The 57,500-nt window shown below is 41.0% G+C and overlaps 2 protein-coding genes across 9 annotated transcripts in view; one reads left to right on the forward strand and one right to left on the reverse strand.

Annotated features, from left to right (window-relative positions):
* Positions 1–6,331, reverse strand: part of LOC133572178 (diacylglycerol kinase zeta-like) — an 18,459-nt gene extending 12,128 nt beyond the window's left edge. Inside the window, exon 1 of the mRNA XM_061924966.2 lies at positions 6,118–6,331. Coding sequence (XP_061780950.1) covers positions 6,118–6,128 — 11 coding nt within the window. The 5' untranslated portion in view covers positions 6,129–6,331. The remainder of the gene's footprint in view (positions 1–6,117) is intronic.
* An 8,270-nt stretch (positions 6,332–14,601) lies between these two features.
* Positions 14,602–52,929, forward strand: phf21ab (PHD finger protein 21Ab). 8 transcript variants are annotated; one of them, XM_061924963.2, is made up of 19 exons: positions 14,603–15,156; positions 20,141–20,185; positions 21,017–21,068; positions 21,235–21,324; positions 29,448–29,480; positions 29,567–29,632; positions 32,135–32,287; positions 33,510–33,743; positions 34,284–34,364; positions 37,648–37,992; positions 38,068–38,178; positions 39,425–39,476; positions 44,076–44,155; positions 44,332–44,392; positions 48,962–48,984; positions 49,428–49,583; positions 49,760–49,835; positions 49,919–50,022; positions 50,096–52,929. In XM_061924963.2, exons 1-19 carry the CDS (start codon positions 15,101–15,103, stop codon positions 50,714–50,716), a joined length of 2,439 nt encoding a protein of 812 aa, XP_061780947.1. In that variant the 5' UTR covers positions 14,603–15,100; the 3' UTR covers positions 50,717–52,929. The 8 variants fall into 8 exon arrangements, with proteins under 8 accessions (XP_061780949.1, XP_061780947.1, XP_072767960.1 ...); XM_061924958.2 differs by lacking the exon at positions 48,962–48,984 and adding an exon at positions 49,091–49,197 and having other exon boundaries at positions 14,604–15,156; XM_061924964.2 differs by having other exon boundaries at positions 14,604–15,156; positions 37,651–37,992.
* The last annotated feature ends 4,571 nt before the right edge of the window (positions 52,930–57,500 follow it).

Raw genomic sequence — 57,500 nt, forward strand, 5'->3', positions numbered from 1 at the left:
CCAGGCCCCCGCAAAGGGCCGGATGGTTGATGTAGTAGACAGAACTCCTGCGACGGGGCTTAGAGACGGTGGACACCCTCCTCCGCCTCCTTGCAGCAAAGGGGCGGTCATAGGGGGCGGAGTCTCCTGCTAACACCTGAGACGAGTTCCTGCGCAGGCAACGAGGGGCCCATGTCAGCGCTCGTGATGTCTCCAAGGAGACAGAAGAAGAGGATGAAGAGGACGAGGAGGTGATGTTCTCCTCTCTTTCAAACAGCTTGTTTGCGTCTGATTGGCTGCCGTTGTTGGCCTCCCCCTTTAGTTCCACATGCTGTGCCCCTACCTCATCCTCCTGCTCCTCATCCTCTTCAGCCATCTGGATGAGACTGGCCAGTAAGATGGAGGGGCCCACCAGGGGCGTGTCTATGGTGCGCAACTTGCGGGATACAGCAAAGCGGGGGTTGACGTTGGGGGTGGTGGTGCTGGAGCGCCTGCGCCCATTTGCTGTACTTAAGGTGCGTCTAGAACTCTTTCCAGCACCCTCGTCTCCCGGCAGTGACCCCTGTAGATGGACGCTGGAGCGCCGCCGCTGAGTCAAGGTGGAGGAGGGCAAGCCTACACTGGACGTCCTGCGGACTTTGCCGGTCAAGACCACCATGCTGGGTCTTCTCTGGCGGTGGGCTTTGGATGCCACATTCCCCTGCAGGACCCCTGCTTTTTTCCTAAAGTGACGACGGAAAAAAGTGTCCATGACGAACGACCGCTGCAAGGAGTCACGCTCCTGGTTGTTCCTCACCAACTGTTGAGGTAAAATATAATTTAGTACGAGGAAAGGGAACAATCACTCCTATTACTTTTTCAAATAAACACATGACCTCACATCAAAATCATTGTTGACTCCAATCAGTCAGTCAATCAATCAAACAAACATGCATGTTTTCATGCAGTGTCATACAACCTGACAGGAAGCGCTCTGACCTGCAGACTTGGCCGCTGTGGTGTGGGAGAGTCCGGACCCGAAACCGACCTCACCCTTGCATGCCCCGCCCCATCCCTTTGCCGCCTTTGTCAGGGCTCACTTCGCTACAGCTCGCGTCCACATAAAGGGAGCCGCCGTGCACTCCAACATCCTTGAATACTCCTCATTAACACTTCAAGGCCCATGCTGCTTCATTATGGATCCAATTAAAGACCCAAACTGAGGCGGAGTCACGTGCTCGTTGAGTCAATCATTAGTCGTGTCGGTTTCCCGGGTGACTAAGGAGCTGCCGTCATAGCAACCATCCTACTGGGTCACAACAATTCGGACTTATTACTGGATGTCAAGATGTCAGTGTAGCTTATTGTTGTGAATTTTAATAATTCTCTGTTAACATGCTTTTATCTACAACATGAGAGCCTAGAGGGCTTCACGGTGGCAGAGGGGTTAGTGCATCTGCCTCACAATACGAAGGTCCTGAGTAGTCTTGGGTTCAATCCCGGGCTCGGGATCTTTCTGTGTGGAGTTTGCATGTCCTCCCCGTGACTGCGTGGGTTCTCTCCGGGTACTCTGGCTTCCTCCCACTTCCAAAGACATGCACCTGGGGATAGGTTGATTGGCAACACTAAATTGGCCCTAGTGTGTGGATGTGAGTGTGAATGTTGTCTGTCTATCTGTGTTGGCCCTGCGATGAGGTGGCGACTTGTCCAGGGTGTACCCCGCCTTCCGCCCGATTGTAGCTGAGATAGGCTCCAGCGCCCCCCGCGACCCCAAAGGGAATAAGCGGTAGAAAATGGATGGATGGATGGATGAGAGCCTAGAGAGTCAACCACGGCAAAGAAGCCTACAATGACATGAGAGCCTCAACAGTCAACTAAAAAACATTGGAGGCAACAACATGAGATGCTTGAGAATTAGCTACTGTACGAGAGCCTCAAGAGTCATTTGTCACGACATGAGAAACATGAGACTCTTGAGATTTAACTTTGACATTAGAGAGTCAACTAAGACGAGAGCTGAGTCAGATACAAGACAAGAGCCATAACAAGATGAGAGACAGAAGACCCTTGAGAGTTAACTGCGGCATGGGGGCACAGAAAGTCAACTACAGCACAAGGACCTTGAGGGTCAACTACAATATGAGAGCCTTAAGAGTCGACTGTTACTATATGAGAAACATGAGACACTTGAGAGTTAACTAAGACATAAGAGCCTTGAGAATCAGAAACAACATGAGAGCCTTAATAGTCAACCACAACAAGATGAGGTACGTGAGACCGTTGAAAGTTAACTGCGGCATAAGGGATCAGAATGTCAACTAGCATAAGAATCGTAAAGGGTCAACTACAATGTGAGAGCTTCGAGAGTCAACCACGGCATGGAAGCCTATAATGACATGAGAGCCTCAAGAGTCAACAAAAAAAATTGGAGGCAACCACATGAGATACTTTAAAAGTAGATACTTTAAGAAAGCCTCAAGAGTCATTTGTTACGACCTGAGAAACATGAGACTCTGGATATTTCCCTTTGACATTAGAGCTGAGTCAGATACAACACGAGAGCCTTAAAAGTCAACCATAACAAGATGAGAGACAGAAGACCCTTGAGAGTTCACTCCGGTACAGGGGCTCAGAAATTCAACTACAGCACAAGAACCTTGAGGATCAACTACAATATGAGAGCCTTAAGAGTCAATTGTTACAACATGAGAAACATGAGACCATTGAGAGTTAACTGTGACATGAGACCCTTGAGAGTCAACTAAGACGTGAGAGCCTTGAGAATCAGAAACAACATGAGAGCCTTATGAGTCAACCACAAGAAAATGAGGGATGTGAGACCCATGAGAGTTAACTGTGGCACAAGAGATCAGAAAGTCAACTAGCATAAGAATCTTAAAGGGTCAACTACAATATGAGAGCGTCGAGAGTCAACCATTACATGAGACCCTTGAGAGTCAACCATTAAAACAAGCGAGACATGAAAGCCTTGAGAGTCAACCTAACTACGACATGCGAGTCCAGAGTGTCGACTACAGCATGAGTTACATAAATCTCTTTCAAATAGGACATGAACCCCTTCAGATTCAACCATTAGAACTTGAGAGACATGAGACTATTGAGAGTCAACTAATGGTGCATTTCATTCACCTGGGATTTGGAAAGTCGGAACCGGGAATGACGTCACAGCCGAGTTGCGAACGTTCCAGTTACAAGGTCGGAAATCAAGATGGCTATTTTTGCGCTTGCCTTGTCTGAATATAAACAACTTATGGGAAAAGACTCTTTCTGCAACCCTCAAACGCAGCGGATGAAGAGGAAACATAGACGCTATTGCTAGCGATGTACAATGTATATACCATCCATCCATCCATTTTATACCGCTTGTCCCTCTCGGAGTCGCGAGGGGTGCTGGAGCCTATCCCAGCTGCATTCGGGCAGAAAGCGGGGTACACCCTGGGCAAATTGCCACCTCATCGCAGGGCCAACACAGATATACCACATAAAAAAATTACTTTACACTACAGTATTGAGCCTTATATTGTTGTTTACATTCAGAGCAGCCATCTTAGAAGCCGGGTGTCTTGAGAATGCTCCGACTTTCTGAGGAAGAAGTCCGACCTCGAGGCGCATTCCAGTTGAAATTTCGACTTGGGACATAGTCAACCACAGCATGAGAGCCTTGGGAGTCAACTCCAAGACGAGAACCCAAAGAGTCAACTATGACATTAAGGCCTGAGAGAATCAACTGTGACATGATAACCTTTAACACATAAGATCCTTTGTGGTCGTGTGTGTGTGTGTGTGTGTGTGTGTGTGTGTGTGTGTGTGTGTGTGTGTGTGTGTGTGTGTGTGTGTGTGTGTGTGTGTGTGTGTGTGTGTTCCTGTATTTCTACCCTTCTTGAGACATCAACAAGGAAAAGTACCTTCCATATGAGGACCGGTGAACAAGTTAGGACCGAAATCATGGTCTCAATACGGAAAACCATTGCATCTAATAGAGAATGTCTCATTTGCACCCCTGGTTGTGAAATCGATCAAAATTAGGGTGGTCCCAAAAAGGAGGGATTTTTTCAAATTGACTGCATGTCGGTTTTAAAAGTGCTCCCCTTTTGGTCAACATATGAAATAACAAGTGTGTGTAAACATTGAAAAATGCTCCCCCTCTGGCCAACATATGTAATAACGTGTGTGTAAGAAATTGAAATGCGCTCCCTTTGTCCAAAATGTATATAAAAAAAATATAAGTATACAGAGACATACTGTAATAATTTGAAGTAAATAATGAAGATTAAAAACCAATTACAAAAAAATAAAAAAAATAAAATTAACAAAAAGCAGTCTTTTTCTTATAAAATTGGGAACAATTTCTTGTATTCTTTCTGTTTCTGTAATATTGCAATATTTCCTCGTAAAAGTATTACTCTTTTATGCAGCCCTTTGAGACACTCGTGATTTAGGGCTATATATAAGTAAACTTTGATTGATGATTGATTAAATGTAAAATTATTACTTTTCAATGCAAAATGGTGACATTTGTCATATAAAATTCTGACTTTTATCACAATATTGCCAATTTTGTTGTTGTTCTTGTAAAACGTTTTTTGAGTAAAATTAGGACTTTTGTCATAATTTGGCCAGGTAAAATTCCGATTATTATTATACTATTGCCAAAATTTGAAAGTTCTCTTATAAAATTGTAACTTTTGTCGAGTTTTTTACGACTCTTTTCAAAAAATTGCCAAAATGTTAAGCTTTTCTTGTAAAATTGCGACTGTTATTGAATAAAATTCCAACTTTCATCATAATATCGCACAAATGTTCAGTTTTTCCTTGTAAAATTTTGACTTGCGTTGAGTATAATTACAACTTTTATTATAATACTGCCAAAATTCTAAGTTATTCTTGTGAAATTGTGACCTTTTTCTTGTGAAATTCCAACTCATTTTTCACAACAAGCTTTTTTATATTTGCATAGTATGTATATATTATTAATGTCGTAAATACAAATCTCTATATAAGAGGGTTATCTGTAATCTATGTATATCTGTTGCCTCTGTAACTGTCTTTCCAGCATGGCAATGCTGCCCTCTGGTGTTGGAATCAGTTATTTTCTCTCCCTCTTCCGTCCTTCCTTTAAACCTGTTCTTTGTCTCCATTTTTTTGAGCTTCTCTTTAAACTCCTCCCCTTGAGAGAACATTTATAGAAAGAGGGCCAGTGAGAGACAAATATAGTCCATGAAATGGGTCTATGTATACTTCACACATGCACACACACACACACACACACACACACACACACACACACACACACACACACACACACGCACACACACGCAAAAGCGATTAGTCATAATTGAGTAACTGAAGGGTAGTAAAGGAGGCATCATTTAAAAATGTTAAATACCATCAGGTAATGTAAGTTATTTTTATGAATGCATGCAAAGCATCATGGGAGTGATGAATGGAAACTCTTGATTTGTTATGTGCATTATGATATAAAAATAACAGTTCCAACATATTACACTGTTAACACTGACAGGATTGAGCTTCCGTCAGTCACATTGTGTGGTTCTAATGAGTGGATTCTGCCATCTGCAGGCTACTGCTTGAGAAGACACAAAACCTTACTGATGGATAGAAGTATGGAGCATACAGTAAAGGTACAGTGTCAAGCAAAAAAAAAAAGACACACAAAAAAACAAAGACAAAGCAAATGTGCAAGTTAATCCTCGCCAACCTGCAGACTGCGAATACTCAAAAGTTAATCTCTCCCGGCGGGATCTAAAAATTACTGATTAAAAATTCCTGGTGGTGCCAATCCATTAATGGGAGCTATAATTAGACGACGCTGGGATCACTGCCACCTCAGCGGACTTCCATGTGCATCTTTTTTATTCCCACTGGATGTGGGACACTTGTCACGCATCAACGTACTATTGTGAGACTTATGTGGTCATTTTCACTATTCCATTTCGTGATATCACACCTGTTGTTACAGACACACACACATTCCCACAGTGATGTTGCCATGGAAATAGGCGCAGCATCAGGACCACGTGAGTCTCACTTAGAAAAAACTAAGGGTAACATGCGGTCTTTGGACCACCTGGGCACCCACCTCGCCCTCTGTATGATTTCACGCGACCTTTCACTCACCTCGTCAGCATCCTCAGCCCGCTCAAGCTTTAGTTGGCAGTGGAGGCGGGGCTTGGAGGCTGCTCCTCTTGCTGCTCTTGCATGTTATTCTACCCCGAGGTCAGCCGGGGGCCATCGCTGGACGGGAAGCAGTCTCCGATGGTGCTGGCGTGCGTGTGTGTGGGAATGCAGGTCCAGGTTCCGTCCCGCCACTCTTTCCAGATGTCTCACTAACAACTCGATTCAGAGTGCCCTCACTTTTATTTCCCTACTCAGATGAAGCTCCTCCTCTTTTGTGCAGCCTGAACTCGTCCATCACAGATATCTGCGCTCTCATTGGACCGAGTGGAATCTAAAAATGAGATGCGAGATTAGAAACTCACATCCCCATCGCCTCGTGCATGTGATGGCCTCGATGGAGCGTTGACCTTTGACCCGATGATAACCAGCGCGCCATGCCAGTTAACTTCAGGTGACCCCGCCGACAAAGTTCTTTGGTCAATGATCCATACTTGCACACTGTACTTTGTGCACATCGCATTTGAATGCATGCGACGCTTGCTCGGTTACCATAACAACCATGCGACAACATCCCTTGACCTGTGTCAAGCTTTGCACCCTCACGAGCAATCACACTTTCTGATTACTGTTTGTGATGCAGGTCAAAGGTTGTGTGTGGGTACGTGTGTGTGTGTTGCTGTGCAGGAAATGATGCAGGATGTCCAAGAAGAAGATGATGCTCATGAAAGTGTTAGTGGGAGGTAGTCAGGCCAAAGCAGCGTTACATCAACAATGTTACCAAAGCTGATGTGAGTCACTTCCACAACGTAGGCCCTTGCTGCACACACACACACACACCCACACACACACCCACACGCACACACATATCTTGTTATATCTCATTTAGTGCCGTCTGTGTCCTCTGTCTTATGACAACCAAGATGTCTTTGAAGATTTAAACCTTGAAGTGCGCCATCCTCACGTCTGGCCCGTGAGCATCAAAGCGAGCGCTCAGCTTTGAAGCTCTCTGATTGGTTAATTGTGTTGAAGCCAGGAGTGCGTCTGGAAGTACGACAAGCACTCGCTAAACTACGGACATGAGGATGTATGTACAGCAGGGCCATTCAACCAGCGGCCCACTTGGTTCAGTACAAAACTTTGGAGTGGCTAATATTTTTGCAGCAGATTCTAGAGTGCAGCTCTCAAGTAGTCCTTAAATAGCAAAGGGTTCCGGTCTTATAGAGGATCTTTGACTGGGGTTTTTGCAGTAGAACATTAAAAACAGAAATTTACTCTCATTACGGCAAGGGATTTTTGACCAGCTATTTTTGCTGTTATACAGATGAGAGGATCTTTGAATAGCGTTCTTTCACATAGAAGATCTTTAAACAGCAGTTTTGAAGCAGATCCTTAACAACAGCCGTGCACTCCTGTTATTGGGAGATAATCTTTGACGAGTTCGTATTTTTTAGTTGGTTTTTAAAAACAGCGTGGTAGTCGTGTCAAATAGAGCATCTTTTAAGGAGGTCCTTAAGAAAAGAAATACACTCAATTCGTTAAAGGATTAGAGAATTAGAGGATCTTTGACCAATGTTTTTGCAGTAGTTCCTTAAAAACAACAGGGCCCTCCTGTCTAATAGAGGATCATTGACTTGCATTTTTGCAGTAGGTCCTTAAAAACAGCAGAACCCTGTGTCTAATAGAGGATCTTTGACTAGTGTTTTTGCAGTAGGTCCTTAAGAACAGCATTATGCTTATTTCACATGAAGGATCTTTGACTGCAGTGTTTTTGCTACAGGTCCTTAAAAATAACAGAGCCCTCCTGTCTAATAAGGTATCTCTGACTAATGTTTTGCAACATATCTTTTAAAACCTCTTGTCATATAAAAGATCTCTGACCTGTGTATTTAGAGCCTAAAAACAGCAGAACACTACTGTCATAGGTCTTTGACTAATTTTTTGCAATAGTTCCTTAAAAACAGCGGAGCCCTCTTTTCTTAAGGGTCTTTGACTATCATTTTGAAAGTAGGTCTTTAGTAACAACAGTACACTCATTTTACATAGAGGATATTTGACTAGTGTTTTTGCATTAGATCCCTAAAAAGTTCAAGTTCAAGTTCAAGTACCAATGATTGTCACACACACACTAGGTGTGGCGAAATTATTCTCTGCATTGAACAGCAGTATACTCATTTCACATAGAGGCTCTTTGACTATTTTTGCAACAAATCATTTAAAACAGCTAGAACATGTCATATAAATATTCCACTTTAGTTTTAAAAGCAGATTCTTAAAAACAGCACAATACTTCTGTCATTTAGAGAATCTTTGACTACTACTTTTTGCAACAGACCCTTAAAAACTGCAGAGCAAAACTGTCTAATAGGAGATCTTTGACGATCATTTTGGGAGTCGGTACTTCAGAACAGCATTACACTCATTTTACATGGAGGACCTTTGACAAGTGTTTTTGCAGTTGGTCCTTAAACAGCAGTACACTCATTTCACACAGTAGATCTTTAACTATCATTTTTGTAGTAGATCCTTAAAAACAACAGCACCCTCCTGTGTAATATGGGATCTTTGACGAGCATTTTTAGAGTAGGTCCTTCAGAACAGCAGTATGCCTATTTTGCAAAGAGGATCTTTGACTACTGTTTTTGCTAGAGGTCCCCTAAAAACAATAGAGCCCTCCTGTCTAATAGGGGATCTTTGACTAATGTTTTTGCAACAGAGCTTTAAAAACACCTAAGACTTCCTGTCATACAGAATATCTCTGACCTGTGTATTTACAGCCTAAAAAAAGCAGAAAATGTATGTCATATAGAGCATCTTTGACCAACTTTTTGTAACAATTCCTTAAAAACATCAGAGCCCTCCTTTCTAATAGGGGATCTTTGACTATCATTTTGGAAGTAGGTCCTTAATAACGGCAGTACATTCATTTTACATAGAGGATTTTGACTACTCTTTTTGCATTAGATCCTTAAATAGAGCATTATGCTCATTTGCTCATTCTGTACACTGCTGGAATGTTTATTTTCCTGAGGGAACACTCTTGAAGGAATAAATAAAGTACTATCTATGTATCTATGTATCTATCTATCTGTCTATCTATCTCTCAGAGGCCCTTTGATGAATGTTTTGCAACAGGTCCTTAAACAGCTAACACTTCATGTCATATAGAAAAGCTTTGACCTGTGTTTTTAAAGCATATTCCTAAAAAAAAGCAGAACACTTCTGTCATATAGAGGATCTTTGACTTTTTGCAACAGATTCTTGAGAAAAGCAGAGCCCTCCTGTTTAATTGGGGCTCTTCGATGATCATTTTGAGAGGAGGTCCTTAAAAACAGCATTACACTAATTTTACATGGAGGATCTTTGACTATAGTGTCTTTGCAATAGGTCCTAAAAAGCAGCAGTACGCTCATTTCACATCATACATCAATCAATCAATGTTTATTTATATAGCCGTAAATCACAAGTGTCTCAAAGGGCTGCACAAGCCACAACGACATCCTCGGTCCAGAGCCCACATAAGGGCAAGGAAAAACTCACAACCCAGTGGGATGTCAATATGAATGACTATGAGAAACCTTGGAGAGGACCGCAGATGTGGGTGACCCCCCCCCCCCCCCCCCCCCCACACCTTCTCTAGGGGAGACCGGATGCAATGGACGTCGAGTGGGTCTAGCATAATATTGTGAAAATCCAGTCCATAGTGGATCTAACATAATAGTGAGAATCCAGTCCATAGTGGGGCCAGCAGGAGACCATCCCGAGCGGAGACGGGTCAGCAGCGCAGAGATGTCCCCAACCGATGCACAGGCGAGCGGTCCACCCCGGGTCCGGACTCTGGATAGCCAGCACTTCATCCATGGCCACCGGACCTGTGCCCTCCCTTCCACAAGGGAGAGGGAGGCAGAAAAGAAAAGAAACGGCAGATCAACTGGTCTAAAAAGGGGGTCTATTTAAAGGCTAGAGTATACAAATGAGTTTTAAGATGGGACTTAAATGCTTTTACTGAGGTAGCATCTCTAACTGTTACCGGGAGGGCATTCCATAGTACTGGAGCCCGAATAGAAAACGCTCTATAGCCCGCACATCTTTGACTATCATTTCTGCAGCCTTAAAAAAGTGGTGCACTCCTGTCATATAATGTAAATGATCTTTGCCTCATTAAAACAAATTGAAAGCAGTGACGTGCGGTGAGGTTCATGGCTGGTGAGGCACTTACTTCATCACAGTCAGATTTACAAACATATGAACCCTAAAGAGTATCTTATTCACCATTTGATTGGCAGCAGTTAACGAGTTATGTTTAAAAGCTCATACCAGCATTCTTCCCTGCTTGGCACTCAGCATCAAGGGTTGGAATTGGGGGTTAAATCACCAAAAATGATTCCCGGGCACGGCGCCGCTGCTGCCCACTGCTCCCCACTGCTCCCCTCACCTCCCAGTCGGTGATCAAGGGGATGGGTCAAATGCAGAGGACAAATTTCACCACATCTAGTGTGTGTGACAATCATTGGTACTTTAACTTAACTTTAATTTTACACATACAAACTGTAGCAAACAAAAAAGCACATTTAATTAAAAAAACGTTATTATAGTCTTACCTTTACTTATAAATGAAGTCCATGCACCACTCCTTCTGAACAAAAGCATCGATAACTTATTTATAGAAGTCTTCCTTATATTTCTTCAGTTTTAAAAGTCTCTCTGTCTCGATGGAGATCTTCCTTTAATTATTATTTCCTGCTTCGATTGAAAGTCCAGTTTAGAAAACTGTTTTATTTTAGATATGTAATCCTCCATGTTAAAAGTCCAGGCGAGAGGAAAAAATAAACGATCGCTAACTGTTGCTGCTTGTTGTCACTTATTCTGCAGCCGAGTAGTCGCAAAAATGATCTCTGGGATCACTAGAGCCCTCTACCACCATGAGGCGGGATTACTGCGAGCCTCAGCCAGTGCGTCTTCGCAGCCGTTTTATGATTGCTCAGCACAAGAAATACGTTACACACACACACAGTTGTTGACAACATACACTGTACATTATATACCTCAGCTAACTAAACTATGGAAATGTATAATATAATTCATATAGCAATACGGTCTCACTGCACAGCAGGCCAGCAGTTAGCCGAGTCATTGCGCAATCCATGTTGAGGCTCAACTGGCTGCTGACTCACCGCAAGTCTCTTCTCAGTATTTGAACGGCAAAAGTGAAAATTCAGCGATTTTGAATAAAAATAATCTAAAACTGGTGAAGTTAAATGGAAAATAACTTTATAGTATAATCACTGGATACATATAACAATTTAATTACCGGTAATTGTTTTTCTTTTTACATTTTTTTTCTTTCCATGATGGCACGTGAGGCCCCGCCTCACCTGCCTCCCCTGACTGCACGTCACTGATTGAAAGTGTTTATTTATATATACTTACCTTTACTTATAAATAAACACATTTAATTAAAAAAAACGTTATTAGGTCTTACCTTTACTTAGAAATTAAGTCCATGCGCCGCAACTAAAGCCCTCACTTAAACTTTCCACGTGCAAGATTGAATCTATTTAAAAAAGTGTAACCGAGGGTTTATAAATGTCGCCTATACTGTATGAAACTACAAAATAACAAACACGGAGGCTCCAGTTTACACGAGGACCACTTTATTTACATTCTTTCAAAAACCTCCGCAACGTGACATCACTTCCGCTCTTAGCGCCTTCAAAATAAGAGCTCAAGGCATATACTGTATAACAGCGCATAACAGGAACTTAACATCACAAAGAGGAAAGCCCATACAAATAGGTTACAAAAGTTATTTAATAAGAAGCCAAAAAGTGCAAAAACAATAATGTTCGTGTTGGAGAAGTTGTGAATTAGATACACCTGCAGTATGCAGGTGTACCTAATCTTGTGTCCCTGCAGTCATTCACAACTCCTCCAACACGAACATTATTGTTTTTGCACTTTTTGGCTTCTTATGAAATTTTTTTTTAAAATAGATTCAATCTTGCACGTGGAAAGTTTAAGTGTGGGCTTTAGTTGATACAACAATTCTACGGCGGGGGTGCAGGAGGCGAGCCTCAGCCAGTGCATCTTTTGCAGCCGTTTTATGATCGCTCAGCACAAGAAATACGGTACACACATACAGTTGTTGACAAAATACACTGTACATTATATACCTCAGCTAACTAAACTATGGAAATGTATAATATAGTTCATATAGCAATACAGTCTCACTGCACAGCAGGCCAGCAGTTAGCCGAGTCCGGAATCCATGTTGCGGCACTGAGTGACGTGCCTCAACTGGCTGCTGTTCACCGCACCGTCTCTTCTCAGTATTTGAACGGCAAATGTGAAAATTCAGCAATTTTGAATAAAAATAATCTAAAACTGGTGAAGTTAAATGGAAAATAACTTTATAGTATAATCACTGGATACATATAACAATTTAATTCTTTTTTTTTCTTTTTACATTTTTTTTCTTTCCATGATGGCAGGTGAGGCCCTGCCTCACCTGCCATCATGGAAAGAAAAAAGTTACAGCACGTCACTGCTGTAACTATTAGCCATTTGGTAAAGTAAAAATATTGAGGTATGTCAGAACCTTGCATTAACATTGCATACAAAACAAGAATGATAGTGCAAAGTGATGTCCAGTCCACATTTTCCTAAATAATTTTTTTTTAATGTGTCAACAATTTAGTTAATAGCCCTGAGGTATGTATACGCTCAGGCTATGTGGCTTACACCCATACAGACGCACACACACACACACACACACACAACAAGACAACAGAGGCACACCCACACACTTAGCAAACACCCATACAGTATGAAGTAACTAAGCTCCGCCCATTCCCCTGCAGTCTGTCACTACTGCCGATGGTTCAATTTACAGGTCAAAGTTCATATGTTCAAAACGCCTGGTGCAGCCGTCCTGCCCAGGACTCGAACTTGGGTCCACTGAACGAGGGGGAGGAACTGTGCTGAAAGCCTGAGCTGTCAGTTTGATGTCCAGAGAGTGAGGTTTAGCAACGTACACTTGCACGGCCACACTGGCTGGCCTCCATTACATATGCATGCATACATAAAGGGCTCTTGACACTATATAATATAAATGCAGCGTATGTGTTAAGCAGGGGCGCCGAAAAGGGGGGGTAAAAGAGACGGATTCTAGGGGCCCATGATGGAGGGGGGCCCAGAGAGGCCCCTAATGATGATGAAATTATAATACAGAAAAAATAATGACACTGTGTTGGGGGCCCTGTAAAGATTATTTTCATGGGGCCCAAAATCCCTAGCGGCGCCCCTGGTGTTAAGTATAGTACTAACATCTCACTTTTTATTTCATGTTTTAGGAGCCAAGCCAGGCATACATCCATTTAAGCTTGTCCTTACTACACCCTGGACTGGGCACCTGTTAATTGCAGGACACAGTATAAACAAACGACCTTTCACTCACACCAGTGGACAATGTAGGGGTTTCAATTCAGCTAACATGCATGTTTTAGGATGCATCCAGTGAAAACCCACAGCGAGATGCATGTAGACATATTTAAACCAGCATCTCATGGCCTGTGAGTCTGATATGCTAGGCTAACATAGCTAACCACTGTCTTATAAATGCATACAACAATAATGTGAGAGGATATGAAAACAGACCAAACCAGATCCCGTTCGGTTACAACGTGTGTGTGCGTGCGCGTGCGAGTGTGTGTACTTTCTCTCCGTAGAGTTTCGCTGAGTTTACATCCGGGTCCTTTCCTTAGGCAATGGGAGTCGCAACACCGCCGTTCCTTAGGCAAAGTGAAATAAATTCGCCGCACCGACACAAAAACTAGTCCGCTTTCGGAAGACATGTTTTGGCGGGGCCCCGGTGCCTAAAGACCCTGTCCGGTGAACTTTCTGAACGAGCGGCAACAATATCGAAGTCACAGCGGCGGCCAAAGGCGCGTTGTCGGAAGGGGGAAGTTGTTTATGGTGGGCCTTCGTGTAGCTCCACGGCGGAGGGATCTGTGCTGTGCTCAGGCCGAGCTGAATGAGATTGAACAAGAGTTCTTGTTTTGTAGCTTCAGTTTGTGTCTTTATACACTAATTTGCTTAAACTACGTACAAAATTGCACAACAAAGTGAAGGTGCTTGGGAAGGAGCGAGCGGGACTCTTTATGGGCTCTTCTTCCATCGTGGATCGTCTTGTTGGAGATATATATTTAATTAATCTGGAGGAGGACTGCTGCTGAGTAAGTGCACATTGGTTTTTTTTTTTTTAATTTGCTAACTTTAATGTCGTCCTCGCTCCAAGTTGACGAGTGTCCCGCGGCTTCTTGGGTGCTCGTGTGCGACCTCTCGGCTCCCTTTTGGGTGCCTCTGGTGAGCTCTTTGCTGTCTCTTTTGCTTCTTCTTCTTGTCGGGAGTTGGTACCGTAAGGACGAGGAAGGGGCCGACACAAGTTGGACAGCCAAAGGCGGCTCTTAGGCTTCCTGGCCCCCTCTTTTTTCTTTTTTTTTTAGCTCCGTTAGCTTTATTAGCTGTCGTTGTTGTGAAACATGGCGTCTTAGCTGGCCGCTCCTCTGCTGTTTAGGCCGGCCTCTTCCTCTCCTCTCTTGCCGCCGCCGCTTGGAAGCATCTTTGGGGGGAACTTAGCCGCGTTAGCTTGCTAAGCTAACAAGAAGGGGGGGGGCTAGTGTTAGCGGGCTAGCTTACGTTATCCACTTGTTCTTCAACATTAGCTGCCTCTCATATCGCCCAAAAACACCACAGTCGCTGTGGGTCTGTTGGACGGAGCCAGGGAGTACCGGAACTGACACCGTCCCGGTGCTGTCTCGGTGGCTTCATCGGGGTGAGCTGGAACAATCCAGCGGGCGGCCATGAAATAAGACGCTTATCAAACATTTATTGGAGCACTTGACTCGAGTGTTGGAGCACACAAAGTGAAACCTCCATTTTAGTGTCGTCGGATGCCGGCGGCCCGCAACGGCTTCTTAAACACTTCATGTCCCAGAACTTGACGTTCCAGCCCGGCTACAATTACTTCCAATTAGCCGGGAGGTAGGCGCGCACGCGACCGCCGCCTACCTACACTCACCTGCGTGCGCGTGCGCGCGGAACTTTTCCAGTGTCGTGTTTTGTGCTAATGAGAGGATTTAAGTTAAGTTAAGTAAAAACAACGTGCTCCTATTGTTTCTGTCTCTGCAGACTTGTTATCAGGTTTTTTAAACTTTTAAACTGTACAAAAGCAACATTAAGACGTTCTCATTCTTATGTATTTTACTTTGGAGTGCACGCCATGTTCTATTGCAGTGTTTTTCAACCTTTTTTGAGCCGAGGCACATTTTTTGCGTTGAAAAAATTCGGAGGCACACCACCAGCAGAAATCATAAACTCAGTTAACAGTTAAAAGTCATTGTCGCAATTGTTGGATATGACTTTAAAGCATAACCAAGCATGCATCACTATAGATCTTATCTCAAAGTAGGTGTACTGTCACCACCTGTCACATCACCCCCTGACTTATTTGGAGTTTTTTTTTGCTGTTTTCTTGTGTGTAGTGTTTTAGTTCTGGTCTTGCACTCCTATTTTGGTGGCTTTTTCTCTTTTGTTGGTATTTTCCCGTAGCAGTTTCATATCTTATATTTCCCGCATCTACTTTGTTTTAGCAATCAAGAATATTTCAGTTGTTTTGATCCTTCTTTGTGGGGACATTGTTGATTGTCATGTCATGTTCGGATGTACATTGTGGACGCCGTCTTTGCTCCACAGTAAGTCTTTGCTGTCGTCCAGCATTCTGTTTTTTGTTTACTTTGTAGCCAGTTCAGTTTTACTTTTGTTCTGCATAGCCTTCCCTAAGCTTCAATGCCTTTTCTTAGGGGCACTTACCTTTTGTTTATTTTTGGTTTACGCATAAGACACATTTTTACCTGCATTTACAAAGCAATTAGCTACCGGCTGCCACCTACTGATATGGAAGAGTATTACACGGTTACTCTGCCGAGCTCTAGACACTCAACAACAACACATCATTTGCAGACTATAATTACTGGTTTGCAAAAATTTTTTTTAACCCAAATATGTCAAATTAGATAATCTCCCACGGCACACCAGACTGTATCTCACGGCACACTAGTGTGCCGCGGCACAGTGGTTGAAAAACACTGTTCTATTGTGAGTTCTTGAACATAGAAAATAAGAGCTTTTCAGATCAGTTGGAATTAAACAAAAAAACTTGACTTGTTGATACATGTGAACACTTGTTTGTTTATATAAGAATGTTCCTTATACTACATGATGGATGAATAATATTATTCGATCCGAACCATATTTTGATGTTTCCGATACGATTCAGAGACAATATTAGAACGATGCGATCCGAAACGATTGAATGAGTTGAAATCTATTCACTAACTTATTAGCAAAAAAATCAACCAATGTGATTGTGAAATAAATACTGGACACTGCAGGTGAAGTTTCCATATCATTGTTTTTTATTGTAAGGGAATTATATATAAATGAATTGTAGATACAAACGAGTAAGTAAACAATTAATGGTCAAAGCATTCACATCTTATTTGAATAAAGTTCACTTTAGGTTGAATTAACAAGAGGAAAGAAACCTTTTCTGTTCTTATTTTCAACATTCAAGCAATGTTCAATAATAGTATAGTAACCAACATTTTAACAGTAGATTTTTACCTGCTACTTTTGCTGTTGTTTTTCCAACATTAAAATGATACACAATATCAAAAATAAGGTGCAACAACATCTCTTGAGGTTGAATTAACAGTAGGTTTACCTGAGAAATTAAGTGCAACCAAAACTTTTCAGGTTTTCAGGCTGCCGTTGTGTCCTTGGGCAGGACACTTCACCCTTGCCCCCGGTGCCGCTCACACTGGTGAATGAATGATGAATGAATGATAGGTGGTGGTCGGAGGGGCCTTAGGCGCAAATTGGCAGCCTCGCTTACGTCAGTCTACCCCAGGGCAGCTGTGGCTACAAATGTAGCTTACCACCACCCGGCGTGAATGAATGATGGATTCCCACTTCTCTGTGAGCGCTTTGAGTATCTAATAATAGAAAAGCGCGATATAAAATGTAATCCATTATTATTATTATTATTATTATTATTATTATTATTATTAATAAACAGCTTAGGGGCCGAGAAAAATCACAACAAATGCAAACGCCACAACACAACAACTTTCAGTTATAGCACAATTGCAAAAGCCACAACAAATACAAACCCCACAATCCAACAACGAAAAGCTATAACACAACAACTACAGTATAACCCAAAACACGAAAATATAAAGACGCAACGGAAGTGACAGCAGACAAGTTTTAGCCACGGACCACAATGGCTGAGGCGGAAAGTTGAAAATGTTGTCATGAATAAAGTTGGAAAGATAAGTGAAGTGTGACCACTTCTTCAGTCATAAATAACTTTGTTTACTTTTTTAATAATACTAACCAGTATGTTCATTCCACTGTTTTTAAACTTCTGTCTAAGCTTGGTCCGTCGGCGAATCTTGCCCCGCTGTCACCTCCGTTGGGTCTGTCGCGTCCTATGGGGCCGGAAGTTGTGTTGCGGCTTTATATTATTGTGTTGTGATGTTTAATGACTTCTTCAGTCATAAATAACTTTGTTTACTTTTTTAATAATACTAACCAGTATGTTCATTCCACTGTTTTTAAACTTCTGCCTAAGCTTGGTCTGTCGGCGAATCTTGCCCCGCTGTCACTTCCGTTGGGTCTTCGCGTCCTACGGGGCCTGAAGTTGTGTTGCGGCTTTATATTATTGTGTTGTGACGTTTAATAGTTGTGGCTTTTGCAATTGGGCTGTAGCTGAAAGTTGTTGTGTTGTTGCTTTATTATATTTTCTTGTCGCATTAGTATTTGTTGTGACCTTTCTCGGCCACCGTAGGCATCCGCCTTTTTTTGTTTTGATGACTGATGGCGTTGGGCAGACAGACTTGAGTAACCCTTTAACATCCTTATCAATAAAAGTCCTAAACTTTATATAAAGTCTGCCAATTGTAAATCCAATGTTCTTTTCTAGTATCGATAAAATCGATAAATTGGCCTGGAAAACAACGATGGATTGATACCTATTTTCTGGAAGGCCAACTTGCTGAGCACAGATTTAAGTAGTTGAAGCTTTGGAATATAAATCGATAGATCAAATAATCGTTTCACACCTAATGAATAAACATTTAATTTATCGGTATCATTTAATTGGCCATTATTTTTTAAATTAATTGACAAATATTGATCCGAAATTATTGTCGGTGAATGATCAAGTGGTTTTACAAGTCTTGTTCTGTTCCTATTAAGAGCTTCCAGGATCCGACCTCAAAGCTTCCAGTTGAAAGTAAACAAAAACATGGCTGCTGGTTCATAGATGTGAGTGTGAACTTAGTGTGTTTGTTGTTGTTGTTGTGTGAATTAACTTTTCTTACTTTTTACACTATATGAACAACAAATAATGACTGAATATGGTGTCACATTTTCACACTGATTTTGACTTATATATTGGAAACACTAAATTGGCCCTAGTGTGTGGATGTGAGTGTGAATGTTGTCTGTCTATCTGTGTTGGCCCTGCGATGAGGTGGCGACTTGTCCAGGGTGTACCCCGCCTTCCGCCCGATGGTAGCTGAGATAGGCTCCAGCGCCCCCCGCGACCCCAAAAGGGAATAAGCGGTAGAAAATGGATGGATGGATATTGATTGATTACCTTACTTATTAAGTGACTTATTGGTCAATCACTGATTGGCTGACTGGTCAATATTAGGACTCACTGATGGATTCCTAGACAGTTATTGTCTGATGCTGTCTTATGTTCGTTAGTTACTTAGTAAGTACACATCTTGGTGTGTTAATGCTTTGTTCTTGATTGTTAGACCCCAAAACATTGTATTTGGAAGTAAACAATAAAACATGGCGGATGACCCTAAAAGCTACACTTGTCCATAGATGTAAATGAGAATGTGAAAGGTTTGTTTGCGAGAGATACGTTTTCTTCACACCGGGTGTAATGACCTATTGATTGTTTCCCTTACTTATTAATCAACTAATATTGATTGAGATGTATTGGTCAGTCACTGATTAGCTGATTGATAAACTAATCGTTTTATGATTGTTGATGGATTCCTACAAAGTTCTCGTTTGGTGCACTGATTGTTTATTTATTAAACGTGTCTGATGTTGTTTGGCAGTTTCTTAGTAAATACTAAAGGTGGGGGAAATAATAGATTTTTAGATGTATTGCAATTCGGACTTTGACAATTATAAAATCGATTAGTAAACATCGATAATCGATTTATTTATTGTAAACAAAGTAATGCAGACAATTCTAAAATTTGACTGACTGCAACGAGCCACCTCTCTGAGAGACTCGACCAGCTCCTTTATTATAGGGCACTTATGATTCGGTTTTGCACGCATGTCTATTAATTTAATAATAATAATTTCTTTGTAAAAATGCACTGTTTTTAAAAGTTGCAAGTGATAAACGCTTATTTAGTGATACGAAAATAAATGTGAAACTGCATGAATATACTTAAAGATGCATCAATAACTGATTTTGTAATCGAATCGTGAGGTGGCCAAAGACTCCCACCTCTAGTAAGTAAATACTGTACATGTCTTGCGGTCTTAATGGCGCATTCTGGAAGTAGTAAATAAGAGCTTTCTAGGCGTGACCTCAAAGCGTTCCAGTTCGAAGTAAACACAAAATACATGGCTTCTCGTCCATGGTGTGAGTTTTTGTTGGTTTGTGTTAGATGACGTTCCTTCGCAATGGGTTAAATGACCCATTGATTGATTGTTTTATTTACTAATTGACAAATCTTGATCTGGACTCGTTGGACAGTGATTAATTAGCAGACTGATCAACCAAGTGATTAATATTAGGACTCAGTAATGGATTTTTGGAACCTTTTTGTCTGGTGGTTCGGGTTATTGCTCGTACATTGATGAGAAATCACTTTGTAATGTGTCTGTGCTGTGTGTGTGTGTGTGTGTGTGTTGTGTGCAGGGCAGGGCAGCACAGAGGGGTGGAGTCCAGTCCCACAGCCTGGTGGTGAGTCGTCATTTAATAAACAGTTAATTATCTCACATTTTGGGCTGCAAGGATTAATCGATACAATCGACTAATTCAATTAGAAAAAAGCTTTGCTTTATATTCTGTAATGTAACATTTAGAGCTGCAATGATTAATTGTTCAGATAAAAGCTTTGATTTAAATTCTGTTGCTTTCATTATTCGTTTGGCTGTAACTAATCAAAATCGATCAAATCCAGACTGCTTGGAGTGCCCGTAACTTTAAATACGCTGACATTTTTTTTGCTTGGCAGCTGCAATAGTGTGAGAGCAGTGGTCTGTGGTTGCTGTGATATTTGTGGCAGCAAACAGTGGCAAGTTTTTTTTTTCTTCACATTTACTAATGCACACAAGCACAAATGAAGTTTATGGCAAGCAAAAAATCTGTGTTTTTTTTAAACTATTTTCCCTGATTACGCATTAAGGCTATAAAGTCTGTTGTATCCGATTACTTGATTAATCGAACAAACTAATCAATAGATTACTTGATTAACCAAACAAACTAATCGATAGATTACTCAAATACTAAAATAATTAATGAATGCAGCCGTAGTCATATTTATTTTGTTGTTACACAAGTGTGATATTGTCATTAACATAGACCAAATAGACTAGTATCTATGTAATAACAGTGTACTGTGTGTGTGACGCATACTAGCATGATAACGTATCATATCATGTATTATCTATAAAATGGGGAAAGGGAAGCACAGTCTTAACCTGTAGATAAAATAAATCCTGTTTTCCAATACAATACAATACCATACTAATTGTATTCTTGTGTCCAAATGTCCCCTTGTGTTCCTCACAGCGGCACGTTCATGCTTCAGTTGGATGGTTTTCCCACTGGACACGGCGTTCAGGTACCCCCATTAACCCCTGTCCTCATTTGACCTTTACCAGCTTTATGATCAGGAAAACATCATATTAGGTGTTTGTCGCATTGCTATGACAACCAACACACATGATGGCTGCTCAATAAACTTGATGATTTCTGCTGAGTGTGTGTGTCTTTGTGTGTGTCTACAGGCTGATCAATCAGCTGAAAGACTGACTGCATCCATGATGGAATTACAGACATTACAGGAGGCTCTGAAGGTGGAGATCCAGGTCCATCAGGTATGGCCTTACTGGGTCAGTCTGTCCACATAAGGCTCACTTGGTTCACCAGTAGTATTGTATTCTGGGCATTTGTCATTGTGGGTTTGTAACTAAATCTATTGCGGGTTGGTCTTCTAAAACCAGGTGTGATGTCGGATTAGTCATTAGTCCAATATCATTGTAGTACTGGGTAGGGATGATGTTTGACAAGAAATTATCGAGTTCGAGCCCATTATCGAATCCTCTTATCGAACCGATTCTCTTATCGAATCCAGATAGGTTGTTGTATATGGAAAAAAACACAATATTTGGTTTAACAAAAGCTCACTTTTATAAGAAAACAAATAAAAATATTGACTGTTGTTACCCAAAGTATATTAAGTGGGATTTTGCAGAAAAACAAATATATACAGTAAAACAAAAACAACCTGTCTCTGTGATCACTATAGGTGTATATATAATAATATAGTGTTAAATAAAATCAGTCCCTTGGGCACAAAACTGAAAATAATACAGCTCTACAAAAAGTGCACTTCTGCTGCTATTGGAACATACTAACTACACACACTATGACACTAAGAACACCACAGTCATCAATCAACAATTCTTCCCCCCTTACATGAGAGCGAAGCCTGGCAATAATTGCATATGGCCTGTTCTGCCCTCACTATACGTGTTGAGGTTATACAGCTTGGCAGACAGCTAACAAACAATCCAAAGCAGATTAATCAATTTAGGCTCTTTATTGTTGTTGATCTTGCTTTGTCTTTTCCTATCTTTACTTTTGTCTTGCACTGGACTGTTATTTTTTTTCTTTTTAACTGAAATACACACAATGACAAATGTATAAGCTATGTGATTCAATTAACATACTGAAATGTACCGGTAATACACAATATGTAAATACTAGCTTCACACAAATATACAATACTATCATCAAACAAATACGTTGAAACTATTTCGATGGTGGAAATATACGACTGGCAGCCATTTTAAGTCCTCAAAACATCCATTGAAACAGTGCACAATAATTGTTTTTCAATAAACATCTTAGTATCAAACTTAACCACTTTCCACCTTAATATTGAGTTACATAAACAAGTTAAACTGTTTACTTGCAGACTTATCTTTTCCAAGGCTTGTAAGAGCTAACACAACTTGTCTACTTCTCAATTGTCTCAACCCGGAAGTGCCCAAACTAATGACACGTAGTATTTTCATATCGCCACAAGGTGTCAGTAAGAGTCTACAATCAAATGGGCAGTCCCACGGGGCATTTCCTGTACTTGAGAAGGGATTTGTTCCCAGGGATTCGGATAAAGAACCAACTCTTTTTCTTTACTATAGTGGTCTCGATAACGGGAACCTGTTCTCAAAAAGGGAATCGAGTCCATGTAATCGGTTCTTTTCTTATCGAACAACCGGGAGAACCGATTTTGAACATCATCCCTAGTACTGGGACATCGTTTTCTATCGTTCGGTGTATTGTGCGTTCAGTATTGGTGCGCGATAAATATCGGACAGATAATAATCAGGCTGATATGAGAAATTACGACGTCATACCGATTAAATCAGATTAAAAATAGCTTTGCTATTCAGATAGTTTGATTTGATTTAAAAAACAAACAAACACCCCAATTATGCGAGTTTAATGCTTTTTCAGAGGAAGACATTTTGCGTAGGCCTGGGCCATTAACAACTTTTGCTGGACAATACATTATATTGACCTACGAATTATTGCCGATAAACGATATTATTGTCATCATTATTTTTAGTCCAAATTAACCACTGATGTAATGATAATACATAATAAAGAATGACGAGAGGCTTCATCCCCTTCCTTTTATTCTGCTACGGTACAAACTGGGGATCTAATGATATATACATTTCATATCACGGTTAATGTGACCAAAATTAAAGTTAAAGTACCAATGATTGTCACACACACACACACACTAGGTGTGGTGAAATTTGTCCTGTGCATTTGACCCATCCCCTTGTTCACCCCCTGGGAGGTGAGGGGAGCAGTGGGCAGCAGCGGTGCTGCGCCCGGGAATCATTTTTGGTGATTTAACCCCCAATTCCAACCCTTGATGCTGAGTGCCAAGCAGGAAGGTAATGGGTCCCATTGTTATAGTCTTTGGTATGACTCGACCGGGGTTTGAACTCACAACCTACCGATCTCAGGGCGGACACTCTAACCACTAAGCCACTGAGTAGATTATCGTTATTGAGGTATTGTTGAATGTGCTAAAAAACTACTTACCGTATTTTTCGGACTATAAGTCGCTCCGGAGTATACGTTGCACCGGCCGAAAATGCACAATAAAGAAGGAAAAAAACATATGTACGTCGCATTTTTTGGGCAAATTTATTTGATAAAACCTAACACCAAGAATAGACATTTGAAAGGCAATTTAAAATAAATAAAGAATAGTGAACAACAGGCTGAATAAGCGTACGCCATTTGACGCACAAATAACCAACTGAGAACGTGCCTGGTATGTTAACGCAACACATCATGGCAAGAGTCATTCAAATAACTATAACATATAGAACGTGCTATACGTTTACCAAACAATCTGCACTCCCGATCGCTAAATCCGATGAAATCTGGTATGCGCCGTTTCCTTTCTTTCTGCTGCTAGATCGCCGTTTTCTGCTGCATATTTCAGTACGTCTGGCTTCTAATCTGCAGTATATGATTTCCTTTTCGGTGCCATTTTAGTTCAGCCCTTCTCAGTTTTTATAAGTTACCGCCAATGTTGAAATAATCCATTTTAATAGCTATGGATGTAGCAGCAGTTAGCATCCCATGACCCACAATGCACTTCTGCCATGACGCACAATGCACTTCTGCCATGACCCGCCCCCGCCGAATTCTTATTGGTTGACGTGTGTGACGATTGCGGACATTTGCTTCGTCTCTTACGCGAATGAGATAAATAATATTATTTGATATTTTACGGTAATGTGTTAATAATTTCACACAAGTCGCTCCGGAGTAAAACTATGAAAAAAACTGCGACTTATAATACGAAAAATACGGTACTAACTCACACTAAAATCTCTTAACCAAGTTGTATTATTTTTTTAAATAACTAAAATAAAAAGACACACCATATATTTTCTGGGCAGGGAAACATTAAAGAGCCATATTATTTTCATTTGTGTTTTTAAATATGCTTATCTTCTTCCATTTTGATTTGTAAACGTTTTAGAATGTTTTTCAATACTAAATGCAAATTGGGTGATCACTTGGCTTCAGTTGCGGTTTATGTGACGAACACTGTGCAAAGACACCACAGCCATTATGTGCAACGTAAATACTGTATCTTAGTAATTTAGACAGTAATGTGTAAATTTAGATTGGAGTATGATATTTTTTAGTAAAAAAATGCATTGTCTCTTGTTTTCATGTCAGCATTTAAGATAGCTAGCAAGTTAATGCTAGTCGGTCCATAATTTTATCAAAGTGGTTATCAGTCCTGTTTTTTTGATCGTTTAAATTTAATACGGTAATGCTAACCGTTGGGAGGTTTATCGCGGTTATAGTTATTACAATTTATGCGCATGTAGTACAAACTCCTGAAGCTGCTGAAACTGATGCAAAGAGGGACCGCTCTTGCAGCCCATAAACACGCATGCACATAGCGATTTGTTGAGGCTGGCAAAGTTATCGAGTTCATTTTCATTTATCTTTCGATTGACTTATCAAATATCGGCCCACGTCTACTTTTGCGTGCTATTTGCACCAAATATTCTGCAAACATTTTGCGAGGAGGTGAAAAAACATTAAGCTTTCACACATCAAGCCTTATCAGCCACCTGAAAAGCGAGCATCGCTAAGACAATGTTTTGAAATCCTGCAAAGTCGCCTGCACTGCGAAGAAGCTGCCCCAAAGCCAGCCATAAAGAAAGGTGTGCACAAACTACAGTTAAAAATACATTTCAAAATTCAAGGTGTAAAAAAGTTATCGTATCGGTCTCCAGAAGTAATTTGTTGATCGGTATCGGCTTTAAGAAAAGTATATTGTGCCCTCCTAGGGATTATTCCTCCATAACCAGTGTTTTAGGGGCTAGTCTTCTAGAACCAGGTGTGGTGTTGAATTATCCCAACAGAACAAGTTGTATAGTTGGTTAGCTGTCGTGTTGTATTGGTCTGCCTAAACCAGGTATATTGTAGTATTAGTCTGACTCTGCCGTAATTGGGTATATTGGATAGGGATGTCCCGATCCGATATTGATATCGGAAATCAGTCCGATATTAGCCAAAAAAGTGAATATCGGATTTTATCGGACTGAATCTAAAAACTTCGATATAAGCGCTCCGATATAAGCTGTCCATGTACCGCTGCAGCACGTCTATAATAGGTGACTCTGGTTTGATCACACTCCAACACAGTAGGTGGCGGCAATGCCCCTTGATTAACGTTGGTGCCGGCCGCGGAAGAAGAGCGTCTCTGATCAAGCATGCACAGCCCATGTGATCACAACAACGACAACGCGTGTGCTTGCAGCAAAATGTAGTGATGTCAGCTGTGTGGAAGTATTTTAACCTAAACTCGGACAAAGACGTTGCCGCTAAATGCAACTAAGGCTGCAGCTAACGATTATTTTTCTATCGATTAATCTATAGATTATTTTTTCGATTAATCGGTTAATCTATAGATTATTTTTTCGATTAATCTATAGATTATTTTTCCTTTTACCGATTATTTTTTTTATTTAAAATGAAGATGAAAAAATAAATTTAGGCCAGTTTTTTCAAAAGGCATGGCTTTTATTTACAAAAAAAAAAAGTATGGCCACTCAGTCAACATTGACAACAACATGACAAAATATTCTGTAACAATGTAAACATTTAAAACTTTTAACATTTAACCAAATTAAAAGTAGCTTATTTGCTTTTAATGTGCAAATATAAAAGTAAACATCCAGTGCAAATCTTAATATTCTGCAATAGTATAAGCATTTCAAAAGTAAAAGTATTGCTTATTTTGCTTTAAAATGTGCAAAAATAAAGATAAACATCCAATACAAAAAAGTGCAAAACGGAAATATTCTGTAACAACAGTGTAAACATTTCAACAAAAGTAAAAGTATTGCTTATTTGCTAAAATGTGCAAAAATAAAGATAAACATCCAATACAAAAAAGTGCAAAACGAAATATTCTGTAACAACAGTGTAAACATTTCAACAAAAGTAAAACTTTTGCTTATTTTGCTTAATAACACAACAATGATAGTAGGATTAAAGTGAAAGTTAATTGTTGGTTTGTACATAGTATACGTAATTGTTAATGTTGTAAAAGGTATTTGCACAACTAATTAACGTTAGCGTTAAAGAGGAGCGCGTCTTTGTAAACACTGAACAGGCACGCCAAACGCTCCTCTCAGAGCGAAACGGTGCTTTAGTTTCCATTTCCGCTCGACACAGTGTGCATACAACAACATTATTAGCAGAGGTGGGTAGAGTAGCCAGAAATTGTACTCAAGTAAGAGTACTGTTACTTTAGAGATTTATTACTCAAGTAAAAGTAAGGAGTAGTCACCCAAATATTTACTTGAGTAAAAGTAAAAAGTATGTTGTGAAAAAACTACTCAAGTACTGAGTAACTGATGAGTAGCATACACACACATATCATATATATATATATATATATATATATATATATATATATATATATATATATATATATATATATATATGTGTATATATACACACACACACACACACACACACACACACACACATATATATATATATATATATATATATATATATATATATATATATATATATATATATACAGTATATAATTTATATTTATTTATTTTGCCGTTTTTGTTTACATGTTAAAGGTGTTTTAATGAATATACATGCATGTTTAACATATAGATTCCTTTCTTTCATGAAGACAAGAATATAAGTTGGTGTATTACCTGATTCTGATGACTTGCATTGATTGTAATCAGGAAGCAGTGCTGGTAACGTCCACGTTTTCAAATGGAGGAGAAAAAAAGTTCCTCCTTTCTGTCTAATACCACATGAAAGTGGTTGTTATTTGGCATCTTATTTGTCCACCTTCCATATTCGTTTTTATACCATCCATCCATCCATTTTTCTACCGCTTAGTCCCTTTGGGGTCGCGGGGGTCGCTGGAGCCTATCATATACCCTTTACAAGAAATACATTGGCGGCAAACTCCGTAGCTTGCTAGCTTGTTTGCGCTGGCTTTCGGAGACTCTTATTTTGAAAGCGCAGGCACGATGGAGCGGGACTTTTATTGTGAAGACAGGAACTGTGCAGTCAGTCTTTACGGTTGAAATAAAAAAAGGGTCTTTTTTCCTTCACACTTTTGATTGATTGATTGGAACTTTTATTAGTAGATTGCACAGTACAGTGCATATTCCGTACAATTGACCACTAAATGGTAACACCCGAAGTTAGCTCGGAGCCAGTCAGGTCATGTGACCGCCTGGCTCTGTTTGATTGGTCTAACGTCACCAGTGACTGCATCTGATTGGTGGAACGAAGTGAAACGTCACCAGTAAGGCAGGCACTATGAAGGTCTGTCTGACAGACCAAAACAAACAAAGCGTGCATTAACAGATCGATACAAATTAGTAGCGAGTAGCGAGCTGAATGTAGATAAAAGTAGCGTTTCTTCTTAGGCCGTTTATTGAAATACTCCCACACTTTTGACGACTTTTGGCGTGCTTTTTTCCCCTCGCTCGCACCGCTCGCATCGTCTGCTTTGCGCTCCGCCATGACGGTAGTGTGACGTAAATATTCGACGCGTCGACGAACAAAAACGTCCTCGACGTATTTACGTAACCGATGACGGACTACGTCGACGCGTCGTTTCAGCCCTAAATGCAACATGCCGAAATGCTTATCTTCTTAAAAAAAATCTCCACATTATACTCGGACTGCAGAAAGTGGAGAAGAAGGAGGAGGAGGACGAGTAGTAAGGGTAGTCAGCACTGACTGATTATTATTTGTTTTATGCTCTTGTTATTAGAGTGATATGTTTATTGTGTTAACACTATTCTTCAGTGAAGACTAAGAGTAATTGCTACATTGTTTTGGGCAGTCAGTCAGTCAGTGAAACTGGAGCTGTGAACTCTTAACTTAGAGCAGTTGGACAGTGGACAATATTGTGTTGTTTTTGTTGTTTTTGTCCCTGCCCACAGTTGTTTCCAACATATGCTGACAGTAAAAAAATAACTGAAGTGAACTTGAATTGTTTGCACTTTAAAACGTTTGTTTTTTTTTAATTGGATTTATTTAGGTTATTTTTCAGGGTCTTCTAATTTATTTTTAATTTATTCTATTCAATTGTATAATTATGTTGGTATTAGTGGTTATTTTGCACTTTAAATATAACATTTAGTTTTTATTGGATTTGTTGAGGTAATACTCTTATGTTGAAGGTTAAAATTTATGTAACCAATTGGTTAATAATAAATGGGTCAGTTTTTCCTATACCTACTCTTGCTGACTATTGTTTTCTGTTTTAACACTACAACATCAGTAACAGTAACATCACTTTATCAAGCCTTTTCTAACATTCCACACAACAAAATAAGGAATAAATATATGTATGATTCGTGCCTTTATCGTATCGTATTGATATCGGTATCGGCCAATACTCAAGGCTACAATATCGGTATCGTATCGGAAGTGAAAAAGTTGTATCGGGACATCCCTAATATTGGAGTTAGTTAGTCCCCTAATGGGGTATATTGGAGTTAGTTAGTTAGTCCCCTTGAATCCATTGTATGGAGGGGTTAGTCTGTCACAACCCAGATATATTGTGGTGTTAGTTCTCAAAAACCAGTGATGTTGAATTAATCCACCACATTCAGGTGTATTGGAATTAGTCCTCTAGAACCAGGTGTATTGTTATACTACTGTACCAGAACTAGATGTACTAGGGATTAGTTCTCCACAACCAGGTGTATTAGAGATTGGTTGTCTAGACCAATGTTTAAGGTTGGATTAGTTTTACCCATGTGTAAGGCTGGATACATTTTATAGAACAAGTGTAGTGTTGGGTTAGTCCACTTAAACCTTGTATTCTGGAATTAATCTGATAGCCGTCCATCTTGTGACCATTTATTGTTGTTCACAGAAACTGGTGGCCCAGATGAAGCAGGACCCTCAGGTAAACTCACCTGCAGCTGCACTTTCATGAACGAGTTGTCACATGTATCGTGGCGCTGACTGACGATTTTCCCCCCTCCTTCACAGAATGCAGATCTGAAGAAACAACTTCATGAGCTTCAAGCAAAGATCACTGCACTGAGTGAGAAGCAGGTACACACATACGCACTCACACACACACACACACACACACACACACACACACACACACACACACACACACACACACACACACACACACACACACACTCACTCACTCACGCACACACTCCATCCCTTTTTAAGAAACTTTACTTTACTTTTTTGGTGGGATTTTATTTTTAACCACATGCTATTTTTATTGTGGTTTGTGTGTGCCGTTGAAACACAACAATAATATGATATTGATATGACGTGATATATATTCTAAAATAAAAACCCACCCATTTAATAAGTGTCAGAATGTTCTCAAAGAATACACTTTTAAAGGAGCCATATGTAATAATTTCATGTCGAATCATCATTAAAAAAATTACGATATGTCAAAAGGCATTAATAAATCATGTTCTTTTCGAATACCGTTACCTCTATAACTGATTAACTGATAACAGTAGTTCAGCCGGGATATGCTCATTTCAAATTTAGATTTGCCCCGAAATCTTAGTTTTCATTTCGATGTCCTACACTCTACCGTTTGACCAATTAGAAAGTATGTGAGTATGTCATCCAGGCTGCCAGTTACGCCCCGCCTTCTTCGTCTGGCTACTGCCACCGGTAAAGTTACTAAATGTGTCAGACATTAGTAAATCTAAAAGGCGTCATTACTTATTCATGACAAAGCCAGGAACAAAACGAGAATTTGTATCAGGGATGCCTTTTGAAAGATAAAGACGATTGAAAGTGGAGAAGATTTTTTCATTTGACGCCAAACTTGCTAATTTTCTCCTTGATAGGTAAGTTAGGCATTTACGTTTTCTTATGACTGGTAATAGATAGGAATGGACATTTCGTATGTAAACTATATTGTCCAATACAGTCATATACCTTGTTTAACAAAGCTAGTATGTTCGTGCAATGGATGCTTAGTTTGTTGGTGCTTCGCTCCTCGCATGCTAGCCCGGTCAATGACACATCAACGTATAGGCTAACAGGGGAAATATATTCCCGTTAGCCCGTATGTCGACGTGTATTCGAACTGACAGGGCAAAATATATTTTCGACAAATAAAACCTATGTGGATATGGGTAGTGTCAGTGCCTATTTCGTTTCTCAATATGCTGACACGCTGAGGAAATGGGTTCTAACATTAGCACGGCAGTCATCATGGCAATGTGAAATGTATGGAGACAGCCAAATCACATGATAAAATAATTTCTCATTCGTGTAGCCTATAGGCATACTTTGGTAAAATGTCGTCTTTTTAGTTTTGGGCGTACATTAGGCTGCTAAGCATGCTCTACTTCTTTTCACCAGTATAACCAGTGCTAGCGTTGGTTGTAGTTTGTTTTAGGCTTTGTTTTCTGATAGTACTGACAATAATCACATGATTGCTATTTGTTGTGATATTGTACGCAGGCATGACATTCTTCTTCCTGAAAATAGCCAAATTTCTGTGTAAAGTGTGTTGGTTAGAGATTTGTTATTGACAAAACGCTTGTCTATTCAGCTGTTATGGTCCCAGCGCCTCAGCCCCTAGTAAGAGGCAGTGGAAGTTTGAAGTTCCTTGAAGTAGCCCAGTCGATCGAGCTGCATTTGGCTGCCTATCTAGCAACCTCAGTCAGTGAGAGAGGGAGGGGACTACGGAATTTTGACCGTGATTGCAGTACCATTTCTGGCCACATTACATATAAATGATAAATAATATGGCACCTTTTAATTTCCACATTGCAGTGGAGAGAAACCTATAAACAGCCATATTTTGTATACAGAATGGAATTAATACAGAGTGATAATAATACTTGTGTGTTTTGTTAGTCAGTGGTAAGTACACAATATTAAATAGTAGTAGATCACATGAAGTATCTCTGCCTCAAGCTCATTCATTCAAAACATCCTCAAGCAACATCATTATTCATACTTTATTTAGTAAGAATTAAATGTCCATATACAAAAATTTAGACAATGTAATTTACTTGTAAACCAACAATTTCAAATATTTCACTGGGTACTTTGATTTCAATCCAGCAGTCCACCACAATAGCAATATTTTTCTGTCTTTGTTGATCACAATAAACAAAAGCAGATGTCATTTAAACACAATAAAACATTACAAACAACACAAAATAGCAGTGGCAAGATATAGTTATACATTAGATCCGGAGATTTTGTCAGTGACAGCTGCTAATTCGGTTATTAGCATGTAGCACTCTCTTTTTCTACTAAACTAAACAAGCTGAAATGACCACAATCGCCCCATAGTGTATAAGAGGCATACAACATATGGCCAACAATCTCATCACAGATGGAGCATGTAAACTGGGACTTCACAAAAAAATAGAATAAATCACATTTGAGAAATTAGACTCATAGAAAAGTACTGACTGATCAGGTACCAGGATTGTACACACACACATACACTTGAATGGACCAAAGAATGAAATACAAAAAGACTGCTAACATTTAGTAAGGTTGTGACACGATTTGATTTGATTGTTGTATTCTGTTTTCCTCTGACAGAAAAAGGTGGTGGAGCAGTTGAGGAAGGAGCTGCTGGTCAAGCAGGAGCCAGAAGCCAAAGTGCAGCTGCAGGTCCACACACCTCCTGTTGGGGTTGATTTAAAGCCCACCAACCTGCTGCAGACTCAACAGATTCCTGGAGGACTACAGCAGGTAGAAAGCACCTGCATTCACAAGTACATGCACCAAAGACACAGACGCTGTAACATAGGGAACATCATACGATGGGCATAATACTAAAGGTTGCCTATTATATAATATTTGTCAGCCACTTAAATTTGTGTCAAAGGTCCCACGATATTAAAAGTGTGTTGCACAAGACCTAACATTAATGCTGGAATTGAGACCGTTTAAAAGTGCTTTTAGTAAGCCCTACTGGGAACACGCTTTTGTGTGTTTGTAGCTTTAATGATAATTAACTTTTTGTCCACCTCCAAGAAGGGCTCTGTATAGGCTTTCAAAACATTGTTGTTGCAATGCTGGCACTTCATGTGACTGATAAGGTTTGATGTGTTGAAGCCCATTTTTTGTTTTTTACTCAATGCTTGGAGAAAATTTAGTGCAAATATTTTATTCTGAAACAATAAAGGAGTCCCACATGATTGACGCAATTTTGTTTACAATGAGCGGAGGGTAAGTTTACGACAGGCCGTTTATAGCACAGAAAAAGTAGGATAAATAAATATTTTGCTCAATGTAACCCACTTGCGGCACTGTATGGGTAATCTTGCCTCACCAGAGCATTTAATTATTTTTTTTTATCAGCACTTTTTTTTTAATGTTATCAGATTTATTGATATAACGTCATAATTACTCATACCTTATATTTTATCATGCACCCCTAACAATAATGAGTGGGAAGAAGCCACAAACATTAGCAAAACTAGCATAGCCATGTGAGCTACTATGCTAACATTACACTCAAATTTAAACAGCAACAGAGTGTTGGGTTAGTTAGTAGAGCTTTGAGTGTCATTTTAAGATGTGTAATGAAGCCTTTTGATACTTTTTTTTTTTTTTTTTTACAAAAGTAGGGAATGTATACTTATCCTGCTCGGAGTGGGTTAAAGGTGGTATCTTGTCCAATTTTTTCCATGAAAATGCAAATTTTGAAAAGTGTCATGAAAAGCTGCAGCTTCAAAAGCAAGTGTTTGAGGACCTTTTCTCTCAAAGGTTGAGCAAACAAGTGTCAAATGTTTTACGTTTGTTGCTCACATATTGGCTCTTGAAACACTTTACTGTAAGAACATCTTTAAAAATGTCTTTGGTATAACGGGTTCTTTTTAAAATTCCAAGTTTCACCCATTATGCTTTCAACAACCAATTGATTGATGGGTACTAAGCGAGTCTGCTTGGCAAACTGTGACCTTTCTAGACGCTGACAGTCACGCCAGTCCTCACCGCCAAGACTCTACCTCTCGTGCTGAAAGCGGCGGCCACGCCCACCCTGCCTGGCTCTGTCTTGCCGCAGCGCCCGGCCACCGTCATGGTAACCACCGCCATCTCCAAACCGGACTTACACAACGCCCCCATCAACCTGCAGGTGATGGGCAAGCTGAGCGCTCACAGCTCGGAACCTGTGAGGCTTGTGTCCAAGAACGCCATGCTGGTACGTATGTGTGTGCAGGTTTTGGTTTACGCGTGTTTGTTGTAACGTGTTGGGGCCGAGGTCCTCTCCCGTAAGCACGTATGTCCATGTCAAAGAGGTTAAGTGGGTTTAGTGTGAAAGACACAGGCGAGCAATTGCAAATAAATCCTGCTGTTATATCTGCCAAGTGCCAGTTTTGCGGCATCTTTTTGTAAAAGAGGCTGAAGTGGGTATCTTTAAAGTGAAACATACTTTTATTTAGAGTGCACCACGACCACAACTTATTTATAATGTGTGTATTGTCTCATTAAGGGGGTCCTGGACTATCTAGATAAGTTTTGTGGTATCAAATGGTTCAACATGCAGGAGTGACTGTCGCCCAATAAGATTGTTGATGGCACTTAAGTGTTTAGCCCTTGAATTTTGCTCAGAACCCTCATGGTGTCATCAACAAGTCATGGCTGACTTGGTATCGGGATGTTACGGGAAATTTTAAGTCGGAAGTTAGGAGGTGTCCGGTTGGACGCTGCAGACAAACGACCTGCTGTGGTTTTGTCTCAGCTGCAGGCCGTCCAGCCAATCAAAGTCCCCCAGTTTGTCCCTCCTCCTAGACTGATGACACCACCCACCTTTCAGCCGCAGGTGCGTCACCTAAAGACCCGCCTTCATACTTGACCAGCCTGACACTTTGTGCGTGTGTGTGTGTGTGAGTGCGTGCGTGCCCAACTCAAGAGAGGGCAGTCAAGAGGACTCTGTCGTTCCAGTAGAGGACAGAAAACTCACATGGCTGGCTTCATGGCACTATAACAGTCTCTCTCTGTCCTCTTTTCTTTACGCACTGACATGCGGGTTGAGGGCGGGGATGCGGTGCTTTGTATTGTCCCCTGCTTTTTTAATGTATGTGTAATTGTTTTTCTGCGGCTACCAATGTTTGTGGCTGTTGATGTGTTCTAACTGCTTATATATAATACTTAAAACATATTCTTAGTAATGCTGCTGCCTATATCAATACGACTACTGCCGCAAATGCTCCAATTAACACCTGTAGTCAATCATCTGCAGACTCTCTTAAAGTTGATGGCTGTGTGGTCTGCAAATGCAAAAAAACCAGGGTCTGAATTTCGCGCCTTGTCAAAAAGATTTTAGGCAACCTCCTGATATCATTTTAGTTACCTATGGCAGTAGCTGCATTTGATAGAGATGTGCGCAGTGATACTGAAATATCGATACCAGATGATCCTTATGCTCTAAAAAGTTGATTCTTGAAATATAAATGTGTAGAGCAGGGGTATCCAAACTTCTTCCACTGAGGGCCGCTCACTGAAAAATCAAATTATGCGGGGGCCATTTTGATATTTTTCATTATCAAAATCAATACTCTCTCTATATATATATATATATATATATATATATATATATATATATATATATATATATATATATATGTGTGTGTATATATATATATATATATATATATATATATATATATATATATATGGTGAAGTTTGGAAGGGTCTCAGTCATAAAAATGTTAAAAATAAGTAATATGTTCTTTTTTTTTTCGACGCTTAAGGTCAAATTCAGGTCTATCTGTCGACATGGTTATTTTTTATAATGTTTTAAGCCCTATTTGTCAAAACTCCGATTTTTATTGCAAAAACATAAAATATGCAATATTTTCCCCAATAAAAAATTGTGAGTGGAATATTTGATGTGAAGTAATAATTGATTTTTATTTTTTAAACAATGATCGTTAAAATGTTTTTGAAATGTCCGCGAAAACAAGGAAATCAGTGTTTTTGAACATTAGTTTTGGCATCAAAATATCATTTTCCATGTTTTTTTTAACAAAATATGAAAAAATCTGATACAAACAAAGCTTGTTGAAATTTGAGGTACAACGCTGATCCTCTTGCCTAAACGCTGCACTGAATTGCAGGACAGGGAGACAATTAGGGGCGCCGAAATAAGGTCGCTCGTGAGCTTAGTTAGCATCATTGAGCTTGCTTACTTGTTGTCGCCTGTGTTCATTCTCCGAGCCTCGTTGACGGCTTTCTATTTTGCTGCTAATCGTATTTGGATGATTACCATCCGAACACTGTTAGTTCCGAACCAGTTGCAGTTCTAGAGCATTTATAAGTCGCAAGCGAGAAAGTATATTTTTGACGTGACTGATGCAAACGGAGATCATAGGAAGTATATTACCCGAGGGGGCGTGGCTACAGGATAAAGTCGCCAAATGGTAAGCCTTTTCTGGGTTGTTTGCATGCATGTTATAGATTTTTACATTACAATTTAAATTTGATTATAATGTTAATACATTTTTTACTAAAAAAACAAATTCTGTGGTAAATTACATGCAACATGTAAGTGTCAAAAAGACAGCCAAAAGAGGTTTGTAAATGACAATAAAAGATGAAATATATTGTAGAAATGCACCCAATTGCAGGAAATGTAGTCTTGATTTTAAAAATTTTCTTTCGGGGCTTACGTGGAGCACTTTAGTACCAATTTTCCTCAGTTTTCCTCAAAAGGTGCTCACATGTCTGTAAAAGGGTCCCACTCATAAAAGTGTTGAAAATAAGTCATACAGTACTTTTTTTTTTCCAACTCGTACGTCTCAAGCTCAACTTCAGATTAATCAGTCAATTTTAGGTTTTTATTTTTTTCATCTTTTTTTTTTGCTTTATGCCCTTTTTGTCAAAGAAAACTTAGTTTTTTATATGGTAAACACAAAATATGCAATATTTTCCCACAAAAATATTTTAAAGTGGAATTTTTTATGTGAAGTAATTGAAGCCTTTAAATTGGTCAATAAATTATAACATTGATTTGGATTCAATATTATTTTTTGAGCAATGACAGCTTTAAAGAAAAACACAGCTTACATGGCAGCTTTGGGTTTTTATAATCAAAATAGCTACTTTTTCTCGTTACGTTTAACCCGACTGTTCTTTTATTCCACTGTTTTATGTTTTTGTTTTTTCTTAGCGCCGAGCCGTTAAAAATTTAGCTGCGGCTCGCAAATGGTGCCCAAGCCACACTTGAGAAAACCTTGGTATAGAGCTACTTCTGCTCCACTACAAGCCAAGATGCTGTGTGTTATATTTGTCAAAAACAGTATGGCGTTGTGGCAACACAACAAACCTCGTTAAGTAGCCCATCTTAAACCAAAACACTAAATACGAAGCATTTGTGAGGTAGACTGAAGAAGAGAGAACATGTGCTGCTAGATCTAGCAAGACAGACTTCTGTGGTTGTGTGGTTTGGCGTTGCTGTCAAGCACTATCCAGGTACAGAGGGATGACAATGTGGCACTAAACACTTGTATTAGTTGTTCAAACTAAATATGGTTATTATGAAATAAGTAAGAAGTGAAGATGAAGTTCAGCTTAGAGTGAAATAAGTATAATCCCCCGTAGGCAAACATTTTTACGAGACAGTTGTATTTGCACACAGTATTGGATCATTATCGCTGATACCAGCCTGCATTCTATCCCGTATCAGATCAGAATCGGTGGCATTGCACATCACTAGCATTTTAAGTATGACAATTATCTTCCTCTGCATGCGCTTTAAAACGTTGATTGCGCTTCCCAGCTGTTGGTGTGAAAGTCCTGCGTGTTACACTTGCTGTAATGTTGTTAACAACCAACTCATCAGTGCAATTAATTTTGACTGAGCTGTTTGCTTCTCACCTTGATTACAACATTGGTTCTGTTGCTGCCTTGTTATTCAGTACACTTGTGAACAAGTGACCCTGTGGTCTAAGCGAGCTTTGCACCTTCTCACGCACTTTAAATCATTGTTTTAGCTAAATTAACCTGAGTTTTCAGATTTTCTGACAGGTAACACAGTGGCATTCCCCAGCAGTGATTGCTTGTGTTGCGTCGTCGCTGTTATCTGATTGGCTGTCGTCCATCAGCAGGTCAGGCCAAAGCCCGCCTTTCCTGCCAATGTCCCCATCGCCCCTGCTCCGCCGCCGCCCATGATGGCGGCCCCTCAGCTGCTCCAAAGGCCTGTCATGTTGGCCACCAAGTTGTCGCCTTCCATGTCGTCTGTGGCGCCCATTCACCAGGTCCGCATTGTTAACGGGCAGCCGTGCGTCAAAACCGGCACCACCCCTCTGACGGGCATCGTCATCACCACGCCGGTCACTACGACCGCCGCCTGCATCGCCAGCCCGGCCCAGGCACTAGACCCTGCCTCGGTCCCCACCCTGACCCCAAGCCAGCCGAGCCAGATCAGCAGCCTGGCCTCTGATTCCAAGGTGGGTAAAGCGGTGGGTTGATGGAGATGCTTCTCGCTGATGATTAGTGACAGTCTTGTCGTCTCCTTTCTGCAGACTGTTAAATCAGGGGGCGGTGCCGAGCACAAGATGGCAGTCCCCCTCCCCTCGTCTTCTACTCCTCCCTTGTCTCCGCCTACAAGACCCAGGAAGGAGGAGAGTCCAGAGGTAGGCGGGTGGGGTGGGGGCAAAGACATCTTATAAGTAGACGCAGCATTGGCTGTTGTGATGCGAGAAATTCGGCCGCCATCTTGAAGTGGTGATGAGGAGCCGGCGAGCAGCCTAAACTGACAGTTGACAGGTAGAAAACAAAGATGCCGGGCTGGTGTTCAGCGTTTTCCTGCTCAAATGAGCGCACTGTTGAAAATGGGAATCGGGGGATTACTTTTCACAAGTAAGATTTAACATTAACGTATTATTGGTTGTATTTTGTGAAAAGAATATTACCACAGAAGTTGAGAAGGAGCAAAGATCTTCAATAGTACTGAAATCGTAGCCGCCACTGATTATGATGCATTCTCATTTTAGGCAAAGTATATGACAATACTTTCTTAACAGTATAATTGTAACCAGGAATAAGTCTTCAAGTAACAATATTCAAATACTAACATTGTTGGGTAAAACAGAATTTGGTTTTATTCTGAATCCAGTGAAACAGATTGGTGGTTTTGGCTGATATAAAGACTTTCAGGTGTTTATATATGTTTATGTTTAAGTATTTGGCAGACGCTTTTATCCAAAGCGACATACATAAAAATACATATAAAACAATCACTGTAAACATTATCATTTAAGGGAAGAATATAATACAAAATATCAATACAAAGTGTCAAGACAAAATAAACTCTCTGCTGCTGCAGCAACAGAGATACAGTCTATAGGTCCCTAAGATATATACAGTGTAGATATCTAATGTATTCATACTGTGTTTATGTAGGATATACGCATGTTTATATAACCTAATCATATTGTATCTTGAATTTAAAAATAGCTGTCCGTTTTTATCCCCCTTCTCTGGGATTATATTCCCAGTTTTGATCTCGGACGTCTGGTCATTTATAGCATATAAGAATATTCTATTACAGTTAAGCAAACTATGAATAATAAATCACGCCAAAACATGTGTCCTTTATCATAGCTACACGTATGACAATAAAAACGTGTTAAAATCAGTGGTATTCAGTGAGGTAAGATTAATTAAATGCGCTGACAGTTCATTGCTCCTGCCAAATTAATTGCACTGAGTGGAGCGGATCACCACTCCAAGATGGCGGCCCCACGTCTCGTCAGAGCCAGTAGGCAGTAGCGGTCGATGCTGCGTCTACTTAAAAGATGTCTATGGGTGGGGGGCCTAAACATGGCTGTCTTGTATGCGATTGTAATGACCTCACTGATTGGTATTTTGTTCATGTAGAAACTGGCCTTCATGGTGTCCTTGGGCCTTGTAACGTACGACCACTTGGAAGGTAAGTGTCCAATTTAGCTCCTCCCCCAATGGTGCAATGGTGGAGGTTGCACATTCACTCTGTTTAATTGCTGGGTTGCACGTGACATCACATCCGGTTGCTGTTGCCTCGGACTCAAGGGCTTGGGTGGCAAACAAATGTATTTAAGTATATTAAGTATTTGTAGCAGGTAGTCCAACAAAAGCAGAGTAAAAAATAACGCATACATGCACTGTTCTCACCTACAGATTACAATCATAAAGGGGGAAATGTGAAAATAAACTGTAAAGGCTTGTTTATTGATATATTTAATTTTCTTCTTTTCCATATACTTACATACCAGCAGTTTTCTTTAGGAAACTTCAACTTGGATTTATTTTTTGTGTTGTTGTAGCTTGTATGCTGCAATGTTTAAGTATCAAGAAAACATCACAAAATAGTACAGGTGGGAATCTTTGCGCACCTCACGATTTGATTGCATTCCGATTTTTGGGGTGACTATTCGGTTCAGAATCAAATCTTGTAATATACAGTATTTGATATAAATTCCAATAAAACTTTTTCAAAACAGGTTACAAGTTGCAAAAGCTCCTTTTGGCTGCTGACATATGACTGATACCTATGGCCTAAAACGCGTATTTAATAAATGTTATTTACAATGATCACAGAATGTTAATCACTAATAAAAGTAAATACAGAAACTCCAACCCAATAGGATAGAAATTTGTAGGATAGAAATTTTAAAAAGGAAATATTTTTTTGTACTGCATTTGTAACTACTCAATTGAGAAGACATACACATGCAAAACTTATTAAATACAATACTAAAAAAAAAAACCCAAAAATGATTAAAAGAAACAGTTTTTTAAATAATAAAACATCCACAATAGTTGTTGAATGATTTTGTCCAAAAATTGATTCTTAAAAAAAAGCAAAAAAATATGTTTTTCAAATTCATTTTATCATTAAAAGAATAACATTTATTATCACATGAACATTTGAGAAAGTATAAAAAATTTATAACAGTCAGTACCGATATTGGTTCACAGGTGGAAATGGAAACAATAGAAAATAGCCTTTTGGCTTTTTGTGCCATCCATTTGCCTTTTTAAAGCATTACATGGATTCAATTCTTTAAGATGTCAATAAACTTCTCAATCAATCAATCAATCAATCAAAAAGGTACCTTGAATTGGTACCGTATTGGTTCAAATGTAAAAAGTTCTCATCCCGACTTGTATTTAATTTTTTTTAGCAAATGCAATAATGTACACAATTATTGGATAAATACTACCCCCCCCAAAAGTATATTTTTCAATGAATTCTTGAAAATTATTAATCTATTTAGAATCAGAACAAATAATCTCGACTTGAATGTGAATCGATTTTTCCCGAACACCCCTACTAAATGGTTTTACTAACAAATCTCTCATAGGCTGCATATTCCAAAGTAATGACACTATGTTATTGCTTGTTGTACAGTCGTCCTTCATTTATCGCAGTTAATTGGGACTAGACATCACAAGCAAAGGATTTCTGCGCAGTAGGATTATTATTAATACGTCAAATACTATCATAGTTGTAGCATAAAAATAACGGTTTACGACCTTTTAAATGTTTTTATACGTTAGAGCCCTCTAAACATGAATGAAACATGAACACCCATATGGTTTCCTTTGTACTTGTTTCACACAATATGTGACTGTGTTCTACTGTAGATTACAGTACTCAGTGTTAGCCCAAAGAATCCTCCAAGCGTCATTGCTATGGCCGTCACCTGGCCGCTAAAACACGGCCACGGTGTAGAAATACTTTTTCACATCCTAGGTAATTCCTCTAAGTTAGAACTGGGCTTTCATGTGGTGAAACCACAGGCGTGTGTAGTGCTGCAAAAACGTAGTCAACTTGACAGTCCCAGCTACGATAGCTGCAATGTTAGCATTCCGTGTTTGCGTTGTGTGTATTTGCGTTGTCAATCCACAACACTCAAGCCAAAGATTTTTTTATTGATGTCAAAGATGAAGTGGATGAAAAAAAGTACATTTCCTCTTTGGTCAAACAGTTGCTGATAGTCGTCGAAGTCAACCTGATGTGCTAGGGTACTTGAATTTTGTGTCAACAGGCAGAATTCAAACTGTAAAATCCGGCCCCGCACTCTCCGCACCTCGCTTGTAGACCTTCCCAGTCTTCTCCTCTCTGGAAGTGCACGAAATCGCGCTGAGAGCTAAATGTGCACATGCATAAGTTGTTGACAGTCTGAATTTGCATCGAAGGAACCCCTAGTTCGTATTTTGTTGCAGACTATCAGTAACACACGTCGCCACACTAAAGGATACACACAAAATATAGGAAAATGGAACATTGGATTACCTGTCAAGAAGGAAAACAGCCACTTGCGTGTCCAAAGTTAGTCCAAGACTAGCCCGCAATGCCCACCATCTTCAATAAGCTGGACCAATATTTTATTTGAGTTTTGGCTCTTCTTTGTTTTTTTAGCGAACAGTGTCTTTCTTTTCTTTCTCTGATTTCCTCTTGTTTTTTTAGCAGTATATGCTGTAAAGGCAAGCACAGGTTTTGTGATCTTTCCAGGTGGGTGTTCGGCAGCCATGCTTTTTAGCATTAAAGCTACCCCGTGCACGTGGTGCAAACTTGTATCGCGTCAGCCAAGGAGGAGGCTCCTTCGTTGGCTCTGCTCCTCCCTCCTTTGTCTAAATCCTGCGATCTGATCTGAAGGGGTTGACCGCCAGGAAGGCAAATCATTTTGTCTTCCGAGGTTTTATTTACTAAAATACTCTATTGTAAGGCACAGAAAGCAGGCAGACGTAAAAATTTTTTCAGAAATGATTACTGTTACAATATACTGTATGAAGCTAATATCCATCCATCAATTTTCTACCGCTTGTCCTTTTCGGGGTCGCTAATGATTTTTTTAAGTTAATCAATCAATCAAAGTTTATTTATATAGCCCTAAATCACAAGTGTCTTAAAGCGCTGCACAAGCCACAACGACATCCTCGGCTCAGATCCCACATCAGGGCAAGAAAAAACTCAACCCAATGGGATACAGTGAGAAACCTTGGAGGGTACCGCAGATGTGAGGGGGTCTATTTAAAGGCTAGTGTATACAAATGAGTTTTAAGATGGGACTTAGAGATGCTACCTCAGTAGAAGCATTTAACTGTTACCGGGAGGGCATTCCAGAGTACTGGAGCCCGAATAGAAAACGCTCTATAGCCCGCAGACTTTTTTTGGGCTCTGGGAATTACTAATAAGCCGTAGTTCTTTGAACGCAGATTTCTTGCCGGGACATAAGGTACAATACAATCAGCAAGATAGGATGGAGCTAGACCGTTAAGTATTTTATATGTAAGTAGTAAAACCTTAAAGTCACATCTTAAGTGCACATGAAGCCAGTGCAGGTGAGCCAGTATAGGCGTAATATGATCAAACTTTCTTGTTCTTGTCAAGTGTAGCAGCCGCATTTTGTACCAACTGGAATCTTTTAATGCTAGACATAGGGACGCCCGAAAATAACACGTTACAGTAATCGAGACGAGACGTAACGAACGCATGAATAATAAGTTAAAGAATATAACTTAGGTAGTACCCCAGCTTTAATTTCGTACCATTAAAGCAACTGCACACAACAAATTATAGATGACAGCAAAGTTTATTGTTTGACAACACAGATAAACAAAGATCATTGTCCATCGAATATATTACTCATGTAAAAATAAGTCCAGTTGTCCTTCATGGCCTTAATGCTTCAAAAGCCTGTTTGCAACCTTTTATGCCGAGAGGGCGCTAACTTTTGGCATGTAATGACGTAACTACCGGTATGCACGAACAAAACGCGCACATTAGCTTTGTGTGTTGTTATCTCATGACAGCGTTTTGGCTAGCTAACGTTAGTTATCATTGAATGAATAGCCTATCATAACAACAACATGACTGCAAACTTTTGTGTATGTGCACGCGCTTGACCCTGAACGCCAGACGAATTCCTTGGGCCGACAAACAATTTTTTTTCAATGTAATTAGTAATTGTGAAATATATTAACATTTAAGAAATATATATATATATATATATATATATATATATATATATATATATATATATATATATATATATATATATATATATATATTCATTCGTTCATTTAAACTACTAATTGTAACCTAAGCTGTTCTGGTTATATTTTCTGGTTCAAAAATGTTTACTTTGAGTAAGCCTCTTTAATTCATGGACCCGACCAGAAGTAAGGAAATGACGTACTTTTTGAACTTCTTTTGTTTGCGAGTTTATAAGGAAATGTGGTGGACCAAGATAGTTTAAAAAGTCCACTTCTGTGTTGTTTAATCTTTTTCAAATTCAATTGATCTATTCCATCACTTTCAGATATTTTTTGATGATATCTGGCTTGTACATTCGCCTCTTTACCTTTTTTATAGTACTTTTGACAGCTATGCACACTGTGCTAAATGAACTGTAAGCCATTGAGCTATTTGACCCCAAGTTAAAAAAAAACGAAATTGCCTCCAGGACATGTGGTTGCAACCCTGCAATACTCCTTGGCACCTTTTGTTTGATGTCCTACAACACATTCAATTTGTTTGCAGAGATTCAAAGCAAAAGGCAAGAGAGGAAAAGGAGAACGACGGCTAACCCGGTCTACAGCGGCGCCGTGTTTGAGCCTGAGGTGAATAGAAATGCATGTGAATACAGGAAATAAGGAGGAGCCAATGTTAATGTGCTCACTGCTTGAAGTTTTTAGGTTCTTCTTTCTTGATTTAATGACCGCATTGTTAATAAGACGACTTGTGCTTAGCGACGTCTGCTTTTTAAATGCATCATCTTTATTTACTGTTTTTCCAGAGGAAAAAGAGTGCTGTGAGTTACCTGAACAGCCCTCTGCACCAAGGGACCCGAAAGAGAGGTCTGTATATTGTAGTAGTGACGCGGGCAATCTCCACGGCAACAAATTGTGTGACGGACATATTGATCCTCCAGCTGGCCATAGCAGCAAAACTGTCGAGTCCTGACTAACGACTCCAGACTAACTATGAGTCAGAGTTCGTGTGTCCAGACTAGGGATATAATGATCATTAGTATTAAGTATTAAAGGGGAACTGCGATATAATTCCCGACGGTTACTATTGCAGTTTTAAATAAAAAATATTGTAAAACTATAATTGATAACCGCACTTTGATAAACTCATTAAACGGTGATACTGCTCATCTCCTGAGGAAGAAAGCTGGCGCACTAATTGCTAAATAGCTTAAATGCTAGCATGAATACAAGACACATTAATGTATTTCCCCATTAGAACACTCAAATACCAATAATATGGCTCTTAAGAAGCCAGAACAATATTTAATGTTTATTCTGTCAAATAAAGTATATTGTATATTTATTTTTTATTTTTTTTAATGGTTGGTTTAAGGATTTGTACTTTTTGAGCACATTCAACAACATCCTGACACGTATGACATTTTCAAATCGTTACATCCCTAGTCAGACTAACTTGTCCAGTCCTGACTAACTAATGACTTATGCCTCCAGTCCAGTGTCTCTACATGTCGCTATTAACTTGCTACCTGTCCTTGTTGCCGTTACGTTTGACTCACTTTCACCACTAAACTAGTTTGATGTGTAATTGGTGCACGAAGCATCGGAGCCGTCCCAGCAGAGTCGCTTACTACCGCATGAACGACTCAATCCGCTCTAATGGCTCCTCTATCAGTGCTGCGGGTCACCTCGCTTTTGTATTCCGCCGACCTCGACCAAACGAACCAATCAGTGATGTACTTTGCCCACTCAGGGGGACCTCCACAGCAGTGATGTCATGTTTAACAATGAATATATGTACGTTTTGGGACACCTACAGGAGGATGGAGTCTTCTCCGTCGCACTTTTTGTCCATTTGCGAAAAACACACAGGTGTCTATAATTTTATTGTGATGGAGTCACTAATGTAGGGTACATAATTTAGGTATGGATACCGAATTTCGTCCTTTTGTATTTACCAAACAAATTATGTCGGCACCAACGAGGACCGATTCACGTAAATTCAAACAGTACCATATTTCGATATCTTTTGTTGCACGTGACTTCACGTTCGGTTGCAGACTTGGCCTCGGCTCAAGCCCTATGTGGGCACACAGGCCTATTGATTTGTCCATGCCAACAAAGTATCAACACAGTAAGCATGCCTGATTATAGAAAGCGCTCAAAAATAAGGCTTTACTTTTCAAAAGGCGCTAGCTCAATGCTAATTTACATCGGATATGCCATATACATGCTACTATTAGTGATATTACATGGTGATTTCAACACTTCCAAATTTGGTAATGAAAACTACATCTAAGATGCACGTTACAAACAGCTGGTGTGTAATGAATACAACACTTGCAGTATCAACACTTTGTAGGACTTAACAAAAGACCATACGTCAACTTGATGGCAAAGACTACTTACGGAATACGGCAACACAGTGAGCTCAAACTAAAATGATGGCATACCGTAATTTCCGGGCTATAGAGCGCACCTAAACTATAAGCCGCACCCTTCTAATATTATTTTATTTTTTCTATAAGCCGCATGTGTTCACATGGAAACATGAAATATTTACACAGGTGCTTGTGTTCATCCAAAAATGTAACAAAAGACTGTCTGTAACACAGCAAAAAGTAGCCTACAAGGCCGCAGTTATTGTCCTCCTTTAGCGGTAGGGCTTGTTGATATGGCTGAAAACTGAATCACGAAATAGGTGTGTTGTATCCTCCTTTTATAACTGTCCTCTGATTATAACAGAAAATAAATGTCAACACAAGCATGGAAAACACTCAATTTAAACAACATTGTAAAATCACATTGAACACTTAACAATAACTTCTTAAAAGGAAGATGCAAAAAAAAAGAATACGTAAGAGACGCTAAATAAAGTGTAACAAAATTGTGCAAAGTGTAAAAATGTAAACAGAGAAACTTAAAGGGGAACATTATCACAATTTCAGAAGGGTTAAAACCATTAAAAATCAGTTCCCAGTGGCTTATTTTATTTTTCGAAGTTTTTTTCAAAATTTTACCCATCACGCAATATCCCTAAAAAAAGCTTCAAAGTGCCTGATTTTAACCATCGTTATATACACCCGTCCATTTTCCTGTGACGTCACATAGTGATGCCAACACAAACAAACATGGCGCATAGAACAGCAAGCTATAGCGACATTAGCTCGGATTCAGACTCGGATTTCAGCGGCTTAAGCGATTCAACAGATTACGCATGTATTGAAACGGATGGTTGTAGTGTGGAGGCAGGTAGCGAAAACGAAATTGAAGAAGAAACTGAAGCTATGGAGCCATATCGGTTTGAACCGTATGCAAGCGAAACCGACGAAAACGACACGACAGTCAGCGACACGGGAGAAAGCGAGGACGAATTTGGCGATCGCCTTCTAACCAACGATTGGTATGTGTTTGTTTGGCATTAAAGGAAACTAACAACTATGAACTAGGTTTACAGCATATGAAATACATTTGGCAACAACATGCACTTTGAGAGTGCAGACAGCCCAATTTTCATCAATTAATATATTCTGTAGACATACCCTCATCCGCTATCTTTTCCTGAAAGCTGATCTGTCCAGTTTTGGAGTTGTCAGCAGGCCAGGGAAGCTAGGGTCGATATTCTTCTCTTGATCATCTTCGGTGGCATAAGGGACGGTGTGAGCCAAGACATCCAGGGGGTTTAGCTCGCTCGTCTGCGGGAACAAACTGCCGCCATTGCTTGCCGTGCTACCGAGGTCTTTTGTCCCTGAATTGCTCACACACTCCGGCAGATTCAATGGGGGTCTGGCGGCAGATTTCTTTGACTTTATCGTTGGAAATGCATCTGCTTTGAGTGTCGCAGGATATCCACACATTCTTGACATCTCTGTCGTAGCATAGCTTTCGTCGGTAAAGTGTGCGGAACAAACGTCCAATTTCTTGCCACTTTCGCATCTTTGGGCCACTGGTGCAACTTGAATCCGTCCCTGTTCGTGTTGTTACACCCTCCGACAACACACCGACAAGGCATGATGTCTCCAAGGTACGGAAAACAGTCGAAAAAACGGAACATAACAGAGCTGATTTGACTCGGTGTTTGTAATGTGTTTGAGAAAATGGCGGATTGCTTCCCGATGTGACGTCATCGCTCCGAGAGCGAATAATAGAAAGGCGTTTAATTCGCCAAAATTCACCCATTTAGAGTTCGGAAATCGTGTTAAAAAAATATATGGTCCGTTTTCTGCAACATCAAGGTATATATTGACGCTTACATAGGTCTGGTGATAATGTTCCCCTTTAAGAACAACTATTTTCTGCTGTGTTAGTGCCACAAAGTTACAGCTGTGCTCTAAAGGTTGACCGTGGCTAAGGGGGTGTTATATTAGCGGCCTTGGTGGGGAAAATCGCCTTGCGTCATTTACAGACCACATTGGTCTGACCACGGTCCATTTTAAAAAATGCGAAAAACTGCCATACTGTCGAGGTGATTTTTCTTGTTAAGTCCACAATTTCTTCGCTCTGCGCGACACTCATTTTTAAATTCCCTTCTCACTCCATGCAAAAAATCAACCCTGAGACAACAAGATGGCGCAAACAAACTTGATAGTTGATACTGTTACCTGATCAGTGATAACTTCCTGCGTTGCTCGGTTACCAGAGAGCAAGTGTTTCTGTTAATGCAACCAACTTTGCTTTGCAACTTCCGGTCTCTCACGACATAAAAGAAAAACAATTCTAGAATGTTTTATCGAACTAATTTTTTCTCTATCGATTACGTGTCTATCGCGATATGTATTGATATCTTTTTATCGCCCAGCCATATCCATGGCCCATTAATAGTGGTGGATTTCTGTTTCATGTGGCAGGTTTTTTGTTTTTCAATGGCCTGGTCAAACTTATTTTGTGAGTAGTGTGCATTGTGTCGCTTTTTCTCTATAATGAGGGTGAGTCCATAACGCACCAAATGGCTGACTGATTTAAAGTGAACAATTTAAATGACCCGAAGAGGCTAAATCTATTGGCGGCATGTGAAGCTCATAAAAAAGTAAAAATGAATATATTAGCTGCAGCTTTGTAAAAAGGGTGAAGGGGGGAAAGGTAGTGGCTTACTAGCCGGAAGTTACGGTGCTTGCAAATCAGACTCAGCAGTGTAAGGAAACAATCATTATCAGCTCAGTGTTAAATAACCGTTCAAGTGGGAAAGGTATCCATCCCCAAGTGTACGTACTCCCATGAGACCGTTCATACCGTACTGAACTCCGGCTCGTGTGGAGCAACAAGTCACGGGTTTGATTCCCACCACTGATGCTAACAAATAGGCACGTTGATCGCGACGCAAGCGTCCTGTCCGGCGCGCGCCTCAGCTAGCATGATGGCGGCGTGCGCACTAACACTGTCTGTGCTTCTGACTTCCTCTCCCTCCCTCCCCCACCCCCGCCCCCCGCCTCACGCTAGCCAACGACGACTCCCTTTCCAAGGTATGTCACGCAGACTGTTGTTGTTCTTCCCCCCTCTCCATCTTTTTTTCTTTTTTTTTCTTTTCTTTGTTTTTCCGTCTTTTGTCGTCTGTCTCATTTCACCCAGGTCGCCCACCCAAATACGGCGGCGTCCCGGAGCTGGGCTGCCTCACCCCGACCTCCCCCTCCAGCCCCGTACACCCCCTCCCTCTGCCCAGCCCCAGCTCTGGGGATGTAAGTAACGACGGGGGGGCGGGGGCACAGAAAAGGCCATTGGCTCTGTAGTCTGTCAATCATCCACCCACATGTCATCAGTCTTACAAAGTGAACAGCCTCACGGCCCGATTAGCGCACATTACCACGAGACTCCCCCTCCTCCCCCAGTCCCCCACCCCCCACCCAACTAAAGCCGGTCCGCTGCCTTGGTGGGCGGGGCGACTGATTGGTCCAATTCTTCCTCGCAGGGAGACATCCATGAGGACTTCTGCACTGTGTGCAGACGCAGTGGCCAGTTGCTCATGTGCGACACGTGTTCTCGTGTCTTTCACCTGGACTGCCTGGACCCGCCCCTGAAAAGCATTCCTAAAGGCATGTGGATCTGTCCAAAATGCCAAGACCAGGTAACGGCCCGCTTTAGGACTGTTCAATCCTTTGTAAGCCTCCACACTGCACACTTGTGTTCCATTCATTGTATCACGCATCCACCCGCTCCACGCGCTCTTGCACCGCCGCTCGCCGGCATCCTCTGTTGTCGTGACGTGTCCCGCGCCTGACGAGTCCCAGCTTCTCTTTGCAGATTCTCAAGAAAGAAGAAGCCATTCCCTGGCCCGGAACGCTGGCCATCGTTCACTCCTACATCGCCTACAAAGAAGGTGAGTCTGCGTGCCGGGGCGGAGGGAGAGCGGGCGGGTGGGCGGGCTTGCCTTAGCTCATCGCCGACTTTCCGTTTGTGCAGCAAAAGAAGAAGAAAAGCAGAAGCTCATCAAGTGGAGCGCAGAGCTGCGACTGGAGCGCGAGCAATTGGAGCAGCGAGTCAAGCAGCTCAGCAACTCCATCACGGTAATGACAGCAAACACACGGTCGAAGGGCAGAAACTCAAACTGTCTCACGCTTTCGTGTCCTTCCTTGTCAGAAATGCATGGAGACGAAGAACAGCATCCTGGCTCGCCAGAAGGACATGCAGCTGTCTCTGGACAAAGTCAAACATCTGGTCCGCCTCATCCAGGCCTTCAACTTCAAACAGACTGTGCCCGACGGCAGCGACGTCAGAGTCCAGGATGCTGCGGCGCCGCCGCCCGAAGCCAAGGTTGAGGGCGGCGGCAAGAGTGAAAGCAGCGCGGCCGAAGAGCAGAAGACGATGGCGGGGAGCGTGACGACCGCAGGAGATGCAGACCGTCAGGGCGCTGTTGCGCACGCCACAGAGGACATATCCGCTGGAGGTGCGGGGGGAGGAGCTAAGACAGAGACAGGCTTACAGGCTGAAAGTGGGGCCAAGGTGGGGACCGAAACGTCTCCACAAGCTGACGTCGTCCCTCGTTCTGAGGCGCCGACGCCCGCAGACGCTGTCACCACCAACGGTACGGCCGCGCTGCCGTGCCCCGCTGCCGACGCCACTGCCAACTCTGAAAACAAGACGGCTGCCGTCAGCCCTCCGGAGGCGGCAGCGCAGGACAAACAGGACATTAGCGACAGCAACAACAGCAAAACCTCAGAACCCTCCCTGCATTCTGTGCCAGCGCTCGGCGGCGAGTAACGTTACTCGCCGCCATTTTCCAACTCGGAGTTCGATTTAAGAAGAAAAAAAAAAAGAGTTGCCAATCCGTGTAAATGTCGTTTGTTTGCGTCGTATTGTCGGACTGTGTCGATGGTAGATAGCGGCCTTGTCACATGACGACCGCCGTGGTGGCCAGTTAGCGATAGACATCGTCATAGGAACGCTCAAAGGGAGACCGAATCCATCACACCAGTGTGTGCCTGTCCCAGTGGTCCGGGGGGGTAGGATGGGGTCACACTTTGCTCGTCCCAAACCACCAAATTTTTTGGCGAGCTCCTACACTGAAGACTGTTGCCTAGCAACTAAAAGCAGTAGGCAACCCCCAACCCTGTCCTCTTTAACTCCAAGGTTTAAGTTCTTCAAACAAAGAAGTCACAGTCGTAGGACAAATTCATGTCACAGCAGGGGGCGTGTCACCAGTGCCATCATCAGAATATTAATATAAATCAAACATGGTGGAACTTCCCTACTAACCACGGTCATAGCTCCGCCTCCAGCAACGCCCCCTTCACCCACAGTGGACGGTAGACGCCACCAAGTGTCCTGCTGTCGATTGACTTCTTTGTTTGAAGCATCTTAACCACGAGGGAGGGGTAATGCCCTTGCCCCACCGGGTCCAGACTGTAGCCCCGCCCACTAAGGCAGGCGTGGAGGAGACGGCGGAGCCAGAGCGGCGTTGTGTTGTTGTGAGTCTTCATTTTGTGTGTCTGTGTGAGCACTAAATGTGACGTGCTTTGTTTTTTCTAGGACAACATATTCAGGTCTTCCTGGTGTTGGGAATAAGTGCTTTGTGTTCCTGTCCACCGCCGTTGTCAACTGCCAAAAGCGTCCAAACACGCCAGGGGGCGGAGCCAAGCTTCCATGAGTGGTAACAAAACAAAACAAAAAAAAAGCACAAGTTAGCGGAGGATTTTCTTTTGTATGTATGTTCTTTGATGTGACATGACTCCTCCCACTTTTGGGGGCAGCACAAGCCTCCAGCCCAGTAGGTGGCGCCGCTCACTTCCTGCTCCTTCATCCATGGTGCCTCTTTTTTTCCCCCATTTTATATTATTTTGTTTTTATGTCTTGCGGGTCCAAAACAAAGCCGCCAGCAGCTGGAGGCGGAGCATTTGTACCCGTTAATGAGGACTGGGTGGCGTTCCGAGTTCATTCATATCACATGACTCCTGTCAGCCAATTAGCATATCCAGCCTTTTGCTTGCCATGTGGTCACCCTCCCTCGCCCTTGTAGGTACCTTGAGTGCCTTCTACCTGTCTTGTTGACTTGCACTGTGACTTGTAGGCCCTGTCCCCTCCACATTAACCCCGCCCATCTTCCACGTCATTGGCCAGTCAGTGTTTAGCAGCTGCCTTAAATGTATTTTTATTTGACCTGAACATCTTGTACGCGGTCGTCATGACAATGACGAGGCGGCCTCTGGTTTTGCGATGCACTTTTTCATTTAAGCAGTATTAAAAACAACAACCCCCCCACCCCCCGGGGGAATCCACTCCAGTCACCAAGTCACCTAGCAACGAGTCATGGCATGCCTTCTTATGCAAATTTTATACACAAGTTCGTTATGCATTCTTTTTATTTTTTTTACTTTTAAACATCACTTTTGGTTTTAAGTGGGCGGAGCCAGCGTGTTTGAATGCGGATGAGCTGACATCTTAGTGGGCGGAGTTTAAAAAAAGGGTACATTTTATCCAAAGAACATGTGGGAGGATCATTGGAGGGAATTCCTGTGAATCCGTTCGGAAGCATCCAGTCATGATCGTGGCCTTCTAGTGTTGTCCTTACTTACATCAAGTTGTGCCCCCCCCCCCATTCCCATCCCCATCCCCATTTTATATCTTCCATGTGCTCAGACGCATTGTAGCGCTCCGGATAAAGAACAACGTGTACATTGGGGAATCTTTGTATAATTGTTTGTATTTTTTCATAATGATTTTTGGAAAGGAATGTGTTTATTTTTTGGACTTGTGTTCCACGCGTGTCTTCTGTTCGGCCATGTCGGTGGGATTCCTATACCTCTGTATTGAGCCTCCCCTTCCTCTTATTCTTCTTCTCGTGATGATGACGATGATGCAGTGTTTCACTAAATACTGTTGCTAGGTAATGGATGGCACCAGCCGCCACTAGGAGCATTTGATCAATTTCTATTTATTTATTTTATCAGTTTGCTAATAAATCCTCAAAAGCATCACTCTCCTCATAGTTGAGATATGTTGCTGCAACACCACTTCGGACCACAAGGTGTTGACGAGTTATAGTCAATTAAGAATTAATGGACAAGAGGTAGAAAATGGATGGGTTTCGAACCCTCGTAGACAAGGGCGCCGCTAGGGATTTTGGGCCCCATGAAAAGAATCTTTACAGGGCCCCCAACACAGTGTCATTATTTTTTCTGTATTAAAATTTCATCATCATTAGGGGCCTCTCTGGGCCCCCCTCCATCATGGGCCCCTAGAATCCGTCTCCTTTACACCCCCCCCCCCCCCTTTCGGCGCCCCTGCTCGTAGACGTGAGTCCTCGGGATGTAACGATATGAACCTTTCATATCATGGTTATTGTCACAAAAACTATCACGGTTTTGTTGAATGTGCTCACACAACACTCATATGCGCTTATAACCAAGTTTTATTTAGAAAATGTAATCCAATAAAACAGCCACACATTTTCTTGACAGAGTAAATAAGATATATATATATATATATATATATATATGTATATATATATATAACAATGTTTTGGCTACTTAGGAGCCAAATATTTTTATGTAATATCCATCCATTTTCTACAGCTTGTCCCGATTGCTTAAATATGTTTAAAATTGTAAAAGTGTTGAGGGCTTTTCAACGATAAAGTAAAAAAAACAAAAAACGTGTTAGATGTGTCACGTCCGGTTTGTGACGTCATGCAAAATCACTTTGTTGTCATTTTGCATCGAGTAACCGTTGAACTTTCTGAGTGCACAGCTTGTAGGTTCAATGTGCACAATTTATTATGTTAGTTGCTCACACAGTAATGTGTTTATACAAGTTTAGATGGGGGAGGCGGGGGGTGTCGTCTTTTATTGTAGAAAAACGTTGATGTCGCTTGTTTTCATATTAGCATTTAAGCTAGCCTGCTTCTCCAGTAAATGAACAGTGTCACCGGCCCTTGACGTCATCAAAGTGTAACCAATCACGGGTTTACGTAAAGCGGTAATACTAACCTTGTGCACTTTCACCGCCCTTTAACATCATACCGTTACCGTAACATGGCTATTTGGGTGAGTGTCAATGGACAAAACTTTCCACAAGGGGGTGTCGGAGCACTTTCTACATCTTTTGCCGTCAACTGGATCCCACTTTGGTGCAATTCCACATGTGGCCACAAAGTGGTGCAACTGAGCATTGGGTTGAGGGTGGTTTCAGGGTTGCCAGCTCCCAAAGCTGCATTAGTATTGAAAATTAATGGGACCGGTTTGCTTGTGAAATGTGTTCTGTCATTTGCCAAAACTTTCCACTAGAGCAGGGGATACGGCCCGCCGGCGTTCTAAATGTGGCCCGCGGGAAGTCCCAAATTATTATTATTTTTAATCTGTCCTTTCAAGCCCATTCATCAATCCATTTTCTTCCGCTTGTTACTCTTGGAATCTCCTAGGCCAGGGGTCGGGAACCTTTTTGGCTGAGAGAGCCATGAAAGCCAAATATTTTAAAATGTATTTCCGTGAGAGCCATATAATATTTTTTTAACACTGAATTCAACTAGATGCGTGTATTTTTAAGTAATACCAACATTTTTAGAGTATAATAAGTCTCTTTTTAATAACATTGTTATTCTGAAGCTAACCAATAATAAATAAAATACTTCTTACCATTATTGCGACTTCTTGAACAGGTGCACTAGAAAACGGATGGATGGATTAAAATGCATGAGAATGTTTTATATTTTGAACGTTATTTTTAGCACTGTGATTACCAGTGTAATCATTCATTACTTATCGTGTTAAGCAATGCCAGCTAAGATTTATCTGAGAGCCAGATGCAGTCATCGAAAGAGCCACATCTGGCTCGAGAGCCATAGGTTCCATACCCCTGTCCTAGGCACTCAGGCAATTGACTAAAAACACATCGATAACGTGACGTCAAGTGCGTGCTTTTTCAGTCAATTAGTGTGCAAGGGGGGAAAAAATGGCGAAATCGTTGGGGAAACTTAAAATAGTTTCCGAGTGTAAAGTTTTGACTTTTTGCAGTTTGTCTAATCTGCAAAGAGACAGTATTTAAAGAATTTAACATTTGGCGACACTATGAAACTCGCCGGCGCAGCACGGTGGAATTGGGGTTATAGTGCATGTGCCTCACAATACGAAGGTCCTGAGTAGTCCTGAGTTAAATCCCGGGCTCGGGATCTTTCTGTGTGGAGTTTGCATGTTCTCCCCGTGACTGCGTGGGTTCCCTCCGGGTACTCCGGCTTTCTCCCACCTGGGGATAGGTTGATTGGCAACACTAAATTGGCCCTAGTGTGTGAATGTTGTCTGTCTGTGTTGGCCCTGCAATGAGGTGGCGACTTGTCCAGGGTGTACCCCGCCTTCCGCCCAAATGCAGCTGAGATAGGCTCCAGCACCCCCCGCAACCCCAAAAAGGGGCATGCGGTAAAAAATGGATGGATGGATGAAACTCGAGGGCAGTATGCGAGCTTGCTGGGCAAAGTGAGAGGAGAAAAGCTGGCTATGCTAAACCGTGAATTAGCTGGCCAGCAGAGTAAAATGCTACACCAAACACAGGCAAACAGCTGTCATCTGTTCAGGCCAGCTTCAAGGTAAACCAGCCAAACTAACTGCAAGCTGTGGAAAGGCGTTCATTGATGGGGAGTTTGTAAAGAAGTGTTTGAACGCTGTTGCGGAGGAGGTGTGTCCAGACAAGAAAGATGCTCTGAACGCGGTAAGTCTGTCCGCATCTACAATTTCAGTTACCACAAACACACATATATATATATATATATATATATATATATATATATATATATATATATATGTATATGTATATATATGTATACACACACACACACACACACACAGAGGCAGGTGAGGCCCCGCCTCACCTGCCTCTAGTGACTGCACGTCACTGATATATGTGTATAATATATATACAGTATGTGTATATGTATATACATGTGTGTGTGTGTATATATATATATATATATATGTGTATATACATGTGTGTGTGTGTATATATATATATATATATACAGTATGTATATATATATATATATATATATGTATAAACACATATATACAGGTAAAAGCCAGTAAATTAGAATATTTTGAAAAACTTGATTTATTTCAGTAATTGCATTCAAAAGGTGTAACTTGTACATTATATGTATTCATTGCACACAGACTGATGCATTCAAATGTTTATTTCATTTAATTTTGATGATTTGAAGTGGCAACAAATGAAAATCCAAAATTCCGTGTGTCACAAAATTAGAATATTGTGTAAGGGTTAAATTTTGAAGACACCTGGTGCCACAAACTAATCAGCTGATTATCTCAAAACACCTGCAAAGGGCTTTAAATGGTCTCTCAGTCCAGTTCTGAAGCCTACACAAACATGGGGAAGACTTCAGATTTGACAGCTGTCCAAAAGGCAACCATCGACACATTGCACAAGGAGGGAAAGACACAAAAGGTTATTGCTGAATAGGCTGGCTGTTCTCAGAGCTCTGTGTCCAAACACATTAATGGAGAGGCAAAGGGAAGGAAAAACTGGTCAGAAAAAGTGTACAAGCGATAGGGATCACCGCGCCCTGGTCAAGATTGTGAAAAAAAAACCATTCAAAAATGTGGGGGAGATTCAGAAGGAATGGACAGCTGCTGGAGTCAGTGCTTCAAGATCCACCACCAAGAGACGCTTGAAAGACATGGGTTTCAACTGCCGCATACCTCGTGTCAAGCCACTGTTGACCAAGAAACAGCGCGAAAAGCGTGTCACCTGGGCTAAGGAAAAAAAGAGCTGGACTGCTGCTGAGTGGTCCAAAGTCATGTTTTCTGACGAAAGCAAATTTTGCATTTCCTTTGGAAATCGAGGTCCCAGAGTCTGGAGGAAGACAGGAGAGGCACAGGATCCACGTTGCCTGAAGTCTAGTGTAAAGTTTCCACCATCAGTGATGGTTTGGGGTGCCATGTCATCTGCTGGTGTCGGTCCACTCTGTTTCCTGAGATCCAGGGTCAACGCAGCCGTCTACCAGCAAGTTTTAGAGCACTTCATGCTTCCTGCTGCTGACCTGCTCTATGGAGATGGAGATTTCAAGTTCCAACAGGACTTGGCGCCTGCACACAGCGCAAAATCTACCCGTGCCTGGTTTACGGACCATGGTATTTCTGTTCTAAATTGGCCCGCCAACTCCCCTGACCTTAGCCCCATAGAAAATCTGTGGGGTATTGTGAAAAGGAAGATGCAGAATGCCAGACCCAAAAACGCAGAAGAGTTGAAGGCCACCATCAGAGCAACCTGGGCTCTCATAACACCTGAGCAGTGCCAGAAACTCATCGACTCCATGCCACGCCGCATTAACGCAGTAATTGAGGCAAAAGGAGCTCCAACCAAGTATTGAGTATTGTACATGCTCATATTTTTCATTTTCATACTTTTCAGTTGGCCAACATTTCTAAAAATCCCTTTTTTGTATTAGCCTTAAGTAATATTCTAATTTTGTGACACACGGAATTTTGGATTTTCATTTGTTGCCACTTCAAATCATCAAAATTAAATGAAATAAACATTTGAA

Source organism: Nerophis lumbriciformis, linkage group LG29 (assembly GCF_033978685.3).
Source record: "Nerophis lumbriciformis linkage group LG29, RoL_Nlum_v2.1, whole genome shotgun sequence".
NCBI classification, from domain to species: domain Eukaryota; kingdom Metazoa; phylum Chordata; class Actinopteri; order Syngnathiformes; family Syngnathidae; genus Nerophis; species Nerophis lumbriciformis.

Excerpts from the sequence above, each read along its gene's own strand:
- phf21ab (XM_061924958.2), top strand. The coding sequence starts at position 15,101 with ATGTCCCAGAACTTGACGTTCCAGCCCGGCTACAATTACTTCCAATTA. Across the intron at positions 32,288-33,509 it reads TTCCTGGAGGACTACAGCAG|ACGCTGACAGTCACGCCAGT; the intron begins GTAGAAAGCACC and ends TGACCTTTCTAG. Across the intron at positions 50,023-50,095 it reads AGCTCAGCAACTCCATCACG|AAATGCATGGAGACGAAGAA; the intron begins GTAATGACAGCA and ends CTTCCTTGTCAG.